Genomic DNA, 72,089 nt, shown 5'->3' on the forward strand with positions numbered 1-72,089 from the left:
GCTCCAGGGTAGATAGCAAAATAAGAATTTCATTCACTGTGAAACCTGGCTTTTACTGGTGATATGACAATAAAACACCTTGAACCTTGAAGTGTTTGTACTGTATATGTAAAAATATATTCTTTTCTTTTTAAATATGGTGGGTGCAGCTAATGTCCATTTTTTTTAATAAATAGTGTACACTGTACTGTCTGTGGTCCATATTGACGTGATCATCGACAACATCAACATTTTTCACAATTACACACTTCAATCATGCAATACGTTATATTACTGTCCAGGCAGAACATTTCCGAAAAACTCAAATCAATTTATTTCCAGCAAACTGCACCATGATCTTGTCTTCTCCACTGGATTCACTGCAGCACTTGTTTTCACAATCACACACTATTGCTGTCTTATTCTTTCCTTTTATTGTTTTGGCGTGGAATTATTAAAAGTCTGCCAATATTTAAATAAATATGCAATTACTTACAACATGTACTTGTGTTTTTTTTTGAGAAATGACCGGAAATATATAGAGAGGAGGAATCATAGGTGAAGGCAAAAGGGGAGTCAGAAGAAAGGAGGCTTGACAAGAATGTCCCGATCAGAAACACCAGCTCACTTTATCAAACACAAACTGTACCTTTCAAACTGCATTTCCACTGATCAAGAGAAGAAATCATGAATTTTTAAGACATCAGAGCTTTATTTTAAGCTTTTAAGCAACATTTTTAAAGCGCTCTGGAAAAGCTCTGTCTTGTCTCAATTGCCGGTCTCTCAGCTCTCTGTCCCGGCTGCCTCTCACCACCCTCTCGATTAAGGCTCTGGTTCGAGCTCCCTTTTCTCTTTCTGTTCTTTTCACTTCTGCTCTCGCTCTGTTAGCTCGATCTAGTTAGCCCTCTCTCTGTTCTCTCTCTCTCTATGCTCTACCTCTCTCCGCTCTCTCTCTCTCCCTCTGCACTCTCTCCCTCCACTCTCTCTCTCTCTGCTCTCTCTCCTCTTTCTCCCTCTCCTCTCTCTCCTCTTTCTCCCTCTCCTCTCTCTCCCTCTGCTCTCTCTCCTCTTTCTCCCTCTCCTCTCTCTCCCTCTGCTCTCTCCCTCTACTCTCTCTCTCTCTCTCCTCTCTCTCCATCTCCTCTCTCTCCCTCTGCTCTCTCTCCTCTCTCCCTCTGCTCTCTTTCCCTCTGCTCTCTCTCCCTCTGCTCTCTCTCCTCTCTCTCCCTCTCCTCTCTCTCCCTCTGCTCTCTCTCCCTCTGCTGTCTCTCCTCTCTCTCCCTCTGCTCTCTCTCCCTCTCCTCTCTCTCCCTCTGCTCTCTCTCCTCTCTCTCCCTCTGCTCTCTCTCCCTCTGCTCTCTCTCCTCTCTCTCCCTCTGCTCTCTCTCCCTCTGCTCTCTCTCCTCTCTCTCCCTCTGCTCTCTCTCCCTCTGCTGTCTCTCCTCTCTCTCCCTCTCCTCTCTCTCCCTCTGCTCTCTCTCCTCTCTCTCCCTCTGCTCTCTCTCCCTCTGCTCTCTCTCCTCTCTCTCCCTCTGCTCTCTCTCCCTGTCTCTACTACAGGAAAGCTGCAGTGACTTTCTGTGGCTCTCCTCCTGTTCATTATGAGCCTCCAGGTGGACCTCCTGGATTTTCTTAGGGCCCTGAGCGATCCTGTTGCAGACCCAGTTGTTCTGAAAAAAAAAAAAAAAAGATTTTGATGAGTGTGAAACAACAAGTTGTGTCGTATTCTGCAGTTTCAATTCAGATACCGAAGCACATTCAGCTCATGTTGGTCAGACTTCAGGGGCTTTCAGGTATTGGACAGCACAGATGTTTCTATTGAAATCATACATTTGTCTTCTAAAGACTGAAAATGTTCCCAGCTTTTCAATATTTGTCAAAATGTCTAACTGTATTGTCACAAAAACACTGTTTGGGTTTGTTTTTCTTTAACATTGCATCGACTCCCATCACACTTTGCTTCATAATGAATTAAACATGACTTAGACTTCAAGTAGATGGACAATCAAAATGTGAGCAGGACACAAATATTGTGTTTCAGGAAGTTCAAGATATCAAGAAAATGACTCAATGTAGGGTAAAGCACGAGCTTTTGCAGGATTTCAGACAGCGAACATGTAAACAAACACTCACCTTTCTCAGGTCGACGACGTCCTGCAACAGGAACCGGCTTCTGGAGGGCATCTTTTTATCACCAATGATGTCATTTATCTTTTCAAAAGCCTTGTCCAGTTGAGCCTGATGGAAAAAACACAGAGTAGGTGAGACGTAGTTTCTCTGTTTCATAACAACAAACAGTGGCTCAATTCCCAACAGAAACCCTCATTAACGTCTCTGCAAACTGCTGAATCCACAAATCAACTTTTTCAGCCTCACCTTGGCTTTCTCAGAGATGTCACTACCGGCAGTTGTAATCAGCCTGCATAGACCTTCCAGAGACTCCTCTGTGGTCTTTGAGGAGCCGGTCTATTCAGCCATTCACAACTGCCTCGCTCAGGAACTGAACTTTAAAAAGTTCGCCAATAAAAACGACGTTGCCCAGAGCACGTCTCTTGACCTTGGCCTGTGCCAGCTCAGGCTCAGTTGACTGAAGAAAACAAGAAGAACGAAAATTAATATTAATTAAATATTAAAGTAAGAATCATAGACAGAGATACCATTTCAGATGTTTGTGTTTCAGCTGATTCAGCTTTTGAAGCAGACTTATTTTATTAGTTTTGGTGGGTTTAGCATTTTTAGCCATTCGGTGCTCTCAGCAAAATCTTTATCTCTATGATTGACAGTGAAATCAGTTTGTCCACGTTGAAGGAAGCTTTATTTTTTCCTGAAGACAATTATTCATTTGGAAATAAAACATTCAGAAGCAGCCAAGGAACATGTGATGCATATTTTGGTTTACAAACGGCTTTGCCCATAGTCACCGGAAAGATAGAAGATAGATGGATGAATTTGTCTCCTGAGACTCAAAAAATAGCAATAAAAAGATTTATTTTATTTGCACATAATCTGGTGAGCACCACAGGGGGGCTGGAAAGCAGCATGTGCTTTTAGAGATACAGAAATATACTAAAAAGGTTCTATCATTCTCAGTTTCAGGATTTTGTCAGGTAACATTTTGGTTAATCACAGATGAGCAGGTGAGTCTAAGCAGATAGCAGGTTTTGCTAACCTATCCACAGCTCTGAACATGTCAGTAACGTCAATGACCAATGTTTATTTTTTCCAGGTGTAACACAAAGAGCCAACCAGTTTTTGCATCTGATGTTTGCAGAACAACAGCAAGGAACAACCAAAGGACAAAAGAGTCAGAGGACTGAGTGGGAAGTGAGAGGAGCTGATATGATTGTTCTCCTCTCCACACACCTGAAGACACGGTTCAGAAGTTTGTGATTCACACTGTCAGACCCTAATCCAGGAACCTGGAGCTGACGCTGACCCTGTGACCCCTGGCACCTCCGACACCCCCAGATCCTCTCCAGAGGCCGGTCAGATACAACTTGCCCGGGGGCCCGTGACACTGACACTGACAGAGCACGCTAAACAGACATCGGAGGAAACACAGGATCTCCTGAGGAGGCCAACATTTATACAAACACTCTCACACACAAACATGTTTCAATGTTGACCCGAGGTCACGCATGCATGTGTAAATTTGATTTTCCTGTAAAACGACCTTTAGGTCTCAGCATGTTGCCCATAGCAAATTGTAGACATTTACTGGTATTTCAATATTTCCAGTGAAAAGCCACTGGCAGAGATGTTTCAGAGGGTAGAATGCCTGGTATGTGGTTCTACGCCGGTTCCCAACATACTGCAAGCTTCACATTCTGCAACTGATCTGTGTCGTCTGAATCTCGCAGAGGTGGACAGGCTGCCTGTGTGTGTGTGTGTGTGTGTGTGTGTGTGTGTGTGTGTGTGTGTGTGTGTGTGTGTGTGTGTGTGTGTGTGTGTGTGTGTGTGTGTGTGTGTGTGTGTGTGTGTGTGCGTGCACATGTGTGCGTGTGTGTGTTTGTCAGGGAAGATGATGGAAGATAACACAGATGCTTTTTGTTTGCAGCCTAACAAAAGTGTCACAGTGAGACGACGTGACGCTCAAACCTCCAACAGACCAACGCCGTCAGGCAAACGACTGACAGATAAAACAGCAATGAACAATCCATCAGGAGTCGGTTTCATGGGCAAACAAATCAGAGAGGTTATACTTCTCCAGATGAAGAGTTCATGAGCTTTTATCTGAGTGTGTGCTTAAAAATTTAAAGCGACACTTTTTACACGTACATAATTTCTCTTCCTGTTGTGTGAACCATCCAGGAGGTAATAGGATAACTATCTCCGAACATGAAGGCTGTTTACACTTCAAGGTGTTTTATTAACTGCAGGGAAGGCTGATGGGGTTTGGGTGGGTTCAGTGGTGCAGAGCAACTCTGCTCAGGTTTAGTCCAGCCAGAAGATGGTGACAGATTTTTGTTCTCTTTTTAACACACTAAGCACTTCACTTTAAGAGCGACTCATACCAAAGTGTTATAGCTGAACATTTCTTTCTAAGAACAATCTTAAACAAGAAGGCCGTTGCTCGGCTAATCCCCCGCCGGAGGGCTTTATATTTTCTCACAAAGCCAGCTCTAAGGCAGCACACTTGGTACACTAGAGGGTGTTCCATGGGTCCTAGTAGATAATTATGTAGAATCTGAAAGGTCTTCTTCATAAGCTATGTCAAAATGCGTCTCCAGAGCCCAAAAGGTGTTTTTTATGCACTTAGTGACCCTGTGACCTGATATGCAAATTAGATCATGGTCACCATGGTCCCCTTCTCCCCAGCTGGAGTGTCCATGTGTGAAGTTTGGTGACTGTGGGCCCAGGAACTGCTGTGAAATGAGGAGAAATGTTTATATGAAAATACATGTATTGTGCAACCATGACGAGCAAACTTCAGACCCTACCAATCTTCAAGGTCAAGGTCAGGTCACTTGGTGTACTGGAGGTTATCCCTGGAGTGTGTATCATATGTGTATAAAATTTCAGAGCCCTAGCTCAAAAACCTAGGCCTCCAGAGCCCAAAATGTGTTTTTAAGCACTTCGTGACCCTGTGACCTACTTAATATGCAAATTAGGTCAAGGTCACCATAGTATCCCTTCCCCCTCTGAGATGTATCCACATGTGAAGTTTGGTCACTGTGGGCCCAGGGGTTGCCGAGATATAGGTAGAAACGTTCGAACGTACGGACGTACGGACGTACGGACATACAGACGTACGTACGGAGACTGTTTCAAGATCCCCCTTCGGGGCCTATCAGCCACGGCGGGGGATAATAACTTTTACTTTCATTATCAAGTGTCAAAGTTGTAGTTCAGGCCATTTTAGATGATAATCATGTTAAGCTGTTGTTAGGAGATTTATTTCTTATTTATGACAATAAGGTTCTCTCACTCCTCACTATCTATACATTCATATGACCTCGTCTCTAAGGTTGTTTATCTCTCTTTAGACCCCATTTACACGACAATGTTTCATGTGAAAACGCATCATTTTGCATTTCTGTTTCAAAAAAGTTTCACATTCACACAGTAACAGCAGAAACACTGAAAACTATGTCGTTAGCCTTCCAGGCTTTGAGGTGGTGCTGTTGTTTGTTTTGTTATGAAATAAACACATGTGCACAGAGACCAATGTGCTATAAACAGTAACAATGGGAGAACACAGACATTCTGCTGACCGACGAGTTGGATTGTTGTTCCAGTTACTATCAAAAATAAAACTATCGAGTCTCAGGAGAAGATGGACTGGGTGTCGTGACACAATGGAGGAAAACACTGTTGATTTTCGATGTACTTGTGCATTCGCATTAGCAGCCTTTTCAAAAAGTAGCGTTTGCTTCGGAGGTGGGAGTATTTTTTCAGTGGCTCAGGCCAGCATTGTCATATAGACACACTTCCCTTGAAAATAGGGAAAGTGTGTCTTATAGCCAGCTGGAGGAGCGTGGACCTAAAGACAGATGGATGGAAGTGTCTGCATTGCAACCAAGTGGGACAATTTGGCAGGTGCTGAATCTAACTTACAGCACCATTTTCAATCTTAACATACTTTTATTTATACTCCGTCTGCAAAGGGGTTCAGCACTCACCCATGACAGCTGTGCACATCCTGCAGAGTCAGGCTGCCTTCAGCAATGCTGCCTTGGTTTTTCTGTTAATCTGTAAAGTTAATCTGACTTCAGCCTTTCAGCCCAGTTCATGCTGGTGCATGATACATTGAGGCGACAAACTGTCTTCGCATGTTTACAGACGTTTACAGACATTTTATGCATGTTTAATCCCCCCCAAAACGTCTTGCCTGTATTGATGATTCTACTGGTTGGAGTAGAAACTGCATGAGGGGCACATGCCCTCATTTTCAGCCTAAGAGTTCAACAAATATTGATTAATTTTAGCTTTAAATCTCCTGTAAAACCTAAATTTGACCTGCAATGTCAATGAAATTCCGTAAACCAGAGCAGGTACAAAGATATATAAGAAAAACAACAAATTAACTGCGTTGACATGAGAAGTTCCCAAACTTTAATTCCTATGTTCATCACTTTTGGAATAAACTTCCCAAACCCCTGTGATCTGCTCAAACTTCAAGGGCTGAAAACCTTAATGGTCACTGCAACATTCTCACTATTCTAATACATTTAGAATAGTGAAAAATTAAGATGATTAAAATTAGAAATGTATTTTTAATAGCATGACCTGAGTCTTGAGTGAATCGAATCTTAATGTGAAGTCTTTCCTTAAGAGCGTCAACGAGTGATAAAACCTACAAAACAAGCACTTTTACTGCTACATCACTGTCCTTCCACAAAGAGTGAAACAACACAGGCACTTACAGTGGATTTATCTGTTGCCTTTCTATACTGTTGTTGATTATGCCAACAAATGAACGAAATTCCTGGGTATACGCAGGAGATTTGTCTGAGAGCTCTCGCAGACTGCAGCAACTACACTTCCCCTCTGGAATCATTAAAATATCAAACCATCCACTGTGAACAGGAGAAGCCCTCAGGTCTCTCGGAATCCCAGTTTTAGTTCTGGGACACTTGTGTTTTTCTTTAATATCTGACAGGTAATCTGACTTCAAATTACAGTAATCTGCGCACCCCTCCCTCACAGCTTTTACCTCCTTAAAAGACATCTACATTTGAATCCGAGGCTCCTGTTGAGCCTCCAGATCCGACTGCTCGGATGTGTTTCCTATATTGAGAGGATTTTATTCCGGTGTTCCCCAAAGGGCAGATGTATGTAACATTTTAACATCAATTATTTATCACACTAGTCAGATACACTGCTGTGCAGACGTGCGCTGCATTTTACTTTATTGTATGAAAAAGAACAGCCGGTACAAATGAAGCGTAGTTTTTTTTATTTTGACATGAATATGCCAAACAAAGGGGATGAGAGATGGATAAACACAGACGTTTGCCTCAAATGTGCTGATTCTATTCTGATTTATTCTTGTTTGTACCTTCACCTTGACCTCATGGTACTGCTTGCTCTGAAGCCAAACTCCACGACAGGAAGTTATTGTTCTTTCTGCACCGTTTCAATCTTCAATTTCTTTTACATTGCATCCCTGCAATTAAGACACGTTTTGTTGACGCATATCCAGAGGCACCCAATCAAAGTCCTCAGGTTCGATCTCCGTCCAGAGGTCTAAGTTTTCAATACAAAAAAAAAAGAATATAGACCTGGGGAGTGTCCTTGAAGTCACACTGTAATAAAATCAAGACTTTTGACTGGAGTTCTGTTTGGGGGCTCATTTCCTTCTTCTGTGACTCAACACCTCCAAGCATACCAGACAAACGTTCAGGTCAACCTGTGAGTCCAGGAGAAAAGTTGACTGTTCACACAAACTGAGGAGCCATCTTCACTAAAAGCTGTACATTTTGCACAAGTTGGACAATAAAAAAAAAGACAGAAGTTTGACTCCCAGTCCATATTCTCACCTATAAAAGCAAACAACCCTATATATATATATATGGACAGATGACAAGGTTTCTTGTCCCCGGGGGCCTGGCTGCTGCTTCGATGTTATCAAAGTTACATTTGCAGGTCAAGTAAAACCATCATGAGGTCTGGAAAATGTCCAGCAACTTTGCGCTTCACTGTCATGTTCTGAAACAAGACAAAGTGTCTGAAGAGTTTCTTAAAGGCAAATGAAGATCAATCAATGTGTGACTGCTGTTGTAACAAGGCCGCTGTCTTCATCAGGTTTGAGACAAAAGCATGAATCTGCCCTACAGTTAGCAAAACAGAGGCACATCTGTTGGTGTTAGAGAACCACAAATACCCTCCAAGCTTTTATTGGTGTATTTCAATGCCAATCATAACGCTCATAAACATCATAATCAGATGTACCCCGGTGTCTGGCCGAGGCAGAGGCCACGTCACTGAATACAAAGAGGGAGGATTTTATTTACAGCCTGTATTATAATCTCTAAGTGAGATGCTTATTAGAAAACATCAAATGACACCCTCGGATCAGGATTCTACCTTTCATCTGTTTGTTCACTGAGTTGGACCACCAACGTGGATCACAGATGACCACCAGCAATATTTTCATGAGCACAAGCATGAAGCGTGTACAGACCAGCATGTGGTCTCCAAAAGACAAGATTGGATTTTGACGAGTCACTTCCAATAACATCTGAGAATCAAAGAACAAACCACGACCCAACACTTGTTCATAGTTTGCCGTCACTCATCTGACTAAGGAATAAAGGAGTGGAATGAAAATGGATCATTTTTGTTTCAGAGGGGTAGACTTTGAAATAGAGGCAATAATAACAGTAAATAGAATCAAAATGCTAACACTGCTATAAGGCTAACTTTGAATACAACAATGCAAAGAAGCCTGAGTTTAAATGTACTAGAACCATAAGCTAAAACTGTCCATTTCTAATGTGTTACTGCCAAAAGCAGTGGTTCTTCTTTGTTACTCATAGATAAATAAAAAGTACTCTCACTTGCATTCATGTGCAGCTGCTGTTTCCTACATTGTGCTTTGGTTGCTGACACGTGTTCTGTTGTAATTGAAATCCTACAAGTTTCCCCCTCATGCACAAACAAAAGTTTGTACAACTTTCCTGCCTGTAAGCGGCACATCATATCAGCATTCGAGTATGTAGGTCAGAGAGGATTTACAAAACCAACCGCACCAATTTTAAACAGACAATTAATTCTCCCGGGCGGCGGAGGGGAAAAAAATAAAGAAAAAACACCCAAATTCATTACAAATTGTTGCTTACATAACCTCTAAAGTGCCTCAGTGTTCATTTTCGGCATCAATTTCTTCGCTAATTTTCCCTGTGCATACATTAGGCGGCGTAATTAAAGCTCAGTGCTTTTTTTTTTTTTAGCTCCGTCTCTTCGCCCTGCTGCATCTGTCGATCTGTGATACCAACCCATCTTTATTCATGAAGCGACATAACACAAAATAGGGACTTAAACTATAAAATAAAACTAAAAGAGGACTTTAAAGATAAAAAAAAAAAACATACAAAATGTACAAAGAGGCCTGTAAAAGCAGACTGTTGCACATTTTAGGTGCAGCAATTGAAAATCCTCTTTCCCATCTGAGCTTCCACTGTGATTTGAGTGCCACCAATTCAAAAACCAGAATAAAACCAGTTGGACACGATTTGTCCCCTCTGTGTTGAATCAGGGTCAGAGAGCGAAAACATTCTGGACAGAGGCTTTTCGGTTCAGAATAGGAGTTGGACACCCCCGATCAGCAATCAGAAAGGTGTTGCACAAAAGTAGGATAAAGACATCCAGGATAAATGAGCAGGCGCAGCTTGACTCCGCCTGGTCGGCGCTTTCTTGGATTAACTGGTTGCACGTTTTCCGAGCCAGGATGAAGAGACGGGCCTCAGTCAAGCCAGGTGTGGATGTTTGGGATAAGTGCGCATTCACAGCATGCGTTCTTAAAAAGCCCACGAAAATCAGCCTTCATGCAACCACCCAACATTTGAGCGCTGGTCATTTACATCCTGTTGCATGCATCATTGTTAAACTATTCTAGCTTGATCATTCTCCCTGCCATTTTCACCTCAGGGATTCAGGTTTTGGAATGCAAACATAGACATTCACCTGAATGTTCATGTTCACTCACCTATTTATCTGATCTTATACATGTTCGCAACTCATGCAACTCACATACAAACTTGATGAATGATTAAATACCGTAATTTCAACAACTTTCTTGCCACATTTTGGCCAAATCGTACAAGTTTTCCCTCAAATTTCACACCCACATGGTACGAAGGAGCAGCCACTGTGATTGAATTTTAGTTGTACTATTTTTGTGCATATGGCAATAAAATAAGTTTCAGTCTCTCAGTGGTCTTGAACAGCTTTTGCAGAGTGTGCAACCTTGAGGGATACTTCCACACAGCCGCCGTCTGACAGCGGTGCTGCAAAATCTGACTCTCAAAGAGTTTTGAAGCCAAACTACTCTTGTTTTTTTTGTTTTTTTCAGTTTAAATTATAAAAATGGATTATGCTCACTGGCTGAATGTGGAGTTGATTTACACTCAGTTCATTCATGAATCGGGGTATTACAAATGTATCCCAGCAGAGAGGAGCTGTATATTCAGTGGGGAGGATGGATAAGCTTCCTTCCTTCGTCTTTTACTGTGGAGTCGGATCGTGCCAACGCAGAAATTAACACCCGCACAGAAGTGGTCACTATGGAAGAAGTAGGATTTATAGTGAGCTCTGAATATTAAAAGCTTTTTATGTCCGGGAGGCACAGAGAATTTTAAGTTGTTTTTTTTTTTCTTTTTTCAGATCAATGCACGGTTACATGAAGTGATGAGTAGAAGAAGAATAATCATTCATCATCACTGTTTGAGCAACGCCTCAATGATGACGTCTATTCATATTTCTTTTCTGGCAATTCACAGAAAATGAAAATATGTACCAGTAATGTTGAAACAAATTCGTTTTCATATAATACCTTAAACCAAAAACATTTTAGATTTGTGTTGATGCAGTTCCATTTGGGAAGTCTTATTTCCCAGTTGGGAGAGTTAACATGATTACAAGCAGGCAACAACTCATCCATCGTTTTTAGTAGCGCCGTATCCAGTTCAGGCATTTGAGCCAATCTCAGCAGGATTTTGGCAAAGGCAGGATACACAACGCATGTTTTTGGACTCTGGGAGGAAATGAGAGTAAATGGGAGAAAACCAAAGCAAGCACAATAGACAAAAAAAAAGTTAAAAGACGAGGCTCCTCTATTTAAAGTTTAGGCTCAAAGCAGAGGAATTGTTGATGGGAGGGAAGAGCGCTGCTCACGTTAGAGCATCATTGAAATCAATACAAGAAACCTGCAGACTATTTCATCCAGGTTTTATGCAGAGGGGAGGCCAATCGGGCTGCTTGAAGTAAGAAAACTGTTTTCTAAAGCCCCGTTTCCTTGACATTTTAGATGAAAACCTATTGTTTTTCTGTTTTCAGTTTGGAGAAAATTCTTACACAGCAACATTTTGAAAACAATGTCTGTTTACACAGAAATGGCAGACACCTTGTTAATAATGTGGGTTTAATGTAGGGCCACTAATGGGTGTTGTTAATTGTTTTGAAAATGAAACAACACACTCATGCGCGTAGAGAACAATACACTATAAACAATAACAATTATGAGTACACGGGCATTCGTATAGACCGGAGGTACTTAAATGTCAGTGTCGCTTCCTTTGAAAATCCTCTGACTTCTTTGACGAGGAAAGGATTTTGGATGAGCAGGAGAAACTGTTGCCCATGACTGAAGCTGTCAAACCTTTTACTGAAGTTTCCAAACAGCTTGTTAATGAACTCAACATGGGGAGAAACATCTCTCTCACCGTGAATCTGTTCCTGCAGTTCGGGAAAGTGTTCTTCAAGATCTTCTTTAAAAATGTCCAGCTTCTTCTGCAAAGAGCGAACAGCGGTGATCAAATCTGCAACTGAATTGTTCCGGCCCTGATCCTTTAAATCAAGCTCATCAAGATGTGATGTAATGACAGAAAGCTGCTATTTCTTTACAAACGTTGACCAGAAACTTTGCCGTGCATTGCCTTTACTCAGCCGCCTCACATAGCAGGTCATTGGCATCTGTCTCAACAAATCTGTGGTTACAGAGACAACCTCCTTCAGGTTTATGGCTCTCTTTTATGACTGGATATGTCCTCTTCTCTTGTGGTGTTCCACCCAGCAGGTCCTTCTTTTCTTTTCTTTGTGATCAAAAAAAAATATCACATCCACCAAAAGCTGGACATTATCAGTCTGGACATCTGGAGACTCATAAATGGTCTAAGATATGCATTTGGAGCAAGCCACACTGTTGTCACTGCTTCTCTCTTCCGGCAGTGAACGCTGTCTGTCGCCGTGACCGCTGGAAATAACACTCCATGAAAATGATCTATTCTCGTAAATTTATCAGATTGGTTATATGTCCAGTCAGAATTGTCTCTTGGTCCAGGTCCGGACTGGAGTCCGCTATTTGGTGATGCCTGGTATAGACAGACCGTGAAATTGGATTGCTTTTGGATTGTAACTATCAACTATAAAACCATCAAATCCATGAAAAACCTGGACTGGGATTCATGGCAATCTGGACTCCGACCTCATTTCAAAAAGTATTTTCAGTGGCGTTCTCTGCTTTCGCTTAAGAGCATTGTTGTTTTATCTGGGCCTCGGAGAGAACAGACGATATCCAGCACGAATGGACGTGTGCAAGAGGGAGAGAATGTGCAGCCCGGCCGACTTCTGCATGGAATATTTCATCTGAAAACTGTAATATTGTGGAGCCGTGAGTTAACGTTCATCTGCCTGTCGCTGGTACAGTGATCCAACACTCATCATTGACCTCTTTTAGCCTATTAAATGTTTCACTCAGCAATTATTCACAGAAAACATCCACTTCACACTGAAAGAGGAGACGTACTGTCCCGGTTTTAAGCTAATTTTCATCTGCACACACACATTAATGCTGCTAATGCAGTCAACAGCACAAACTGTAAATAAATACTAAATCCAGTATCCACGCACAGATATTTTAATTCCCTCTCATCCCAGCTTTGTTCCACCAGGAAACGTAAATACACACGAGGAAAGCAGGAAAATGCTGACTGATCTGTTGTTCACATGAGGGCCCTCATCAGTATATTCCTATTAAACTAGCAGAGTTACTTGTCGAAAGCAACTAGTTACTTTCTATAGTAACTGACTGGGATATGATGACTGTTTCACTTTTTAAGTTCAGCTAAAGTTACATAACTTAGATGCTCTAATGTTAAAGTTGTGAAACGCAGGTAAACGTCATCACACCATCACTTATTTCATCTATTTCTCAACGTATAATGAGATGTAATAAATGAGATGTACAATTTCATATAAGAACACTGAACTGGAAATCACTTATTGAGTTCACTTTGAAATATTGCAACGATAAAAGAGTACCACCACATACAAAGTGTGCTGCATTGCAGTGAACCAGTCAGCGTATGGGAAATTACTGAGTTCCAGGAATCCCAGGAAGTCTGTTCATTTACCAAATGAGATCGCGGATATTATCCGAGGAAAAAAAAAAAAAAGGTTACATGTGAGACAAAAACGATGATCTCGGGTGAAAGTACACAGGCACGCACCAAACAAACACACACGGACATACATTGTGAGTCTATGGGAGTGAAATAGAGTCAAGAAGCATTTTTGATTGATTTCGAAGTGTTTCAGACAAGCAGTGTGAATTATATGACAAACCCATCCATGCAGATGTTCTTGTGGTGACATGCGAAGGATTTACCCAGCAATTAATTAAGAGACTCAACTAATATTCATTATTATTGTGATTATCTTTCTTTTTAATTTTGCCCCAAAACTGCATTGGCGTTGTAAACTATTTTGAAGACTCTACATCCGTTAAAAGTGAGGTAAGTATGTGATTTGTTCATGAAGAGGTTTAGTGCCTTACATCGATGACATGAGATGAGATGAAATGAGTCTGTCAAGGCGTGTGATTAACTCGAGCTGTGATAATGAGGTTAAAACAGCAGAGGGTAAGGTTTTACTCGCTCTTATCAGTGTGTGTTCATATCAACATGTCGCACTTGCTGCTGCGGTGAATCTACGTTTTGCCATAAATGAACTTTATTGAACCTCTGGGACGTCCAGTAGCCGCTGAGAGCTCAGCTAACGAGGATCAGCACCAAGATAGAAACATAGCGAACCGGCTCCATGGGAGGTGAACACAATAATCGCTTGACTGATCTGTTATCATCATCAGATAGGACGTGTGTGTACGTGTGTGTATGTGTGTGAGCAATGGGCCAAAAGCTGCAGCAACTCCTCATCATCAAGCTGTGTTTGTGTTTGCTACGTACTGACCTTTGTCGTTACAGCTTATAAAGCATCTGTCAGTCACTCTGCGCAGCGCCCTGCGAACACTGCATGCATGCAGTGCTTCACATTTCAACCTATGCATTTACAGTGCAGAGAGCAGAGAGACTTAAGCCTTCATATATTGAGTTACAGCAGTTCAAGACATCAGGAAATGATGGTGCGGACGGCGCAACAGATTTTTAAGTTTTGTGAATGAGTCATCAACACATTGCAACAGCAGAAAGTTTTATATTTGTTGTATTGAGCAGAATCCGTTGCGATTGAAAGAATATGGAGCAGAACTGACTGGATAAGCAGGGACATAGATGGACATGTTTATCCGTCCATCTTCTGTACTACTTTGTCCAGCAGGGAGGTGTGGGGATGACGTGGACAATCCAAGCTGACTGTAAGCGAGTGTGGCGTAACCCTGGACCGATCATCTAATTATAGGACAAACAGAGGAAGAAAGAGAATCTCACACACTCACATCCTACGCAATTTTAAAGTGATGAACTAACCCTTAAACGTCTCTTTGGACTGTGATAGGAAACCAGAGTACCCGCAGAAAACACACTGAAATATCATACAAACTCCATCGAGAAAAAAAGAAACTTTGGCTTTGTTTACACGACAACTGTTTCAAGTGACAAAAGGCAAAGTTTATTGCGTTCTGGGCGTCTGTCTACATGACGGAGTCAATGAAGAAGCAACTTTTTCAAACAGTGCGCACCACAAATAATTCCTCTGCACACACAGGAGTGGATGGAAAATCAGAACAATGGCAGCTTCCGGAGTGTCGTGACTCCCAGTACATAAATTATGTGTTTTTACTCCTAACATTGTCGTGTACAGTGACAATCCTGCAGTGAGGCAGGAGTGCTCACCACTGTACCACTGTGCCGACAGAATCCATCCATGGATTCTTTTTTAAAACACCAGTTGTGTTGAACATCAAGCCTATTGGCCAAAACCAACAGACCAGATGGTCCAATCTGGACTGCCATTTTAAAATCCTCCACTGAGGCATGAAAACATGAGACCTGAACACCAGATGTCATAGCGGTGGATCTATAGCCATGTGAAATCTAGCTTTTTTTCAGTACTGGTGAACTAGCATTAACATGTTGATGTTAGATTTTGTAAAAAGAATGATTCATTAATAGACGTTGTATTTTTTTGCACTAAAGGTGACTGTGCAGCTTTTTAATAAAACAGACACGATCGTGACAGTGAAAGGGGGTTTCAAGAATTCTACCGCACCATTCAGCAGAACTTCATCACTGTATAAGGGGAAATCTATAGGGACCATGACGGACTCGTTTGTTCATCCGTATTGTCTCTATTATCTGGCTCGTCAGGACAACAATGCAGTCTTTCCATGACATGTGAATCCAGGCTGCACTGTTCCACCTGAAGAGAGGATTTAATGAGAATAATAGAATCATGGCTGAATGGCGCCATTAAAAGCTTCATTGATTAATTACCGTCGGTGGAGATGCATTGTGTTGGTGCAGCCCACATGGAGGGTCGCAGGAATCATCAAAGGAACGTAAATTAGCGCCGCTCTCCGTATCTGACTCACTAATTAAACACAACTTTCAGTCAAATCTAATAATAATGGGATGGATATTTGCTGTTAGGAGACCTGACATTTGGCAGTGATGTATGGACAGCTGGCGGGGGTTTGCTGGCAGCCATATCACCGTTGGTCCTTCAGGCTGCTGACGAGGGACGGGGACCTCTCTGGTCCAGGAGTGGAGGAAGGATGCAGCGTTTATTCTGGACGATGTGCCTCCAGATTGAGGGGATGGAGGCGCAACTCCAGATGTACATGTTCAACTAACGAGCTGAACACCATTAGGAGCTGATTGTAACACCAGACCGTTGGTATATTTGAAGAAAAACATTCTTATCATATCAATTATAATATCAGCTATATCTTTGAGTTTAAAGGTAGTTATTTATTAATTATTGAATATATTTATTTACGATTAATTATTTCTTTAAAGTGTGGTTTTTTTTTCTGTTTTAATATTTTTGAATTACTTTTTTTTTAATGCAATGATTACAATAATTTCATTCATAACATTTGATTATTTACCCATGACATTTTTGTGGGTTAATTTGAGTAAACTTCTTTGCACAAGGTAAATTTAATATCACCTAATGTTGGTGTTATTGCAGTATGTGCATGCGGTTAGTTGTACTTTTTTTAAATTTGCTACTGAAATGTAATTAAAATTAAATTGTTGACTGTTCTATTCATGCTTAGTATTCAAAATCATAATTTTTTATATTCATTTTGTGTATCGTTATACAGTTTTTAAAAGTCATTCAATACATTTTGAGTGAATATGGCTGTAATGAGACATTCATATATTCAGCTTCTACATAACTAAGGCTTGTATATATATATATATACCTTGTCTGCTGCCTGTGACCTTCACCAGCGAAATGCATCATTTTGTAGTTAATAGGCGTGTGTGTGTGTACTTGGAAGGAAAGGTGAAGGTGGTTATATGAGGGTCATTGTTTCCATCACGCGGCACAGAGACGTGCAGGAGCTCTGAGTGTTTCCTGAGAGGAACTTCACTTCCCGCCCTGCGTGTTGATGATGAAAATGCTCCACAGACATGTGACCATTATCTCCAGACTCATTACGCAGACCTGTTTTGTCATTGTGGAAGGTGAATTTCTTCTCACCCTGTGAACCCGCATGATGCCATCTGTGCTGAAAATCACACTATTTCATGATGCTGATTGTCTCAGTCTCTATAGAAGAAACAAATCACCACTGCTGGGAGATCTGAGACGATGACACACTGAGCCATGGGAAAAAAATGTGAACATTCTGACAAAGATCATGCGGCATGTTGATGAATAGCAGGTTTAGTTGTTGATCAAAAGAAAAAAGTGAAAGTAAATTAATCTTCTGGACTAGAGGCTGGGAACAATGCATCATAAAGTGACATTTTACTTTAATGCCATTATGTCGCACAGTAACAGGTTTGTAACTGTTTACTATTATAAATCGTCAAATTCATTGAGTGTAACGAAGGTTTTGTAAGTTGCAACTGATTATATCGGTTGTAAGCGGAAATATATGTACAGCTGCAGCTGCCGCCTCATTCTCCTGGTCATAAAGCTTAATGATGCATTCAGCATCACTGTCATGAGAAGCTGTTTTAGGCCCCGTTTACACAACAACATTTTGGGTTTCAGGTGCTCCCAATGAGGAATTTTTTGAACATGCTCCTTCTCCAGGTATACCGAATTAAAACCACAACTAATGCCCTTTTTACGCAGCTACGTTTCATGTGACAACACCTAAACCAGTAAGAAAAAGAAGGGTTTCATTTACACTGCAGAAGTACTGGACACACTGGCCACGTTTACACATACCCGGTTATTTGGAAAAAACTGATATTTCTCTACATTTAGGCCATGTATGTATACATAAATGCAGAAAACACGACTCACCACAAACGATTATTCCTGAAAACTCTAGCCACAATGGAGATCTGGATAAAATCCGTGTTGCTCTGTTTCTCTGTTTGCATGTGGGGTCGTGGATATTTACATCACAATTCCTGGTGTGGTGTTTTTTTTTTCCAGGATTCTGATTGGCTATCATGGCTTCATGCTTCTTGTGACACTGCCCCCAACAGGTTTGGCTGCTCGTAGCAGCTCTGAACCAGCTGTATATGCGGGTACGTATAAATTAAGTTATTTTGTTGTTGTTTTTTTCAAGGGTAGAGGGGGTAATGTAATTTGTAAATCCATTTGTATGGACTGATGATGAATCTGTGAATTTTAACATTAACATTAAACTACCGATATGGACTGGAAAACTAGAATACAGACCGCGAGTCATACCACTTCGGGGGCTGCCATGTTTGTTTACTGGTGCATTAGTGGAAGGATTTATTTACCACTTAGAGGATGCCTGCACTGTAACAGAGCTCTGTAGCGTCCGGCAGTCTCTGCAGGGGGGAAATCACATCCATGAAAGAAATTATATATAATGAATATCAGTTTTAGATGTTTTGTGATTAGCAAGATTAGATTTGCATGGGGAAAAATGGGTCATAAAAAAAGCAGGATTAATATTGCAATAACACATCATCAGCAGGGTAAAACTAACCTGTCTCACAACGGTCTAATCCCAGCTCACGTTCCCTATTAGTGTGTCTGAATTTAAATATCTAGGGGGTAACGCTAGACTCCAATTTAAATTTCAAAGCACATCTTAAGAGCATGACAAAAACTCTCCGATATAACTTGATTAACTTCAGACTTATTAGATCTTGTCTTTCTTTGGAAGCAGCCAGGACATATATGCACGCTCTAATTTTCTCCCACTTGTCCTACTGTATTACCTGTTGGGGACAAGCTGGACAAACTGCAATTAGACCAATTGAGTCAGTGTATAAACAAACCTTACAGGTCTTTAATAAAAAAAAATGTTTTTTTTAAACCTTTCATGCACCACGATTGTAACATCTTGGATAAATGCGAGTTTCTAAGTTTCGAGAATAATGAGTCTTCTCAAACGTATGCATGGTTTTCAAGATTTAAAATGGCATGGGTCCTGGCTGCTTATAAAATGTTATCTACCAGCATTCTATAAACTCCATTAGATCAACCAGAGTTGCTTCTTTGCACGACTGCACCATACCATTCCAGTGTTCCACTTTTGGACAGTCAGCTTTTACAGTGAAGACCACAACACGGTGGAACAAGCAAATCTGGTACAATGCATCAAAAGGCAAAATGTATGTAAAATTGTACATGGTCTCTTTTAAATAAATAAATGAATCTATACTCGGCCTGGGAGACAATTTATTTTTTGAGGTTCACACTTTAGTTTTGTCCACTGCACTGTTAGAGATTGGGGAGGGGGTTTGCAAGACTCCAGCAAATACATTTTTTAAATAAAATCGGTCAACAAATGATCTACATTATAGAGCACCGTCTTCCAACCAACTGATTTAATTAATGGATCAGTGCTTAGGTTACCTCACACACTGAACACAGTTGCTACAGCAACACTTCCATAAAGCGAAGTTGATTGTTGAAAACGTCCAGGGAGCACAAAAAAACCGCGGGGAATCAGGAACGACAAGATGAGGCGACACAGACAAGCAGGAGAGAAGGGTTAAAATACACAGGGAAAGGCTGGACACAGGTGGAACTCATAATGATGGGAGCACACAGAGGGAGAAGATCATTGGCTAATAGGAAACGTGAGGTGAGACACACAGGGGCCGACACAGATCTGACAATTAAGGCCACGTTAACCCGTAGCTGGGTATCTGAAAAAACTGTGATATTTCTCTGTGTTTGAGCTCATTTACACATAAACGCAACTACAACTCAGCACGAAGGAGGATTCCTGAAAACTGGAGCTCCGCAGTGGAGCTCTGGATAAAATCCGTGTCTCTGTTTGCATCTAAAGCCGGTTTGGCGGATATTTATTTCACAATTTGTGACATCCTGTTTTTTTTTTTCCAGGATTCTTATTGGCTATCATGGCTTCATGCTTCTTGCTACACTGCCCCCTACAGGTTTGGCTGCTCATAGCAGCTCTGAACCAGCTGTATATGTGGGTCAGTGTAAATTAGGAGTTTTTTTTTTTTTTATGTAGAGAGGGAACTATCCGTTTTTCTTTTTTAAAAACTGGGTACGTGTAAACGTGGCCAAAGAGATCCCCAGCTTATGGCGAAAACTATAAAATAATGTTGGTTTTAGAATATCTGAATCCACTATGATTGCTTTGCATCATAAGATGTTAGAAATGGCATTTTTTTACCTTTGTCCTTAGAAAACATTTGTATACAGCCCTTTTCCTTCCATGCTTGTTGACAAAGGTCTGATTTTTACATTCCAAGAACATGGATTCCTTCATACCAGCATCTTCCTGCATCAATACAGTCTGAACAATCAAATTTGGGGGCATGCAGCAGAACAACTAACAACATTTTGACGTTGTTTTGTGAATGCAACATGTAAGGTCTGCAGAGTTGAGCGCTTCATGAGTTGGTCGAGCTGTGAAATGTCTTTCTGGAGATTCAAAGTTAGAACATGTTGCAGTGTCAAAAGTGCTAATGGTGAAGTGAATCACTTGTGCATCTGGGGTTTATTCAGTGCCCTCATCCTCCAAAGGCTGCACTCCTTCAAATCATTTTCTATTAAAGAAGGACAGATTTCCCCACTCCTCTGTTCCATTAACATACTGATCACGTGTTCCCTGAAGGTCTGACATCTGTGGCTGCGCTCACAGCAGCGTGGTCCCCTTCACTGCAGCTTATCGTCTTTACATTATTTAGGCAGCGCTTTAAACATTCATCCTTGTTTGTTGTCAGCCAGAACACTTTGGGTTTTTAGAGCACTCCACCTGCCAGCATCATCTGTTATACATGAAGCATGGATGCCGCTGTTGACTTTTTCAAAAGAAGCTGTCACACACAGTGCAAGCTGGATGTTGAAGATACTTGGTGTTCAAATGCACTCCCGGGACCATTTTACAATCCAGCTCTTGAATTATTTAAATTTAACAAAGGTTGACATACCAAGCTTCGGTTTTCTTTTGATCTGAAATGATATGCATGCTTATATCTTTTTTTTTTTTTTTTTTTTTTTAAGCTGAATTAAAGTAACACCACTTAATGAAGAGTCTTTTCTTTGTTTACATACAAATTCACCACTTCACATTGCCTTCATTTATTATTAGGTGTGTCTGTAGGCTGTGTCCTTGGTGGGATAGGTCCTTCACAGGCTCCTACAGATGATGAGATCTAGAAGTAGATTAGTGAGTCAAGAGCCACCTTGATGGAAACTGAAGATTGGCAGTTACTCTCAAATCTTCAGGGATCATCGATTAGTTTAGCTGACTTTCCTCCCAAAGGACAAGGACTCATGGATTAACTGCAGTTACTGAACAAGGCTGAACTGAACTGACTGACCACTGCGTGTTTTTATTAGATTTGCCTAAAATGATATGTTATACCAACATGAAAATGATCGATCGATAGTATGTCTGGTCTGAACCCTTTTTGTCTTTATTGCTTTTAAGTTTGTATCTGTTCTTGGGAGTCTGTGTTGGCTCATCGAAGAAGTCTTGATCGATGTTCCACGCCTGGACTTCTGATCTTCATCCTGTCCAGAGTCTGTTTTTGTGTTCACGTGTTTCTCCACTCACGTTTCTCCTGATGTGTATCACCCGCCTCCCGTCAAGAGTCCTTCAGCTCCTGAATAGAAGGTGCAGACTTCTATCTGGATGTTGATGTTCCATCCCAGCGCCGAGACAGGTCATCCATACCAGTGTTCTCTTGTCTTGAACGCTCCTCCAGTATTGCTGCTGTCTTCATTTCAAACCCCTGCGGTGAATTTAGGATCCTTCTTAATGCTCCTCGGCATCACTGACTGACGACCTGAACCCTGCTGCGGCCTGTGTATTTAATAAACTGTGCTTTACGCAGCCCGTCTGCCTGATTCAGTGCGAGATACCTGATGCGGTGGATCATTGTGGTCACTGCATTGCCGCTTTCACTTTCGGTTTACAGCAAATATTCACAAAAGAAGCTCATAAGTCTATTCATCATCTGTACTCATTTATTGAATTCAGTGTTATGGGCTGCTAGAGCTAACCTCCAGCTGACAATGTGCAAGGGCGAAGTACTGAGCTGATACACAAAGAAAGATGATAATTCAGGCGCCATTGTTGAAGGAAGGCAGAAGTGCAAAACCACAGAAAACAGGGACTATTGGACACTAAACCTAAAGTTTCTCCCAGTAGTGTGTGTGGCAGCCATTAATATAGGAACGTGAGCATGTGTGTATGTGTGTCGTGGTTGAAAGTAATGTATCTTGTAAAGCACAACAAGACGTTTTTTGTGTTAAATATTTTTAAAAAACACTATATACATTTAAAAAAAAGTCCAAGTTTCTATCAATAGTCATTCATTTTGAAAATGTGGATCGACGTGGTTTGAATTGATGTATAACTGGATGCCGGTGACATTTGTTCTCTTCGTCTTGGTCGCCACAGGAATCAGAATGTTTAACCTGAGCAGAAACATAATATTATATGTGGCTCTCATTGACATTTTTTATTCCTCTTGTGCTTCAGATACATGTTTCTCATGACATTTGCTTCACATGACATTTATTTTGCTCGTTATTATTTTAACTGGATACACAGTGTGAACCAGCGGCTGTCCAGTGTCAATGGAATCCTTGTGAGCTCCGGCTTTTTGTCCCATGGCGACAGGAAGTGGGATGAAAAGGTCCAAAAGGAAATGTCTCTTTTGTGAGGGTGAGACAAGAAGTTTAAGAGCCTGCGATGGTTAATTCAAGGCATTAATGCCTCTGTGATTCTGCAGGATTCGCAATTTTTCAAACGATCAAAAGTCTTACAGTGTTACTACGGTAGGCTAAGAACAACAGACCTGTGACCCACTTCCTGTCCTCTCTGGGCCAATCGCAGTGGAGGACTCCTGACCCGCAGCCGTAAGAGCAGTTCCAGTTTCTTAGACTGCAGTCACTTTGGTCGTTCCATATTTACAATACAAAAGCTATTGTCGTTGAATTTAATGAGGCTACAATGGTGACAGGGTGCATAGAAGTGAGAATTCAGATGAGAAAAGTTCAACACTTGCTTACTAGAAAATCAATTATTTTATTATATTTACATATTATACTTGTCTGTCTCAAGCATAGATATAAAACACTACATGCCTCACGTCGCTGCCTGTGACTTGCCTACAGTGCCGCCATCTTGGGGCGGTCTACCGCTCGTGCTAAACATATAGACCACAGGCTAGATCCCAGGCGAGCTTCATGGCTCGCTTGCTAGTCCGTGTGTCAACACAAATAATACCTAATTTTAAACCTGAGGAAAAGCTCTATCCCGTGGAAACCTCATTGAAGAAGTATTGGGGGGGTGGAAAAGTCAATGGATTGTATGTTACTCTGTCTTTCAGATGGAATTCTCTGTTTTCTGACAGTGGTTCAGCCTTCACATTTTGTATGCGGAATATCACATCTGTAACCATTTTTGACAATTATCTGTAAAACTGTTTTCATTTTAAACCATTACTTGATTCCCTCTTGAAGAAAATGACTATATCTGTTGTTTGTCATCCAGCACCTCCTCAACATGTTATGTTCATTCTGTCATTCTCTCCTCTGCCTTTCACATCAATTTTCCCCTCGCTTCACTCAGATCGAGGTCATCCTGTGTGCTCGTGGGCGCGGTGGGTCACAACAACCACCCGCCTCATTTTCTCATTTGTGTCAAGTCCCGACACGCCGCAGTCAGGCTCGCTCGCCGAGTTCATCGCCGCTGCCGCTGCCGCCAGCACCGACTTCAGTCTCAAAGTTTGAATTTTGTGAGCAGGTTTAAGACGGTACAAACTTATAACAAAACCAATGAGCAGCTCGTGTCGCCATCCAACAAGGTAACTTTTCAACATTCAAGTGTGCGTCGACTCGTTGAAATACACATAGAAGTCAGTAGATTCCGGGTGAAGCTCAGATCCCACACACTCATCAACCACTTCATTACGTAGTCAGTGTCGAGCTGCACGGCATCATGGCAAGTGGCGCCTCTCGTACATGTCAAGAAGGTGAACACTAGAATCACTTGTGTATATAAAGAAATGCAGTTCAACAAGGCTGAAAACAACACACCATTTTCAGCTTTGTATTTACACAGCAACATCTTGGAAACAATGTCCGTATACACAAAAACAGTTTTTAGGTGCTTTTGGTTGTTTCTGTAATGAAATCACACACGTACGCAGAGAACAACATGCTATAAACATTAAAAATGTTGAGTATAATAAACATTCGCATGAACAGATGATGAACTTGGATTAATATAAGTGAACTGAAGTCGGGAGCTGGTTCCTCATGAGAACAGGATTTGCCTCCCATTCTACTTTCTGAAAACTCTTAACAACCAGGCTCCACCATAGCTGGATTTAGTTAATTTTATCATCCAAACTTTATGTTCTGATTTCTTTTTTTTTACTCACAACATAATAATGGAGGTTTTTACCTTGCTGATATGTTTCCACTGCTTCCACAGTTTTCCTCAGAGCATCATCTGACGTGTCGCCATCTCAGATACGATTGAGCGTGGTTTACAGAGACGTCATTGTTTTCTTATGAATCAAGAAAAACAAGTTCAAACTTGTCTATTTTTGTGTGAAGTGGTATGAATTCCAATAAAAGGGGTCATATTATGCAAAATTCTCTTTCTAATGGTTTTCTATCTGTAATATGGGTCCCCATAGAGTGATGTCCCAGAAAGTGAAGAAAGTGTGTCCTCTCTCTCCCTGGCTTGTTTCAGTTTTTAAAAAGTGTGTTGCTCCAAGCAGCCAATCAGAAATCAAACCCGTTATAGTGTCATCGGGGGTTTAGCCAATCACAATAAAGGTAGGTCCTCCCTTTGACCCTCCCACACCAGGTAGCTCTGCTCTGGCACATGGCACCACGAGAGGAAGTACTTCCTCCTCTTCCCAAGATAGGCATGTTGTGGGCGGAGCTAGTCCAGCTCACACATACACAGCAGATTCTGAATGTAGCTCCTATGATCCAATATCCTAATGGAGGAAAATCAAGGGAAATCTAGATGTGGGGGAATAGAACGTTTTTGGACCAACGAGATCATGTGAAAGTGTTGAAAAGCTGCATGATCTTCAAAAGTTTTGCTTTAAAAGGACATTTACTTGGGAAATTTGTAATTCAACCATTAGAACGTAACTTCGTCTCTCTTAAATTCATCGCCTCCTTCAGTTTGGATAACTGTTACATCAGCTGCTTTGATCCTGACAATGTAACTCTAAATTATTCCCCGAAGAACAGGCCAGTTTGAAGGAATGTACAAGTAAAAAGTCCTCAGAGCGAACAAAAAACAAAAACATTATCAAGAAGCCTGAACCTGAAAACTCTGCCTGCCCGCGATAATGGAATATAAACACCTCATTACTTGCAACCTGTTCCTGCATGGGAACAGAGACAAACACTCGTCTTTACCAAAAACAGTTGCACAAACACCTGATTTACAGGAAAATTCATTACTAACTTTCCCTGAACTTTACATACACATTTTCAACAAAAACTATGAAAACGCAGACAACGCTAAAACCCAATGAAGAAATATGTTAACTCCACCCTGCTGGGGATGAAGGTCATGGTTTGTCAGATTTAGAAGAAAGTCATAATAATCATTTAGAGCAGAGGTTTGACAGATCACTGCAGGCGGCGCCGATGTAAAGGGAGGCACACATGACTGGCTGCATTATAACACTCCTACTGTCCACCTGTGCATCAATGACACCTGCACACACCACCATAGCTTTTTATAAACCCTGACGGCCGGGAGCTTTAATCTCAAGGACACCGGCAGGGGGGCCGGATCAAAAGACGAGGACGAGAAGAGGCAGAGCGGAGCCGTATCGCAGGTCGTGGTCTGTGTTTGCAGCGGATTTCACTCAGAGTTGATAAAAGTGCTCGTTGTAAGACAAAGGAAAAGCCATGAATAAGTCGGCTTGTTCAAACGCTTGTCAGATGATGCGAGGCAGATTCTCACTGTGTGCTGAAAGTCACTGTGATTACTTTTCAGGCTTCAAGACAATATCTTGAACTCCTGAGAGAAAACTAAAGTTAGTTTTTTGTTTTGTTTTTATTCATGATAACAGCGATGGTAGTTTGACCTGCTGTTATGTTTTATTTTGGAGACCAGAGGCTGAGACGGAGGTGGCCAAGATTAGGATGCTGAGATGTTTTTCACTGGGAGTGAAGACTGAAAATGAACAGTTTAGAGCAGGGGTCTCAAACTCAGATCCTCGAGGGCCGCAGCCCTGGACGTTTTCCACGTCTCCCTCCCCTGAATGTCCTGATGCTTCATCACCACATTCAGCACAAAGCCAGATAACGAGCTGCTCATTGCAATCAGCTGTGTGGAAGCAGGGAGACATGCAAATCGTGCAGGGCTGCGGCCCTCGAGGATCTGAGTTTGAGACCCCTGGTTTAGAGGGAGTTTGACCAGTGTAGATATGAAGCGGGGGGCCAGGGTGAGACATGTCTGGCCCTCCAGGGTTGAGACACAAGATACACTGGACATAGCTTGCTGGAGATGGAGCAGCCAGGATAGGAATACAGCAGAAGAAGAGAAGGACTTGAGTTCCAGTCCTCGTTTTGTGTCATCTTTTTTTTTCTATTATCTTCCTATTGTGTCTTTTCACTTCTACCTTTGTATCCGTGTCTATGCTGCGCCGTTAACCCGAGGATGTTGTCACCTGTAAATGATTGCGCTCACGGGTAAAATGTTTGGTCCACCACCTTGTTTTGTCTCGTTCCAGCTCTCTCTGCCTGTAACATTTCCTCACAGGTTTCTTGACCAATATATAGGATGCCCCTTGCTGACTGTTTGGACTGATTGGTGAATAAACTGCTTCACCATACCTGCAGTAAGTTGTGTACGAGGATCTTTGCTCTGGAGGCGGCTGGATGGCAGATGATCCACATTGGTGAACCCTGAACCGAGTGTTCCTGACAAACATGTTTCCATTAGTCCTTCTATTTATTATTAAGTAGTATGGCAGTGTTTTGGCATTTGTTATGGCAACACATGGCATTGTATGAGTAGAATCAATTATATCGTTCTATAATGACAGTGCAAGCACATGATAGGAATTTTTTGGAAACTCTTTATCTTGTAAAATCACCAGACCTCTTTCATCACCAGTACTCTTTTCCTATTTTGGGAGAATCTCAGCCCTCCTTTATTTCACAATTTGGCTTTTGTTTATTCAGGGATTAGTTGGTGATGGCTAAGCAGCTTAAGAGGCAATTATGGCTGTCTCAGACTAAATACTGGCCAATGTGGTGATGTCATGTATTGTGGCTGAAAATCTGTAGTTTTAGGGTGTGACAATTAAGGTCCATAAATTAAAATGGATCATATTTGCATTTTCATTTTAGAAAGCATTCATGTCTACACAGAAATATTTTTGAAATGACATTCATTTCCACGGAAACTGGAGAAACTCTGAACATTATGACGTTAGCTAGGCACAGGTTGGGGCACAAGTTGGCGTGTTGGTCGTTTCTATATTGTAAGCAGTGGCGGCTAACTGAGACTTATGTGAGATGTTTATCAATTAATTAATTAATTAAGTAATATATTTATGCTTTCATTACTTTGCTAATCTTGGAGAGAAACAGCATTCATGCAAAGCTTAAAGGACGTTATAAAAATAGTCTTTGATTTTAAATATAATCTATAATATAATGCGTGTGTTGAGTCGACATTAATTCCGTGGTTTTCCCTGAATAAATATCCATTACAAGCTCCAGGCTTCAGTAGAAAAACAATGCAATCAATCACAATAAATTACTGAAAATTGTGCAATACATTTTTTTTAATCGACTGACAGCACGAGATGTTTGAAAATATACTTGACATACCTTTAGTTTTTCCTAAACTCAGACTAACTGTCATTTCAAGTAAACCAGCCCCAAAACACATTAATGTTCTAAAAACGATTGAAGAAGCTTCTGCTTCAATTTGTTTATAAGCATCTTAACAAAAGAGTTTTAATAAGTGCTCTATATTCACTAGCTGTTTAAAAAAACAATAATGTTTTATCACTGGGGCCTCTCTCAAGCTAAACAAAAAGGCAAGATTCTTGTAATGTGGTATATAAACACACTGTATTTAAATTAAATTAACATTGGCTTTTAAATTGTACATTATCTACACCTATTATCATGGATATGCGACCGCGGACAGCCTGGAATCGTCTCATTGTCAGAAATTTCACGTCTTACAATACAGTACAGTGTCACTACAGCCAATAACAGCCAATTGAAATGCAGCAGGAAATGACTTCATGACCAAAGTGACACCGGCAACCAGCACTTGAACAGGACTTCCACACCTTCGTAGCTGCTGGAAACACACAAACTGTTGCTGTATAGATATAAAAGCTTGCCTGTTAACAGCTCAGAGCATGAGGCAACAACTGTGAAGAACGTCATGAGCTCCACAATAGAGGTGACGGAACGGAAGCATGAAAATAGCATCCACATCTCCGGTCTGACTTTAGTTTCCAAACAATAATGCCCCTTTCTCTTCAAATCTTTTTCTCGATCTATCAAGACTCCTCAGCTGTGGTTTGTTTGTTTGTTTTTTAATTAACCAAGAGGAAACACACAGCAGTGATAAATAGTTAAATAGCTAAGATACAGAAAATTGAAAGCGAAAACAAATCTCTAAAATTGGGTACAATAGCTACAAAAAAAATATATTCAAATTGAGCCCATGACACTTTATGAACGCAACTTCAATTTCTGTTTGTATATCAATATAGTAAAGATGTTTTTTCTTCATTTCAGAAAATGTACATGTTTTTTCGGCTGCAGACAAATTCTATTTGTTGTAAAATTTAGAAAATGGCTCATTTGACCCTAAAGGTTGCAGAATGTTGTATGATACAAAATAAACAGAAGGATATTTTCGCGCTGAAGCCAGAGCGCTAACAACAACGTCACCGCGTATCTCTTACTGCGACACAACGAAGCCAAAGTGGTTAGAAATGCATAGTTGCGCTCACTGAAATGTCAAAGTGCTCACAATGAATTGCATCACTGATGGGAAAACATGGCCGCCCTGATTACTGAAGGTGTCTAATTCCAGGATTTGAGGCTTGATTGCACCGCCGATCAACGGCTCCTCGTGTCCTCGCCGCCCACTGAGCTCGGCTCGTCTCCGCCTCATACTGCGACTCTCACAGACACGTCAGGCACGATGTTCCTCTGGAGCACGGGAAACCGTGACCTTCTCCACATCAAGGCTTTCATGCTAATCAAGTCCTGCATCCCGGGGTGTCCACAGGAGCTTGAAAACTTGATGAACACAATGAGAAACCCCACAACAGGACGATTGGAGGATAATGGATTGGAGGGTTCAGCAGGTTTTGGTGTGACGTCAAGGAGTTTCCATTTAATTGCACATTGAGGAGCTAAATTAGGCTGGAAGATCTCAGGATGTTCCAGCGATTCTCTCGTCCGACGCGTTCTCTATTAAGTCCATGTACATTATGCACCGCCATGCCAATGCCAAAATAGATTACAGTAAATGATAAGAGCTATTTCAAGCCTCTCTGTGTGAATGGAACCTGCTGTGCGGGGAAATTAATCGGAGTCAGAGTGGCAGCGGACGTCATCTGGGTTTCAATCAGAGCTCTCCTGCAGGCGGAGGGAGCTCGCTGGACGGAAGTCTGACTTCCCCAGGGGAGCTGTTGGCTGTAATAAAGCCGAGGAGCATCTGAAAATTAATATAATTGCGATAGCTGTGTGAATAAAATGTTTTTTCATAGCAGCAGCAAGGGTCTCGCCGCAATAAGAGAAGCTTCCGCAGGGTTTTGGATGCTAACTAACTGCCCGACTAACAAATGTGCATGCATGGTAAGATAATGATTCAGCGTGATGTTTAAAGTCAAATCAGAATCAAAGACGTAATTCCACCTTCTATACCAAGTACAAAAATATATATAAATAAATAAACATGCGTCTGACTTTAATTGGTGTCTCTGAGTTGCTCGTAGGTGTGAACGTGAGTGTATGTGATTGGCTGTCTCTCCGTGTTTGCCCGGTGATGGACTGGTAACCGGTCTGCCTTTAACCATCTTCAGCAAGGATCGACCTCCTGAGTAACGAGTTACCGTACGAATGGAGGGATGGATGTGGCTTTCTGTGACAGTAATACCATGTAATCAAATTATTTGTGGCACAGTTCAGACTTTCTTGTAGAATCATTATTCCTCTCCACATTAATAAACAAGGTAACTTGCTATTTTCTTCGTGTCCATTCTTTGTTTGACCACCAAAGTCTCATTATGGTAAATGAGCTCATAAAAATCCACACCCTTTACTGATTTCTAGTTTTTTTTACTTTACACACAAAACAACCTGAACGTAGCACAAAAGACTGACACAAGGGTCACAATTAACAGCAGGAGCCTCGCTCAAAGGTAAAATTTGTTAAATTTGCTTTTGTGCTCATTTCAATGCTCTCTTGTATTTCCTCTGGCTTTCAGTTTTCTCACAGAGGGATTCATGCAAACTGACCGTCTGGATTTCCAGCAGCTTTCTAAAGAAAGCAACATGTCACGGGCATGAAACCGGTCCTGATTTACCAGGTGCTTCACTGTCGAGATGCTGCTTTTTCCGTCTCAATGCATTTGCTGCTATTTGCTCTGATTGAACTCCATCACACACAAATAAATAGGACGCACCATCTGTGATGAATGCTGTGACAACAGGGAGTCCCCGAGTAATGAAGAGATCAACACTGCAAGCATGTTTGTGGATGTGTCTGTTTGTGTGTGTGTGTGTGTGTGTGTGTGTGTGTGTATGTGTGTGTGTGTGTGTGTGTGTGTGTGTGTGTGTGTGTGTGTGTGTGTGTGTGTGTGTGTGTGTGTGTGTGTGTGTGTGTGTGTGTGTGTGTGTGTGTGTGTGTGTGTGTGTGTGTGTGTGTGTGTGTGAACGCTGTCCCGTTGTTGCTTCTCTTTTTAGAATCTATTGCTTGAGTCGACTCCATTATCAACTTGTTGCAGTCCCTGGTGGAGCTGTTACTATTGGATCCTGAAGGCTCACGCTGTATCAACAAACAAATCAAGTTGTGTTTTTTATTTTGTTTTGTTTTTTTAAAAGAGGACATTAAAGCTTTAGCAGTTAAAATCCACAATCATCTTTTCCACACGGTTTGTTTACTGCACGTGTCCCGTCCATCCGTCCATCTTTCCTGCTTGGTGTGGAAAGCAGACGTCTCTGTACAAGTGGCTCAACAGACACGGTCCTAAACCTTCCCCAAGTCCACAGAACACATGTGGACTGGACATGAAATCTGCGTTGTTGCTTCCTCAGGATGGGAATCCTTATGCCATTTTCATTTTCAATTCTGCTGAATGATTCAGTTCTTTATCGATGCTGTTGGGTTGAGATTCACTACGGAGCGGATCAAAAAATGCTTCAGCCGCCGTGCAAACAGGCAAAAATGACACTTTCTGGAAATGCGTGCTCCTTGTGCTACTTTAACAGGCGTCCCTGTGACTCGAGGGACAAAGAGGCCCGTTCCACCATCTTCATTCACAGCACCAAGCACAAACACGCTTCTCTCCAGTGTGTGTTAGAGCTGTTGTGCTCCCCGTGTCTCTCTGGCCTCGTTCACACCGCGGGGAAAAGTGACCCAAATTGGATTTTTTTTACTCACAAGTGACTCATATCTGACCTGTTTTGTGACCGTGTGAAAGTGCCATTTCCAATCATTTCACACCAGACCCAGGCCTCAATCATATGTGGTACCAATTTGAATATTTTTCTACATTCAACTGCTCCGTCATTGACGTGTGACTGACGTCACAGATAAGCACCAGAGGAAGCGGCGCCGCCAAAATGTTAAAAGCTGCTCTTTTTTCCTCATTCAGAGGAGGGAGCCAATCAGGCTCTTGATTAGGCACACACTCTTATTAAAGTGTGCCTCTTCACCTGCTGCGCATGTGCACCACCGCTGTGGTAGATAGTTCTTCTTGCACATGCTCAGTAGATGGACAATAACAATTGGTTTCCTCCACAGTGTGACGACTCCCAGTCCATGATCGCCTGGGACTTGGTGGTTTTATAGTTGACAGCGACTGTCATCTGTCCATACAAATGTAAGTGTAAATGTTTATTACCAAAAAACCAACACGCTAACTGCATTGTTTTCAATGATGGAAACAGAAAACGTTGCCTCGTAAAGGTGACATTTTTCTGAAACGAGACAGTAAAAACAATTTTTCCATTGAAACATCAACATGTAATTGGGGCCTTAGAATCAACGAATTAACCTCATGTGGATGTGTTTGGACGGTGGGAGGAAACCACAGTGTGCAGAGAAAACCCTCACACACAGTGGGGAGAACTCGCAAACTCCACACAGACAATTTCTAGTGGCTGAATAAGATTAATAACCAATAAATGTCATTGGCCTGCTCGCTCCACACTGAAGACAACCCAGACACGCTATAATAATTCAACGTCTTTTCACTACATCTTAAACCCACTTAAACCCATCTGCCAGCTCTAATTAAATGAAGGGATGCAGCTCTTCTTAAATCATCCAGATCATAAAACTCAGACAACCATCTGCACATTTTGACTACTGTTTCCTGCCAATGTTTAATTACTTGTCAGAGTTGAAGGATCCTTTATAGAAACCTTTTGAGGACATAAACATGTGTAAACACTTGTTTGTGAGTCATGATGAATGCGTGGCATTCTCCACATCTCTTGACCTTTGTCGAGATGAGCGAAACACGGTGAGCTGAGATGCTCTTCTTCATGTCTGACAATACACTCCTGTAGCTCTCTGCTATGGAGATGCTTGTTTTATTTCTTAACAATCTGTGAAATGTGGATTTATGATGCTTCTCAGGCCTCATTTCCTCTCGAATCGCCATTTGACTTTCGGATCAACTTATATGTAAAGTGTAATTAAAAGTCAAATGACCGTAACTGTTGTGCACCAAGAGGGCGTCACACATCTATGTAGCACAGTCTTACAGGAGTCAATAAGCACTTAAAGCAATATTTACGCAAACAATGCACCAAAGATCCTTGTTCTCAGAAGAGAATATGAGTCATTTTCATTTCTATACTGCCATTCAGGCTCAAGTCAATTCATAGTCATAGAAAATAAAAGATGTACATTAAAACTATGCAATAATGAAAAGTACGGTGCCTGGGAGTGGGGCTCAATTTATTCATTTTGAGGCAACGAATTAATATCGTGTTTCCACGTGTCACTATAATTTTTTTCCTTGACAGCCATTCTGGAGGTCCGTAAGAAAAGCATAGAAAAGGCAAATGTATAAAGGAGGAGGTTTATTAAGACAAAGGTAATAAAATATGTGAAATTTGTTGTTTATTGGAAACCCTGAGAAAATAATCCTGGGATGTTTTCGAGTGAAAATGGAAAGCTTTCATTGCATTCGGGGTGTCCGTTTACATGACAACGGAGGTTGGAGCCACTGAAAATGCAACTTTTTGTAAACAATCCGACTCTGTCCCAATGTAAACGGGTCAAAATGCAACTCTTCTGAAAGGCTGCAACAGCGCATACCCACCAAGGCTGTAGTAAATATTTTCTTCTGGATATGCAGGAATAGATGGACAAAATCAACAATGGCGGCCTGATTGCAGAGCTCCGACTGATTAGCCAGCTCATCAGGAGCGCGGGGAATAAAAGGACAAAGAGAGGCTGTGAGAAGAGCCAGTTGTCCCTGAAGTAGCACAACAACGCAACTGCTTCGGAAAAATACATTTTTTTAAAATGCGAGGATGTTTTATCTTTAAAAGTATGCCTCAATGATATCAAGCCTCCCTAATATAAGCTTTCTATGATAAGTTGCACTGACTTTGTGTTGCTCGTCCTGAATCTAGGTTTTCATCTCCCATATTTGATTTATATCGACCTGTATATATGTTACACAAGTAAAATCATAGCCTTCAACGCAGACCGTGATGAATCACTGTGACACATTTCCAAGTGCATACTACGAGGCAGCTGCTCACCTCCACCTCTCGCGTTAACGGAGGAGAACGTCACGGTCCCGCCGTCTTCTGAAGGAGGCAGTTCATCAAAGCCACAAGAGGACCGGATAACCAGTTTTTAGCACCATTAAATCTTCCCACAGGATATGAGCAAGTAAAATCACAACAAAACTCTGAAACAAGGTGGAAAAACAAGTAATTAAATGAAGAGAAAATGTGGTTGTTGTTGTTTAGGAAAAAGCTGTGAGCAGTAATGGTTAGTTTGAGCTGCGGTCTTGACTCAAACGGAGTCGCAATGAAGCTGATGCTAATTTTTCTACTCATTCCAGTTTGTATTTAAAACAGCTGAGGCATCTCTTTAAATGCATTCAATTGGTAATTAACATTTTGTTTAATCCCACAAATGCCTCAAGAATCATGGTTAAAACAAAGAAATCATCTGTCAAACACAACTTCTTCTTCTTTCTCTACCTTCATCTAACTTTCTTTCATTTAAACATTTTTTCCATTCAATGGATTCTCCTCATTGCTCTTCATTTGTTCCTTCCCTGACTTTTAAGTTATTCTGTCCATTCACACCCTTTGCTTCAATCCCCCCCTTTTGTCGTATCTGTCATCTCCCACTCTCTGCGTGGCGCTTTGGGCGGCGCACCAGTTGAAAAGTCACAGCGGGTGAAATCATTAGACGAGACTGATATGTTTGAAAAAGGATGACGGGTTGTGTGCTCCGACGAATCCGAGACCCCCGAGCCAAAACACCAGCGTGACTCATGTCTTAGACTTCATCTTTGTTGAGTTCAGATGGAAAAAGACAGCAGGAAGAACCTGAGCCCGTCGCTGACGGCCTCCAGAGAAACTGCTCAGACTTAAACTTCTTGTCCAACAAATGTTATTACTCTCTATTGATATTCTTGGGATCTTTTTTTGTTACAAGTCTCCCGATACTGTCATTCCAACTAAGTCATCACTTTTGTTTCTCCCTTTTGATTAATTGCCAAAACAATCTGATATCATGCTCAGTGAGATATTTTTTTTGTGGGACGAGGTGCATCTTTGTATTGAAGCAGGTGAACCATAAATTCTTGGCATTATTTTGGCCAAGATCCAAGAAACTCCACACATCCAATTGACCATACCTTCTTTTATTCTGGGCCTGATGTCAGCAGCATTCAAGTGCCAGAAATAAAATCTTGATAAGTCACTTCACAAACGTTCGGTCTCATTAATGGATTCTCATTAATGGATGAGTCGGTTTTGTGAGGTTTGTTAATCATCAAAGACTTTAAGACTATGATATAACTACAATTATTTTTATGTAAATCACACTGATTTCAGGTTTTTTAGCTGAAAGAGTATGCATCATAGTTAGGGGTATAAGCTATTGAATATTACTGCCAAATACATATTTGGTTCTTGGTTATCCAGTGTCTTAGGTCAGGTTCACATGTTCACGCCAGATTGTTTACCCCCAAATACTTAATTAATAACAGACCTGCATAAAAACCTTGATAAGAGGAACTATGAGCTTGTCAAACCTCGAAGTGGCAGTGTAAAGAGAAGCATGAAGCAATGCTAGCCTATCGGAATCCTGGAAAAAAAACAAGACAACAACAACAACAACAACAACAAATGGCACAAATTATTCCTGTTCCTTCAGTTATGATGCCATGAGGGTCGTATGTTTTGACTGATAGAGAAGTGGAGTTCCTTCTAAATGCGGCTTTAGAGTACAAAATAAGTGAAATACAAGAAAATCTTGACTGGAAATCGAGTCAATCCAAGTATGGGGACATGGAGGTTTTTCCAAGTCAGGAGTTTTCAGGTATAATTGTTTTTGTTGACTTTTGGTTGACCCCAATAAAATTAACTTCTGCTCCACCAATGGCATCCTGAGTTCACCTTCTGACAAACCTTAACAACTACGCTCCAACAACGTCAATTATTTGCAAAAAAAAAAGACATTTTGAAGCAGTCAAACCAAACTCATGGTTACATTTGTAGCCTCATTTTACTTCCCAATAAAAAAGAGGCAATAACCATATATAAGGACAAGGAATGTGTTTTTCAGGTCAGGTCATGATTGTGACGTTTCATGCTTGAAAATATGAGGGGGAAAATATACATTGAAATGATGTGAATTCCTCAGATTTAGCTTAGAGAATCACACAGATGGAAATTCAGCTTTTCTAATGAAACACAATCTTGTGAGAAAACAAAGCCGCACTAGACTGTACAGATCGAAAGGTTATGTGATTCTCGCAGATTAAATCTGCGCATTAGGTGCACTTTAACGGAGCTGATTTGTTGTCCAACGTTTATTGTGTCACAGAAGATGTAGCCTTTTGCAGGCAATCAAAATCTAATTTTCAAGTTGGGGTCCTCATTTCTTCACACACAAAACTGACAACATCTATTGATTGTAGTAAAAGCTTTGGCTTTACTGGACTGTACAAACACAGAGCTCCGTTCTTCATGATCCTTCAGTTCATTTCAAGTGGAGAAACGATCAAAACTATAGGCCCACAACAACCTTGAGAGGACACAGCATAAAGAGTGTTTATCAGTTTTATCCCATGATGAGGACGCAGTGAACAAACCTGAGCATTAGATGAGGTGGGGTGTGACGTCAGAGGCAGTAGATTATGTTCTCAGGCCAACAGCACAGTTGGAATTATGTAGTCTATTACTTACTGCAGCCAGAATCTGAGATTCAAAGCATCCCCTGGTGGTCTTTGTAGTTACGACGGCAGCAGAGCAGAGAGGCAGGAAAATACAGTATATTTAAAGAAAAAGAAAACTGAATATTTGGATATTTCATCAATATCACCTGGGTCTACATAGTTTTTATATATTAATTTACAAGGTTATTGTCAGAACAGCCTCTTTTTAAATGATGGATTTCTTCTCTTTCGTAGGATATCAGTCCGGATATGATGATGTCATGAATGTCGTCTCAGTGGTGTAAAAAGTCTTCAGGATTAGTGTGGAACAGACGTCACGACTGTACCACAAACTGAATGACAGAGAACGATGGTCAGCGGGTGACGGACATTCGCTTTGCCAGATGACTTTCAAATCTTTGTGGTGTTTCCTCTTCTTTTAAGATATAATAATGACTCAGCATTGTTTGACTTACGTGAGCATGCATGACTCACGGCTCTGGTAAGAAACGTCCGCAAAGACACACTTTCCAACAATTCCCAGGGAGGACTTATTCAAACAAAAGGCATGCTTACGTACATCTGGGGGCGAGAATATCAGCTTTAATGGTCACCCACAGGCAAAGCACAATGTTAATCAACAATATGGAGAGAACGGAAGCATTTCACATCAAGAAAACAAAATGTTTAGAGTTTCAGTTGTGATCCTAAATACAGCAGAATAAAAAGCACCTGCAGAGTTTGAACCAGCAAGAGCTCAGAGACTTTCAGCTTTAACACCGGTAAATAGAAAAAAACCAAACAAAGAAAGAGATAGTCCAAAGCTGGGTTATTATCAGGCCTTAGCTGATGCTTTGAAGATATATCACAGGAAGTGGTGTGCAAAAAGAAGATATTTGTTTTAGATGGGATGTAATTTAACTCAACAGAGTTGCATAATGGAGCATATTGTGTTTGAACCTGTACATTTTAGAGTGAAAGCCAAAATTTGGGGTGGGGTGGGTGGGGGTGTAAAACAAAATGCACAAACCAACACACTTACGATCTAAATATCAGGTTTATCGAGTCTGACATTGAACATTTTCATTTTCAGCATCGCTCATGAAGACATTTTCAAAGTAAAATGCTGGACCTTCACTTAAATGCTGCATGCTGGGATTAATGCAATATAAAGCATGAGTGGTTCTTCATTTTTAACCACACCTGTAAAAAGTTGAAAAAAACGAATATTTATTGCACACAACACCATCTCAGATGATCTGCAGATAACAGCAAACGTTACGTCCTGTTTTGGGTCTGATTGGATATCGATAATCTCTATTGCATCTATTTAAAATAAGAGAAATTGAACTTGAACTGGGTACACTGTGTTAGGGTGTTTGTCTGGTGTTTCAGGAGGCAGACGTCACACAATCACAAATGTACCACTTGAATAGTCCAAGTGGAAAACAGTTCAAACTAAATAGACATATCCATATTCATGAATATACAAAATCTGCTTGTTCATACAGTCATGGTCAAGGTGGACTCGCAGTCAGTCTTTGGTGCTGCCGGTTCTTCTTCATTTCCGATAGACGAGACACTGTTGGGATTAATGGGAGCAGTTCAAGCGTTAATATGAATCGACTCTGACATCCTGTAAGGTCGCCGCTGCTGTCTGGAGACTGGAGAAGTGGTACACGCTAAAGGTCTCAGCGCAGGGGCCGCCTCCCTGAGGGGCGCATTGGTGTAAAAGAAAAAACTAAATAGAGTTACAGATGGTCATATATGTATCCATGAGCACATGTGCACTCCCACGCAGCAGAGAAAACACACCAGCAGTCTTTAATTTCAATTCACCCCATCACTTTCTTTTATATTTACTCAACCAGGATGTATTCGGCTTCATCTCGCTGTCGCTTTTTATATTTGTTTAGCGAACAAGATTCACACCTGGGAGCTGCTCAGTGTGACCGCCTGACATGCTGTCCATTTCAAATGAAGCATGTCTGGCTGCTCTGGGCTCTGGGTCTCTTCAAGGACAACAACAACCAGAAAAAGCTAAAGATACTGAAGGACTTTCATTGATTAAAAAAAAAAAAACTGGAGGAGGAAACACATTTCAATAGCCACATTTAAATTTTCCTCAACTGCATCCTTGACTCACGGTCACTCGACGGGGCAATGGGAAAAAAGGATCTGAGGAAAGGTAAAAGTGGATTTATTCAGTGGAAGAAGTGATATGAACTGTGTAAGTGCCAGGAGGAGCTGGTGATGGACGTACAAAACATTGATTGTGATTGATTGCCAAAAGCTTGTCTGTGAGGGTGAAGCACTGTCAACGGAGCCTCCATATTTCTGTAAACCTACCGGAAAGTATCCATCACAACAGCTCATAAACATCCCCATTGAGCTTTTAACCTTCAAAGAGTTCTGTCTGCAATGGAGTGCAGTATGGCAGATGTCTCTTTCACTCAGCACTGTCTCCCTGAAACATTTATTTGGTTTGCTTTCCTTCACATTTATCACAAATTAGCAAAGTAGCCTCATCAGGCTTCATTACCATCACATTATTCCATTTATTAGGGGCCGAGCTCGAATGTCCTGGAGGCCAGGACCCTATTGTATTTGTAATTTTTGCTCTTATTCATTTTTTCTTTTTTTTTTTACTCCTGGTGCCTCATTGAGCCCAAATTTCACCCACAATACTCACTCAAATGTTGACCAAATTTGGCACGCTCATCAAGACTGGTGGAAAATGTAAGAAAATGTCAAAAAAATAATCCCCAGAGTGCCAACATGTGCTCTCTAAACACATTGATTATACAAGCCTACTTGTCTTCTTCACTGAGCCAAAACCGGTGTCCAGTTGTGGCTTTATGGCCACAATCGGTCACACACAAAAAAACACAATTAAAGTTTGTTGTTTTGTCTGGAAGTCATATGAACGTCAATGGGAAAAAAAATAACGTAATAAGTGTGACTCCACTGGGAATCAAATCTACATTAACATGCACAAAATAACCTCTCAAATACATTAACATGTACTAACAAGCCAATAATTGACACCAAACACATACGACCAATAAATTATTTATTTTTTTTTTTTTTTTAAATGCTCCAAACTACCAGAGTTCCAGTCCTCAGCACCATCACACAGTGCTGAATATTAATCATACAGTTTATGAACATTACCTTCAGACAGAAGCCTCAGACTTGGACCAGCTTCTGTTGCTGCTTCTCAGAGTCCCCCAGATTATTTTTATTTGGAAATCTGAAATGTACAAGGTTCTCCTGTTTGAAATTGAGTGGCTGTTTGGTTTAAAGTGACGTTTAAGGGGAGCGTCCCCACATGTCAATGGTGAGGACAAGAATTGCATTTAACCCATGATTCACCCTCATCCACAAATAAAAATAAATAAGAATTAGCCTAATTTTACACATGATCATGACAAAACTGAAAACAAACAAAAAGGAAATGCATAATCAAATCAATCTTTATTTATATAGCACTTTTTATACATTGAAGTAACACAAAGTGCTTTAACAAGAATTAAAAACAGTGCAAAGATAAAATAGATCAAATAAAAAGCAGATGAACACACACACACACATGCAGACACACACACACGTGAAGACATGCCTAGTGATATGGAGACATGGCAGGACACTGAGGACTAAGGTGAGGAAAGGGACGCATTTTGGGCTTTCCACACTGGGGGTGGGACAAGTTCTGACCACAGGGGGCGCCGCCCCACAGATCCCCCCCCAACCGGGCAGACAAGCCAATCCCACCGCATACGCGGGGGACCTGCCAGGTGCCCGGGCAGGGAAACCCATGGGACGGCTCCACCAGCGGCAAAACCGGCCACCACCAGTGTAGCGCCCCCTAGAGGAACCACTGGAGATTAAAAAAAGAAGGTAGAAAATTAGATAATTATCTAAAATAAATAAATAAAAGTAGATAAATACATTGCTAAAATACATAAATATATAAAAACATATACATATATAAAATCAGTTAAAAGCCTGATTAAAAAGGTGAGTTTTTAACCCTTTTTTAAAAACCTCAACAGACTCTGCAGCCCTGAGGTTCCCCGGCAGGCTGTTCCACAAACGGGGGCCGTAGGAGCTGAACGCAGCCTCCCCGTGAGTCTTGGTCCTCGTTTGAGGGACAATTAAAAGGCCGGTGCCGGAGGACCTCAGGGCCCGCGAGGGTTGATATGGTAAAAGTAGTTCGGATAAATAAGAGGGTGCAGAACCATTAAGACACTTAAAAACTAGTAAAAGAACCTTGAAAATCGATCCTGAAGCGAACGGGGAGCCAATGCAGCGATTTTAAAATAGGCGTGATGTGGGCCCGCCCTCTGGTCCTCGTCAGCACTCGTGCCGCAGAGTTTTGTAAGAGTTGTAGTGGTGCTAAAGTTTTATTGCGGAGACCAGAGAGCAGGGCGTTACAATAGTCAATTCGACATGAGATAAAAGCATGCATTGGCACCTCCGCGTTTGCCTGAGAGAGAAAGGAAACAACTGCAATTTACCAATATTTTAGAGTCCCCCAGAATTTTCACAAATCATGTTTTAATAGGGGCTCCGTAGTTGACACACTGTGGGGAAAATTCCATAAAACATGACCTTTTAGACGAGAGAGAACAATGCTGTCATTTATTTTGTTCCAGCAATTTCAAGCAACATTTATCATTGAGTCAAATAGAGCAAAATTGTGTGTCTGCATCAACCTGAGCCCCCTAGTGTCGAACATTTACGTCTGACTCCTTCCAAACCCACACAGACAACAAATTTTCCTTCCAAGAAATTATCATTTTATGAAAATATTTGCCCGAAAACTGTGGATTCTGAGGACTTGTTTCCAAAATTTGTGGATAAAATCCTTCCTCTCCTACACTCTGATGACAAAGCTAACTGCCGCAGTGTCCATCAGTGTTGCATCATTCACACCCAGGATCAGTGGCGCCGCCAGCCGGAATCCTGTATGCACTGTGTGTACAATTATTTTTGTGTGAAAAAAAAAATCTTTTTAAAGGGGTGTTTGTTTTTGTCTCTGCCTGGTGCGCCGTCACCATAACGTTTTGCAGGGCTGTTTTCATGGGTTTGTTTGAGCACTTGTAAAAGTGAAACTTTTTTCGTCAATAATGCCTCCATACTAGGACTACAACTTGTCCACGACAACTATTTTCAGCATTATTGATTTGAAGGATTGGATTTCAAAGTATATTTTAACCATTTGGAAGGATTATTAAGTATATTTGACACAAAAACACAAGATATTAATTATATTTGACACAAAAACATAAAAAGCTGCCCAGAGCGCAAACTCAACAGGGGCACCGTGCCCCGGCCCAGATAAGGTCTTCAGAAATACAGTTTTCAGAAGTGTGTTTCTGAAAACAAATAAGCTGTACTATTGTTTAAGCTGTAAAGTTAAACGGCTTTGAGTGATGCGTTCAGGTGCTCGTTAACGTGTCAGAAGGCGAGCTTCCGACATGTTCACAAGGTGCGGGGCTCATTCAGTAGAGACGTTACTTGCTTTTTAAGCATTATTAATTTGAAAGATTAGATTTCATAGTATCTTTAGAACAGTGTAAAGACATTGTTGTCAAAATGCCGCTTTGTCGCTGACTGCTATGAGTGATGTGTTCAGCTGCATCACATAAGTGAGCCCTCCGACATATTAACGAGCTGCGAGGCTCCTACATTAGCGACGTCACTTGATAAACATGATTAAAATATGACTGATACGGTCATTAGTGAACTGGAATGTGCATGTGCAGCATAAGGTCGTGCTGTAGTCTCTGGTGGGGGGTTTTCGTGCGCAAAGAAGACCATTGCTCCCAAGAAACCAAGCCATATGATACTATACTAAATATATATGGATATATGCTAGATATATGCAACGTACGGTATATAAAATAAATTAGAAATAATATGTAAACCTACATTGCACAGGATTTATTTTCTCCCAAAAATTCTGAAATCTCTTCTGTGGGTGAGTCGTCCTACAATTGCTTGTACTTGGTCGTCTGTGTATACGAATATTTGTGTGCTCCCATTGTTGATATTTACAGCGTATTGTTCTCTGTGAGCATGTGTGCGTGGTTTTATTGCAAAAACAATCAACAGCACCCACTAGTGGCCAGGCATGCTGACTACACTGTTCCAGTATTTCGGCCATTTAAATGGCGCTTTAAGCCATCTGCCTATTTTAAGTCCCTTGTTAGCTTTGTGTCTCTTTCAGCCAATCAAGCAGATCAATGCCAGATTGGAGCCTCTGGCAGTGTGTTTGAACATAGCATGTTAAAACACACAAAGGGCAAAAAAAATGTATCCTTCGTTGTTCTGCTTTCCCCTTCGAGCTTGCAGAGTGAAGAGATGAAAAACCACAGCAGTGGGGAAAAAAAGTGTGATCTACACAGAGGCTGTAGTTGACTGAAGAGGCAGCCTCATGAGCACAGATCGAACTGGGTTATTTATTACCTAAGACCAGTTCTCAAGCAATAAATTAGCCAGTGAACAAGATGGGCTTCAGATCAGCTCTGTGCTCTGTGGAGACTTTGAGAAAAAGCAACAGGAAAATTATTTAACCACAGTTGGTAAACCAGTGGTGACAGAGATTTATGTCCATGTAAGTAGGGTTCGGGTTAGGATTAGGGTTGGGGGGGTGCATTTGGCTGATCAGTTCAAATGTGACATGCCCTGACACTTGTCCATATCATGCATTTCGGGTGAACCACTTAAGTTCGGATTGTATTATTACCTCTTTGTTGCTTCCGTTAAATAACAGTTCTAAGTCCAGCTTGCATTGGTACCTTCTGCCCAGGCCGCTATGAGGCACCATGCCTCTGCAGACCTTCAAGCATGGACGTCCATGTTCCTTTGTGTAACTCAGACCAGTGCAGTCTCTTTAACAAAGACACTGTGCAATATGGAGGATTTTTACATATGTTGTATTTTCCTGCGAGGCCACCGTCACCGGATGCATTTGTGACACATGACTGTTCACAATGCACAACCTGTGTGGTCAGATGCGTCCCTGACCACCTCGGGAAGTGGTTTGACTGAGAGCCTGTTCACACTTGTCTTTAGGACTCATCACTTGTGATCAGATCATCCAAAACGAATGTTAACGCCTGGTGTGATCTGGCTCATAGGGTTAAAATCTCTGAGGTTGTTGCTGTGAACACAAGCATGCAGAGATCCTGTGCTATGGGAAGCAACAGGTTTTTCCCGCCTCCATCAGATAAAATAAACAGCTCTAGGGGTCACTGAGAAGGGCATTGTGGTGAGGTTCCCAGATTACAATGCTCCAATTTCCGTTCAGTCTCGCTATTTGTATGAAGTGAAGCGGTTTGTGGTCCTTGAAATGAGTTGGACACCGTGCACTGACGCCTAGTTTGTGTTTTAAGTTTCCTTCAGATCTGACATTATGTGTACAAACAGAATGTCTAAAGTGATAGAGATCATGAGAAAGAAACACACTCCCCTGTCCCTCACTGTTGATGAGTCAATGAATTCAATTAACTCTATGCAGCAAAGGTGAAAATACCATTCCTCAGCTGCACAGTTGCAGAATGTTAACACTTATTTACCTTCAAGATATATTCAGAAATGCCACAGTAAAGAGCCGCAACTTGACGGATGAGAGTTTTTGTGCTACTCAAGAATACATTTTGTCCCACTGAGTGTTTGGCTCTCGGTAGTAATACATCATCATCTGAAGTAGAGGTGAGGTTCTGTCAGAAAAGGGGGCCCTGCTCATTCACTGCTTCTGTCTCGCTGCCTTATATTGATTTCTGTCTCCATCCCATCGCCCTCACTCTCATTTCACCATCCAAGCCCCCTGAATTACCAATCAGCCGTGGTTAGACTGCGAATCAACTCCTTACTTTTTCATCTTTTACTTTAGAGTAATGGCTTTGGGCTGGAAGTGTAAAATGCTTTAACACGTTGAATGTGTAACATTGCAGGTCCTGCAGCACACCTTCAATCAGAAGAGAACAGGACTCCGGTTTTATTCAGACAGCAACGTCTCTTGACGCCCTGCAGGCCTTTCAAAGTTTAAACTATGCTTTCAGTCTTTGTGATATAATGAAACAAAAACTGCTTGCAGGCTGCAGCTTTGTTAAATTCCATTACTGTGCTTTCTTTGTCTGCAGACCTTCAGACACCAGAGCCATGAAGTCAGTCACAGAACTGTAGCCTCTTCTCATTGACCTCAGGGGTTTTTACCAGTTCTAATTTCAATTCAAATCGATTTTTTATATTTTTTTATTGCATTGATTCACAGTCATTTGAAAGCATTTTTACGGAGAACAAAAACACAAAACGAGAGCGGGTGTTTTGGTTTTACTCTTGTTGCTCTGCAGCTTGTTAGCAGTCAGAGAAACCAACACTTAGGAATCAAAATGAAATCAAAGTCAATTATTTACTGGAGTACAAGGTTGAAGCTCTTACTTTAGTGGAGAAACTGAAGGTGACCGGTTATAAACTGAGTAACACAGTGTTGAAGACTTTCTAAGTATCTTACAGTCATGTAACTTTCCCACTTGTCTAGTGGTAGAATTTTCATTGTTGGAACAGCATACCCAGTTTGAATTCCTTGATTTGTCTCTTTTTCCTTTTTTTCTTTCCCAGTTGAATTTTTATTTCTGGGCTATTTCCAGTGCTTTTCACAGGACCAGCACTTATATGGTTGTCATAATGTTGTGCACTCACTTTACTTTACCTGAAATAAAATATTGTTCCACCAAGTATATAGAAACGCAACTGGAAAAAGAAAATCGATAAATTTGATGTCAAACCAATGAAAATAGAACTAAAACATTTTCAAGTACTTTTTTCTTGTTGTGCTGTATGCCTTTAGCAGGTGTTACATGAAAAGAACATTTTTTGGTAAAAAAAAAAAAAAAGGGGGGGGGGGGGGTTGGGGGCAATTCCTGCAATATTTCAGAAATTAAAGCACAAAAAAACTAATTATAATTTAAGAAAATGTCCAACAAAATCAAAAAATGTTGCCCGTGAACTCCTGGAGGGACTGTTCCTTAAACACAAATACTTATTTTATGAGCTTTGAACTTGATGAATTGATTTTTGGATTTGAATCGTTGCCCCACACGAAACCAACAATGTGCACTGCCCTCTAATGGAAGCTTTTAATCACCACCATGGCAAAGGACACGTGACGTTCAAATTAGGGTTTTCATGCTGGTTGTCTCATTAACATGATTTCATTATTTTGTCACGGACATGGGTCGAGATGGAGAGAGCGAGTCCAGCTGAGGACAATTGTCACTTGGCTGCCTTGCAACATCTCTGCATTCAGCCGAAGCTTTCCAGTGATTCTGTGGTCCGTCAGCCCCTTTATTAGAGCACGCCATCTTTTCAGAGACCATGTGACCTCGTAGGGAATGAGTGCAGCTCAGTGAGCACACTCTCCAAATCACCTCTCCTCTATCTGTGTTTGCCCAGACGAGCCGTCCCTCTGCATCCAGAGTGCCCCTTCTGTTTTTGTGCCTCAAGTCTCTCGGGTGGAGCGCTGAAGGCAGAGGAAGGATTAGAGAGGAGATGGTGTTTGGCGATTGACGAGGGCCGCGAGTTTGAGATCAACAAAAATGCAGGAAATTCACGTTTCAAGCCAGAGTCGGTTCAGTTTGAAGGACTTTTGGCCACAAACACTTTCTTTTTTGTTTGTTTTTGATTTGATGTTACAATGGTAATAGATTTTACTTTGACGTGGAGCAGATTTCATGAAGGCCAGAGGAACGATGGACATCTTTTACATTTTTTTTTTCATTTTTGAACAAGTATACAACAAAAAGATTAGAAAGACAAAAAAACAAACAAACAAAAAACAAAAACGTTTTTTTAAAGGTCTCTGGGCTTTGTCAAAGTGAATACTTTTTGATTACCTCACCATATTGACTCATTGTACTTTATGTATAAACCCAATATCACTATATGATCCATTACTGTTTAAGTTGAGTTCAGATCAAGAATTCAACAATGAAAAATACTACAATAGGCAGTGCAAATACAGTTTACATCCTTTACCATGTGTGAAGATGTGCTTTTACTGTCAAGTTCTCAGTGCTGGTAAAGCCTTTTATATATGAATCCTGTTTGGAACAACACTGTAAAATTATTCTTTTTTCGAGAATTACTGAGTTATTTTCTATTCTAATGCTTCAATTCTTATTTGTTGCTCATATACTGTGCTTCAGTGGCTCCAATGCCCTACAACCCTAAGTTGAATAAATTAGCATCAAAGATGGATGAGAGTTACTGAGTTCTGGTGTGTTTCTTCTACAATCTAGTTTATTCTGTGAAGCTTTATGGCAACAACCCCCTTCCAACCACTCTGACTCACCAACAGCCAATCTGTCATGTGTTGACAAGAGTGTGGTATTTTGACAGACAGCTCGAAGAGATACAACCCCCCGCCGCCGCCACACACACACACACACACACACACACACACACACACACACACACACACACACACACACACACACACACACACACACACACACACACACACACACACACACACACACACACACACACACACCCCAGTCTGCTGGAAACATTTCATCCCTCTGACCCCAAAAACTTGAAGCTTTAAAGTCGTACTTGTACCTCCTGGAAAGCACAAACTACAACAATTGTTTGTCAGGTTCCGAACGCCGGCATGGACCAGACGAGTGACCGACAGCGTGCCGGGAAGCTTCTGCACACTTCCATCAAGCGCTCAGTGCACTGACAATTAAAAGACCACTCGCTGAGAAATGCCCTCCTCCTCCGTCGCCGTGCGGAAAGGTGTGAAATATGAGAATCTCAGTGGAGCTGTCGGTGAGCCGGCGAGGAGGCAAAAGGTGTGCTGGCGTGCAAGCGGGAAAACCGGTGGCATGGCACTGGGAGACGACCTGTAATCAAGGCTGATGGATGGAGAATGTGGAACATTTCGGGACATGGTCAGATTTCCTCTGTAACCACTGCCGCCAGAGTCTGTGGTCAAAAAATACATGTGCAAAAAATGCATCAGTGGTTGATTTAACTGTCGTATAAGAAAATGTCCTTGAATCATTACCAGGCTTTGGAAAATTCAAGTGAAAATGCTTCATTTTTGCGTTTTCGTTTCAGAAAAATATTGTCTTACTATGACAACGTCTTGAAAACGATGTCCGTTTACACGGAAACGCTGACAAATTATAATGTGGGCATGTTGGGCCACTAGTGGGTGCAGTTGATTGTTTTTTTTAATGAAACACACACGCAATGAACAAATTGCCATTTAACACTGGGAGAACACAGACACTCCAGTGGACAGACCACCAAGTTGAATAGTTATCATGTGACGCCAACTATAAAACTACCAAGTCTCAGGAGAATATGGACTGAGCGTCATGACACAGGAGAATATTGAGTAAAACCAGGGTTAAAATACCAGTGAATTTTGGATTAAAACATAATTGACTGACAATTAGATAGTGAGTAAAAAAACATCTGATATTTAGTGGAGTCAGTGTTTAACACCGGTGGAAATTGAACCAAAATGAATTCATGAAGTTGAATATATTTGATTGATTTTCTATCTGAAAGAGAAGCGGATGTGAGTCTAATACCATCCAGTTCTTTGATTGAGGTAATCATTCTTGTGCCTGTGGTCTAATTAAAGCGGAGTTCGTACAGATGTTGGTATTTCTGCCTCATTAGACCCGGTCCTCCATTAGTATGTCGTGGACATCGCTCTTCTTGGTTTGATGCTGGTTTGTTTTCTATTTTATTGAACTGCGCTGATTAAATATGAACCAAAGAGTTCTTTTCAAGTCCTCCGCTGGAAGAGTACTTACAGTCACAGATTTTTTTGTTGTCTTGTATTTTCTGCCTCCGGCTTTGAAGAGGAGTAATAACTTCATCGGGGGAGAAAGCCGGCTGTGTGCAGCACGATATTGCATCTAATGCATCTATATTCTGAATTGTTGTGAAAGCCGAGGATGGGTTCATACTCCCGTTGAGTTTTTAAGAAAATATCATATACACATGCAACAGAATATCCTTTATAATTTTAATTAAATGGAGCCTGTGGTGCGTCAATGATCAGAGCGCTGCACGAAGGAGAAGATTACAAGTGTATAGAAACAGAAGTTTACAAAGTTAATACATTAAGGTGGTACCAAACTTTTTTTTCAATGACTCTTTTTATTTAAAATGGTTTTTCACAGGTTTGGTTTTGCTGTTGGAGTCCACCTCATGGCGACTTTGGCTATCCTGTCAATGGGCAGCTTAGAACATGGGAAAACCATTGCAGCCTGCGACTCTTCACTTCAAGAGCCACAGTCCATCTTCTTTTACAGCTCTGACTTTGTGATCTTGTTGGGTCAGTAGATATTGTAGATCTTACAAGAGAAAGAAAGTCATCAAACTGTGTCATGTCTTCTTTCGTTGTTTTCCAAACTCCTGGAGCCATACAACAAAACACTGTGCGCATTAAAAAAAAATTTCAAGCGTAAGTCCAGTCTTATCCAAGGATTTCTATCCATCAGAGGAAAATACTCAGGGTGGCTATTTCCTCCCGTCCCTTTCATTGCCAGACACCAAATATCCAACAATACATTGAATCCTGTGCATGTAGTGTAAAATCCAAGCAATATAGAACTGTAATGCCTCATGGATCTCGACAAAGGCCTCGTTGCACAACAAGTGAACATTTTAAACTTTTGTTGCAACGCAACTATTTCAAAAACGCTCCAGAACTTGTCTTTGAATTCAAGTCAAGTCAGGATGAGCACATGACATTCTTCTTCCTTCTTTCTGAAGCAGTGTGATCCACGCAGCCTCTCTCTGCCGGCCACACATGCTCCTCGGCTCCTCAGCACCGATTTGAAATCGAGGAAAAGCAAAGTGAGAGGAGGAGAGACTGAAGCACACAGGTTGGTGATTGTGTCTTTATTCCCCTCATCAGAGACACTCAGAGCCGTCACGCCGCGTATGATTTAGATGAGTTTGACTTTATGCGCCCGCCATGTCCCTTTGTCTCAAACACTTTGGTGTGTGTGATGGATGGAGGCCCAGCCGAGATTGATGGCGTCGTCTTTTACTTGAAGACAGTCCATTAATTTCTGTCAAGAGCTGCAGCTCAATGTTTTGCCCTTGAGCATATTTGAAGCTGTCTTTAGTTAATAAACTTGTCTCCATTTAGAATGTCACGCCAGCAAATTGGCAGACTTATCTCGTTTCAATTTTACTCTGAACTTCCATCTACCATGTAAAATTGAACAAAAGTGATCGCGTTGTGTTTTCACATGCTGGCCTGTGAAATCGAACAAAAGTGATCGAACCACATGGGTTTCAGGTACCGCAAGGGAAAGAATACCATCAATAGTCAAGTCTGGTCGAGTCGAGTCGAGTCGAGTCGAGTCGAGTCGAGTCGAGTCGAGTTGGCTCCGGTCAAGTCGATTTTAATTTCCTGGCATAGGAAGCCTGGAAGCTGGCTGCCACAGTGAATTGTCTTTCAGGTTGCGACTCTGTTGAGACATCAAATTTGACAAAAGCTGAAGTACAACAGCAACTTCTAGCTTATGGAATTGAAAATGATCATAATCTTGATAAGTAGAAAACAGAACTGAGAAAGTGTCTTGAAATGGGACATCCTATGAAATCTGAGTTAGTTGGTTCAACCCAAAAGTTAGTTGGTTTAACCCAAAATGATCTGGCTAAATTGTTGGTGTTGAATGTAAAGAGGGTTTGAAATGGTTTTGAGAGAAGGATAAATGCATTGAAAAAACATTATTTTAACCCTTAGACATTATTTTAACCCTTAGAGTCAAAAATAACCCCACGGGTTGTTATTCTTCAACATCTTCAAAATGAAAAGTTGTAATATATTCATATTCTAGGTATTACTCAAAAAACATGTTTGTGACATGAGGCCATTTGCATTTTTATTTATTTTTTCATTAATTTTAAGAAATTGCAGTTTTTGTGTCACTACCCCACTCTTGCATTAGTCCATCCATCCATCCATTGGCTACCGCTTTATCCGGGGCCGGGTCGCGGAGGCAGCAGTCTGAGCAGAGTTGCCCAGACTTCCCTCGCCCCAGACACTTCCTCCAGCTCCTCCGGTGGCACCCCAAGGCGTTCCCAGGCCAGCCGAGAGACATAGTCCCTCCAGCGTGTCCTGGGTCTGCCCCGGGAGGGACATGCCCGGAACACCTCCCTCGGGAGGCGTCCGGGTGGCATCCGAAATAGATGCCCGAGCCACCTCAGCTGGCTCCTCTCGATGTGGAGGAGCAGCGGCTCTACTCCGAGCTCCTCCCTGGTGACTGAGCTCCTCACCCTATCTCTAAGGGTACGCCCAGCCACCCTACGGAGGAAGCTCATTTCAGCCGCTTGTATCCGGGATCTCGTTCTTTCGGCCATGACCCATAGTTCATGACCATAGGTGAGGGTAGGAACGAAGATCGACCGGTAAATCGAGAGCTTCGCTTTTTGGCTCAGCTCCTTCTTCACCACGACGGACCGATACAACGTCCGCATAACTGCAGACGCTGCACCGATCCGCCTGTCGATCTCACGCTCCATCTTTCCCCCACTCGTGAACAAGACCCCAAGATACTTGAACTCCTCCACTTGGGACAAGGGCACTCCACCGACCTGGAGGGGGCAAGCCACCTTTTTCCGGTCGAGAACCATGGCCTCGGATTTAGAGGTGCTGATCCTCATCCCAGCTGCTTCACACTCGGCTGCGAACCGTGTCAGTGCACGCTGGAGATCCAGGCTTGATGGGGCCAACAGAACCACATCATCCGCAAATAGCAGAGATGAGATTCTGTGGTCCCCAAGCCGGACCCCCTCCGGCCCCCGGCTGTGCCTAGAAATTCTGTCCATATATATGATGAACAGAACCGGTGACAAAGGACACCCCTGCCGGAGGCCAACGTGCACAGGGAACAGGTCCGACTTACTGCCGGCAATGCGAACCAGACTCCTGCTCCGGGAATACAAGGACCGAACAGCCCTCAACAAGGGACCCCGGACTCCGTACTCCCGGAGCACCCCCCACAGGACATCTCGGGGGACGCGGTCGAACGCCTTCTCCAGATCCACAAAACACATGTGGACTGGTTGGGCGAACTCCCACGAACCCTCAAGCACCTGGTGGAGGGTATAGAGCTGGTCCAGTGTTCCACGACCAGGACGAAAACCGCATTGTTCCTCTTGGATCCGAGGTTCGACTAACGGCCGGACCCTCCTCTCCAGTACCCTGGAATAGACTTTCCCGGGGAGGCTGAGGAGTGTGATCCCTCTGTAGTTGGAACACACCCTCCGATCCCCCTTCTTAAAGAGAGGGACCACCACCCCGGTCTGCCAGTCCAGAGGTACTGTCCCCGCCCGCCACGCGATGTTGCAGAGACGAGTCAGCCACGACAGTCCCTGCACATCCAGAGACTTAAGGAACTCTGGGCGAATCTCATCCACTCCCGGTGCCTTGCCACCGAGGAGCTTCACAACAACCTCGGTGACTTCAGCTTGGGAGATGGACGAGTCCACCTCTGAGAACCCAGTCTCTGCTTCCTCAATGGAAGACGTGGTGGTGGGATTGAGGAGGTCCTCGAAGTATTCCTTCCACCGCCCAACAATGTCCCCAGTTGAGGTCAACAGCTCCCCACTTCCACTGTAAACAGTGTTGGTGGAGAACTGCTTCCCCCGCCTGAGGCGCCGGACGGTTTGCCAGAATTTCCTCGAGGCCGACCGAAAGTCCTCCTCCATGGCCTCTCCGAACTCCTCCCAGACCCGAGTTTTTGCCTCCACCACAGCCCGGGCTGCGGCTCACTTGGCCTGCCGGTACCTGTCGATTGCCTCGGGAGTCCTATGAGCTAACAGTGCCCGGTAGGACTCCTTCTTCAGCTTGACGGCATCCCTTACTTCCGGTGTCCACCACCGGGTTCGGGGATTGCCGCCACGACAGGCGCCAGAGACCCTGCGGCCACAGCTCCGAGCAGCAGCTTCGACAATGGAAGTGGAGAACATGGTCCACTCGGACTCAATGTCTCCAACCTCCCTCGGGATCTGTGAGAAGCTCTCCCGGAGGTGGGAGTTGAAGGCTGCACGGACGGAGGGCTCGGCCAGATGTTCCCAGCAGACCCTCACAACACGTTTGGGCCTGCCGAGTCTATCCGGCTTCCTCCCAGTCCAGCGCATCCAACTCACCACCAGGTGGTGATCAGTTGACAGCTCTGCCCCTCTCTTTACCCGAGTGTCCAAGACACGCGGCCAGAGATCAGATGACACGACCACAAAGTCTATCATTGACCTCCGGCCTAGGGTGTCCTGGTGCCATGTGCACTTATGGACACCCCTGTGCTCGAACATGGTGTTCGTTATGGACAAGCTGTGACTGGCACAGAAGTCCAATAACAGAACACCGCTCGGGTTCAGATCGGGGAGGCCGTTCCTCCCAATCACCCCCTTCCAAGTCTCGCTGTCATTGCCCACGTGGGCGTTGAAGTCCCCCAGGAGAACAATGGAGTCCCCAGTTGGGGCACTATCCAGCACCCCTCCCAGGGACTCCAAGAAGGTTGGGTACTCTGAGCTGCTGTTCGGTGCATAGGCCGAGACAACAGTCAGAGACCTGTCCCCTACTTGTAGGCGTAGTGACGCAACCCTCTCGTTCACCGGGGTGAACTCCAACACATGGCGGCTGAGCTGTGGGGCAATAAGCAAGCCCACTCCAGCCCGCCGCCTTACACCGCGGGCAACTCCAGAGAAGTGGAGTATCCAGCCCCTGTCGAGGAGCTGGGTTCCAGAGTCCAAGCTGTGAGTGGAGGTGAGCCCGACTCTATCTAGTCGGTATCTCTCAACCTCCCTCACAAGCTCGGGCTCCTTCCCCCCCAGCGAGGTCACATTCCATGTCCCAAAAGCCAGAGTCCGTGTCCGGGGATCGGGTCGTCGAGGCCTCTGCCGTCGACTGCCACCCAATCCACACTGCACCCGACCCCTACGGCAGCCTCTGTGGGTGGTGGGTCCACAGGAGGATGAGGAAGAGGGGCCCGCGTCGTCCCTTCGGGCTGAGCCCGGCCGAGTCCCGCGGGCAAGAACGCGGCCACCAGGCGCTCGCGTGCGAGCCTCCACCCCGGGCCTGGCTCCAGGGTGTGGCCCCGGCTGCGCCAAACCGGGCGACGTCACCTTGCTCCTCTTGCGTGTATCCATGGGGGTTTTGTGAACTGCTTTTAGTCTGACCCGTCGCCTCGGACCTGTTTGCCTTGGGAGACCCTACTGGGGGGGCAAGCCCCCCGACAACATAGCTCCGAGGGTCATTCGGGTGCTCAAACTCCCCCACCACGATAAGGTTGCAGTTCAAGGGGGAGACTCTTGCATTAGTGGGGTCAAAAATGAGCCCAAGCAGTTCCATGGAATCTTCTATGAAACTTTACTTCTTAGCAACTCTGACAGTCCAACTTACACATCTGATAACATCTTATATATTTGATGCAACTTTGACTGTCAATACTGTCACACATACACATCTGATGTCAGCAGTCTCACCACCCTGGAGGTCATTTTTATCCAGCAACGTACATGTACCTATTATCTCCATTTATGAACTTTCATTGACTTATTATGATGTGTGATCAGATTAGCCTCCTTTGTTGTTGCTAACAGTATTGTATCTAGGTAGGTAACACAGTAGTGTGTTCGCTAACAGTAGCCAACAGTATTGTTAGCTGTATCTATATAATTTATAGTTTTCTGTGCATTCATTTTCCTTTCTAATGTTTTTTTATTTATGTATCTAAAGTAACATGGCTGCTAGGACACCAGTGAGGATCCCTGTGGACTTTGCCATACAAAGGATCCAGGATAGATTGGATGAAGAGCCCATCAGAGGCATTGACTCAGAATGTGACATCTCAGATGTGGAGGACCCAGACTGTTGTCCCCCACTGAACAAGGCCAGTCAGACACAGAGGAGTCCTCTGAAGAGGAAATGGATATTGTGTCCAACAGAATGAGCCGCTAAGGCTCTTATTGGGCAGAGTGACCTCCCAGCCAGGCTAAAACACCACGGCACAATATTCCAAGTTGTCAGCCAGGGCCTGCACCTGGGTTTAGTACTGTCTCCCCAATAGATGCAAGGCAGCTGTTCATGTCTGATAATATAATAGAAGAGGTGCTGATGGAAGTGAGAAGAACTGGGATGGACCAGTCTGTGTGTTTTTAGGAGTCCTCTGCATAACCCATCCGTCCTAGACCATTTGTATGGCAAAGTCCACAGGGATCCTCGCTGGCCTCCTAGCAGCCATGTTACTTTAGATAAATAAATAAAAAGATTAGAAAGGACAATGTTTAAAATGCACAGAAAACTATAAATCATATAACAATACTGTTGGCTACTGTTAGCGAACACACTACTGTGTTACCTACCTCAATACAATACTGTTAGTCAACAACAAAGGAGGCTAATCTGATCACACATCATAATAAGTCAATGAAAGTTCATAAATGGAGATAATACGTACATGTACATTGCTGGGTAAAAATGACCTCCAGGGTGGTGAGACTGCTGACATCAGATGTGTAAGTTGGACAGTATTGACAGTCAAAGTTGCATCAGATGTGCAAGTTGGACTGTCAGAGTTGCTAAGAAGTAAAGTTTCATAGAAGATTCCATGGAACTGCTTGGGCTCATTCTTGACCCCACTTGTGGAGCAGTGGAGTCATGATACAAAAACTGCAATTTCTTAAAATTAATGAAAAAATAAATAAAAATGCAAATGGCCTCATGTCACAATCATGTTTTATGAGGAACACCTAGAATATGAAAATATTACAACTCTTTGTTTTAAAGATTTTGAAGAATAACAACCCAGTATTTTGACCAATTTTCCAAGATCGGTTGGAACAAGAAGAAAAGGAAAGATTAAGTGATGAGTTATTGTGTCAAGAGCATGAAGAATTTCAGTAAAGGTGACCGAGTACATGGTGTGACAGAGTACATGGCATGGTAAATTTATGAGTAAAGGTATTGGTATTGGTATGACTGTCAGACCAACGACCTACGGAGCCAGAATTTTTCTGGATTACTTCCTTTAATGGAAGTGCGTCTATTTTGCCTCCCAAATGGGAGGCAATCTTAAATTCTATAAAAATTGAAGTAAATAAGAAAACTGAGTAATGGTAGAGTGGTTTTTTAAATGGTTGTTTGTGTATTTGGTAATGGTATTGAAATTTGTAAATTAATGCTTTTAAATTGGTATTTGGCAATCAATGTAAAGTGTGTAATCCCCTTGCCAACCTCAGTCTATACTTAATCTGATTTGACGTTCATAATATTTCTTGAATATTGGCAACGGGTCCAAAGGCCTCCTGGAATAGTGTTGCAATTTCATTATTTTGATTTTGAAATACCATCTGGCCAGGAAACTGGAGATGGCACACTTATGTTAATACCTAAACCAAATGCCCAAACAACTTTCACCAATGCCACTCTACCAATACTCTGTTTTATTTGGGTAAGATTACTTCTGTTTGCCTCCTGTATGAGAGGCCACTCTGCTTATGCAAAAGTCCCTTTTAAGAATGGTAAGAGTGTTTTTTTTAACAATGGAGAAGACGTTGGACAACACAGGTGGACCACTTGAACTTCAGAAACCATTGATGACCAGTTTGAATTGTGAAGAAGCCACTGGGTGAGATGTTCAATGTCAGGATTTCAAATGCCGTATCGATAGATGTATGAGGATGATGTTCCAGGTAACAATATGTTCTGTTCATGAGAATATACATCTTGTGCTCTGCTTGGTTCCACACAATGTGTGGGGAAATATTTACCAATGATTCAACAATCACACACATTATTTTTGATCTGGAAGACTAGGCATGCAAGAAATTTGACATATCGCTAAGGCTCGCTCCGAGGCATTCCACAACGTAGTGTGGATGTCTATTTACTGGTTGTGAAATCCCACTGACATGCTGGTACGACTGGTGAATTAAAGTCTGAGTGGAGTTCAGTGTTTGACAAAAAGGATGGGTGTGTCTTTTTGTCCTTGGATTGAAAACAAATCTGAAGTGAGGACAACGCGGAATGGCGACAGGTGGAGGCTGCAGGTTGGCAGGTCCTGCAAGTCATTGAACATGTGTGGAATTGATGTTCATTCTGTCTTATTTGAGAAGAAATAGACAATCAAAACGTGGAGCGCTTTGCTGCCGGCCAGATCACAATGCGACGCACCACGTTCCACCGTTCAACACCTGGAGCATCCGCAACAAAATCCGAACAACGCGAACAGCTCCTCACACATTCTAACCTGGATTTCTTGTGTCTTTCTGAGACTTGGCTGAAACCTTCCACCTCAAACACTGTTGTTCATATTCCTGGTTACAGCATATACAGACGTGATTGAGGGGGAGGAGTCATGATCTTGGGATAAAAATTAGACTGTCTCCTGAAATATCATTTGCTGTTATTGTATTGTTTCAGCCTCCATCAACTAATGATGTATTGTTAAATTGCCTTAGTGATGTTCTTTCTAAAAAAATTGACGGAAAAGAGATATTTCTCATGGGGGATTTTAGTATAAATTGGCTCAACAAATGTTGTAGAAGCAAACTAAAAGAAATTACTCAAAAAGTCAAGTGAACACAAATATGGAAAAGGCCACAGGGATCACTAAAACATCTCAAACGCTCATAGGCCTAGTTTTCTCAAACAAAGCAGACCGGTGCAGCAAAGTTAATAATTTAATAAGAGGTCTCTCTGACCATAGTTTAACATTATTTGCCAGGAAACCTACAAACAGTCGACTCAAATGAATCTGTAGTTTATATCCCCAGGAAAGATATCCAGGTGCTTGGCAATGAAATGGGACAGGTAAATTGGGTTGGGGTAGTAACAGATAAAGACAGCAGTGCAGCTTACAGTGACTTATTTCAAATGCTTGTTCGGGCCACAGTGGAGATCTGGATAAACTCTGTTGCATCTACAGGAGGGAAGGTGGATATTTACATTACAATTCGTGACGTGTTGTTTTTGTCCAGGATTCTGATTGGCTATTTTGGCTTCATGCTTCTCGTTACACTGCCCCCTACAGGTTTGGCATGTTCATAGTCGCCCTGAGTCAGTTGTATATGCAGGTCCGTGTCAATGAAGATTGTTTTTGTAAACCTAGATGGGGAAATATCCGTTTTTGTCAAAACTAGGGTACGCGTAAACATGGCCTCTGTTTGTTCTTCTTATCTCCGGGTTTTTGAGTTTTAAAATTTTGGTATTGCTCCAATTTTGTTTTACATTCTTGCTCCCAATAAAATGAGCGTTAACCGCATCGGCTGCGTAGTCTGGCCTACTGAGTCCTTCTTTTATCTTAACTGTGACACTACTGGTTTCATTGAGGGCAAAAGACTCTTTTAAAGTATTTTCTTTTTCATTTTCCATCTGCTCGATTGCTCTGATCATTTTTTCTGACTGTAGATGAGCTTGTGGATGGTTGAGGCTTTGGTGGCTGCCTAATGGACAGAGGGGTTGGACTGATTGGATTGATTCACAATGCTTTGTGTTGTGCATCGAACAAATGAGCCCTTTCATTCTTCCCCACCTCCATCAGCGTCACATGCATTTTAATTTAACACAGAATAATTAGGAGTCATTTTCTTCCCTGGAACAATAAACAATCTCCTCCTCTGTTACAGCATCTCCACAGTCTGTCCACTCTCCACCTATGCGTACCTTTTTTATTTTCTCTGAAAGCACCTAATTTGTCATTATATCATCATTCAGACACTGGAGCTGCTTTCTGTCTAATCAGCGCATTGACAAATCAAATGCATTTCAGCTGCAGTTATCAGATATGCAATTAATTTTTTTTCCCAGTTGGAGCATGTATTATCAGCTCCTGAGCTATTTGCATTGAATGTCACATTCAATTTGCATCACATTATTGTCAGTTTTTATAACCCCTTTGACTTTCAAATAGGCATTTTGCAGATTATATATATATATATATATATATAAAATTGTATTAAAATTATTCCTCCAAATTATGTCTATTAAACCTATTATTTCTGAAATATATAGGAAAGTAAATTGTTTCAACCAACGATGTTTTTTTCCATGTGTAATTATAAAGAAATCTGCATTTTCGATGGATAATACTGACTTCATTATTGTAAACTAAACCATTCTTCTGGAAAATTAAGTGGGAAAGCGAATAAAATAATAGCTTGAGATGAATGACTAATGAGAGGAATAAAACAATAATGTCCTGTTCATGTTTTGTCTCTTGTGCTCTTTTTGAGATTCTGACTCTGTCTCTGGTTTTAGGCTCTTTGACTTCCCCTCTTCTGTCTGATTGCCATTCTCTGCCCTGATGTGTTTGACCTGTGCTTCAGTGATCGTGTGCACCTGGTGACAGCGACAGCGTCGTCTTGGTAATTGGGAGGATATATTAAAGTCTGAATGAGCAAACACCAGGCAATGATGGGGAATAAAAGCTTCCTTTACCGTCAGGTTAATACTCTTGTCCACAGCAAAGTTATTCCTGCTTCAAGTCCAACCTTGAGGGTCTTTTTCTTTATCATCACCACTTTTATTCTCATGCTTTTCTTGCTGTTGCTTAGAGTCGTCTACAACCCCCAACTACTCAAAGTTGAAAGAAGATCAATCAAAGAAGATCATGTGTTTAAGCTTCATTAATGACTCTAAATTGCTTGTATTTGTGAATCAGAGTGAGTGTGACTCTGTGTTTCTCTGTTTCTGTCCTGATGGGCTGGTGAGCTGTCCAGCTTGTATCCTGCTTTTGTCTTGAACCGAACTTGAAGGTCACAGGTTAGGGTTAGGGATGTAAAGTTTGTGTATCATCTACCTTGATTGTTTGGGGCTCAGGGGTTGTGGAAAGAGATAAAGAACCAGAAAGAGGCCAACAAATGGCAAAATAAGCAGTGGAGCACAAACGCAGAGAAACAATTAACCCAGACCTTAAACTATTGACCTTACAACAAGCAATTCCTTTAAGAAATGATAGGACAGAAGAGAAAGCCCAGATGGTGATGGATAAATGTATGGAGAAGTGTCCTCCAGAAAGCTGCATCAACAAACAGTAAAACCTAATTGTTTCTTTTTTAAAGGTGAATTGTGTGATTGTCATGTAGCCGCTTGGATAAAAAAAGTGGCCCCGAAAGCTATTGCACTCAGTGCTTTATATTCAGAGTAGCATGTGCTGCGAATGTATATTTACTGAAGAGACAGCAACAGCTCATGATGATCGCATGTGGGATTTTAGAGATCAGAGCCATTAGCTTCCATTTTACCTGTCACTTTGTTGCACGGCCCCGCACGGAAAAACAATTAGCTCCTGGAGCTCAGTACACAGCTGTCCTCCTGGATCATTTTCATACTCGAGCAGATGCTACCAGAGCTTTTGATTCTGAGGGGACGGACTTCTCAAATCTGTTAAAGATGGAAAACAATTTGTTTTTAAGTTTGGCTTGTGTTGATTTCTAGTCGTATAAAGAAGGCATTCCCAAACTCTCAAAGTCCCTCCAAAATCCCTCTAAGGCTGCAAATCCTGTCTCTGACTTCCCATTTGCCAAAACATTACGCTAAACATTGGTGTACCCACATATAAAAGCAGGCGTCTTTAAAATACAAGCAGTGGCCAGTTTTTCAGGTCTAATCTAGTTTGCATAAAGTGTATTCTCATAGACATGTTCTCATAGAACTTCGACAACCTCAAAGTAAGCTTTGGTTCAACTTAGGATCAGGTCTTGAGAGACAATTCTACCTTGCAGGTGACAATAACTTACCATGTACCCTGAAGATGCCGAGATTTGATTGACACGCATTAAAGAAAGCCAGAAGCAGACCGTTTTTAGAGTCTAGGATCCAGTTCACATAAAGTTTTTTAGTGAAAACTGAAAACATTTGTTGCATTTTCGGTGTCTGTTTATACAACATTGATACTTGAAGCCACTGAAAATGCACATTTCTAGAAATGCTCCAACTCTGTGTCTGTATGTGCGGGAGAAAAAGCAATTTTTCAGTAGATGGGCAATAAGAACAATGTTTGCTCCATGATTCCCTGTCCATGTCCTCCTGGGACTGTGCGTGTTCTCCCATTGTTAATGTCTGGAGTGTGTTGTTCTGTGTGCATGTGTGTGTGGTTTCATCACAAAACAAACAAGAGCACCCACCAGTTTCTTCCATCACTTTGTAAACGGACATCCAGAGATGTCTAAACAGCTAGAGCAGACCAAAGTTTCCCTTCAGGTCTATTCAGTTAGAAGCAGGAACTAATAGTTGACTCAAGTAGGAACCACTGGTACAGTGAAATTGCAACTTTTAACCACAATAGTGTCCAATACGGTTTATTTCAGCTGCTACAGTCAAAGCAAATAAATTGGAGTTTGAATGACAGCTTTGACATTTGCTCAACTGGAAGTGACCCTTCCATTTGTCTTTGACTCCTCTGTCCACTATGACTCCATATCGGTTTAGGTCTTGTGTTTTAGTTCAACCTGCTGGGGCATATAAAGTGCAATGTTGTAATTTCTTTCAGTGCAATGTCGTGTTTTACTCTGAAAAGGTCCTAGAAGTTCAGCTTGAGCCTCCCAGAACAGGGGAAATGTAGCGTGAAATACCTTCATTACTTTGGGGTCGGCAACCAAAAAAGCAAGATGATTGTGCAGCTTGCTGAGATCTGCAGACCTTTTCAGAATCCTCACAAACACATCAGAGTCAGCTCTTCAGTTCAAATGACTCGGGGAACTGTTCCTGTTTAAAAGTACCTTTTTGTGTTTGTGCGGCTGGCTTGTATTTTCTCGTTTATTCCTCTTTGTGAGGGATGTTACTCGTGGTGAGTAGAGCACTTTCGGTGACATTGACAGACTCTAGCTTTCTAGCCACATCAGAACAAGTCAGAATTTTCACATCTGTGTCTAAAATTGTAAAAAGGCCCAGTCACTCTTATCAACTGACTTCAGGGATTCAGACTAACTCAGATTTTAATTATTCCGGGAATCATTTTATATGTAATGAATTGTTAAAATAAAAATGCTTGAATTTTTCAGCCCAGAACAAAATAGCTTATAGAAACAATAGTGGTACTTATTGTAGATTCAGGGAATGAGAAAATCTTATTGAAGTAAAGAAACATGGACATTCAATGTGTTATTTTTATTCCCCTGATAATGTCACGTCCAGGCTCTTCCACATGTGAAATTATGTAGTCAGACGGCAGTAAGGGAAAACAGCCAGCAGAGGCAACAGCTGAGAAACGTAAAGAAATCAATCTGAAGTCTGGGGATGGAGAGAAGCTGGTGTCAGTGGAGAGTAGGCGAGGGAGCTCATTACTGCAGGAGAGATGACCTCCACGACTTCACGCTCACCGGCAGTGATTGATCCTCATGCTGAAGGAAAACCCACACAGGCTCTGCACTGGATCAAGAAGAAGCTCCTCACATGAAATTTAGCTTGTGTGTGTGTGTGTGTGCGTGCGTGCGTGCGTGCGTGCGTGCGTGCGTGCGTGCGTGCGTGCATGCGTGCGTGTGTGTGTGTGTGTGTGTGAACGCAGAGGTGAGTCGACCTGTAAGTCACTCCCTCAAAATCCAACACATTTTTAATCTACAGGAATAAATGATGAACCAAGGGAGATACAAGAGACCCATTGGAATTTGTGTGAGATAATGAAAAATGCTCAGAGAGGAGGAAGGATCACTGGGGTTCATCCCAGCTAAGCGCAGGTCAGACCATAGACAGGTCGGGAGTCCATCACTGGGTATGTTAAATATGGTGATGTTTACTCGGCTTGCTTCAGAATCCAGATGTGGAAACCGGGGGCATTCAACAAGTTAAACACACACCAAAAAACATGAATGAGTAAAAACTTGCCCTGAGCCAGCGTCTGTGATGGAATTGAATTTACTGCAGCCAGAGTTAAGCCATAATGAGAGTCTTAATCATACTGACAGAGATCTGTGTGTGTGTGTGTTTGTGTGTGTGTGTGTGTGTGTGTGTGTGTGTGTGTGTGTGTGTGTGTGTGTGTGTGTGTGTGTGTGTGTGTGTGTGTGTGTGTGTGTGTGTTTAGGTTAATTTGTTAAATTCGAGGCTTTTGAGGACATTAATGTAATGTAAAAGGGAGATACCACCTTGTACAACAAGAGGGTGCTGTGAGTCGTTCGATCATCCAGGCTGTTCACTTCAAGATTGAAGACTTTTGTCATTTCTATAGGAACATCTACATAGTAAATTTGTAATGTGAAGAAATTAAGCATCACGTATATATTAAATACTAACTATTAGCAAATGTATAGTCTGAACAGCACAGGGAGTCACTACTGCCACCTGAAGCACAGAAGTGGACCTTCTAAACAGTCTTATATATTCTAATTTGAAAGTATTTTAACAAAAATAGCTACATGAAGAATAGATGAAACGTCACTCTGTATATTGTCTGTTCTGCCAGAATGTGAGCTCTATGTGTGGTTACTGTTGTAATCCTCTGGGAAAGTCATTTGTTCTTACATACTCTTGTGATGGAGGACAATGTCAACCAATGATTGGAAATGTGTAATCTAGTGTGTGCGTGCGTGTTCCATGATTTTCCTCCACATCTGATCAGATGTTAACTCTCACTGTCCAGTCTATTTTCTGCTTATTGTTGTATAGTTTGGAAAAAAAGAAATGTGTAAAAGCAGCGTCTGAAATGGAACGTGGTGGGTTGACAAAGCGAAGTGGCTTTTAGTATTTAATTATTAATATTTTTTTTTTTTTTAAGTTTTTGCCTTTACGCGGCAATGTTTTAAAGAAAAAAAAATGTTGGTTGACACAGAGGCAGCAGAAAAAAATCAGTATAAAAATCAACAACGGGAGTACACGGACATTCATATGCACAGACAGAAACATTGTTCTGATTGTAGACCGAGAACTATTTACAGCCATAATTATTTTCTACCCATTCGCTAATGTAGCGTCTACATTTAATTTTTGTTTCTAATCTCATTCCACCAATCTCTGAATCAAATCCATATTTACTTCCCTCTCTCCCTGGTGTTTTCTCTGCACTACCCTTCTTCCCTTCCAAACAAGATGAGTCTAATTTCTTCCAATCGATGCAAGGCAACTTGAGTTAACACGAACAGACAAAAGACGTCTCCACCAATTTAGCCTATTGGGGGGGAAAACAGAGTGCAGCCAAATGAGAAAACTCAACCAGAGAAGAAAGCACAGCACAAGCGTTTCATAAGGAAACATGACAGCGAGGCACTTCCTGTTGCTCCGGTGACTCATGGAGTTCATGGAAATTACTTCTGATCACACAAGAAAGATATTCCTTTTTTAGCTCTGGAGCTTCTGTGTTGCGTTGTTTCCCTGTATTTGCAGCAGATGTGTGAGAAAGATTGAATGACGTTACCGAGCCACTAACAACCAGGTCGTTCACCCTGGAATATTGTTCCACATCTGCCACACGGCCGTCCAGCACGTCTCTTTCTTTTGTCATTTTCTTCATTTTTCAGTTCCTTTATTTCTCCCATCAAGCCCATAATTAGTTTCTGTTGCTTGGAGATATTTGCAATCTCCTCTGATATAAAGCTCAGACCTTTCTTTATGCCTTCAATTTCCTCAACTGAAATAGCACCAGATTTATTTAGGTCCTGTCGTTTTATCCAGACGGCGTCCGCAGCATTCCCAGTATCAGCCATTGATTGGTAACCTGGTGATCCCTGGAGATTAGCCTTCTTCTCTCGGACAGCCTAGGACACTTCCAGCCTCAAGCCTATTTGAAGAGCAGCGGCCTCTCAGAAAAGATTTAAAGACATTATGACCATTATAATTTATATAAAAGACTGATGAAATCCTCGTCGATACTTCACAGGTGGGCTTCTGATGCTAAACGTGGGCAGACGGCGGTAGCCCCCCTTTATGGCCACATTGGGGTTGGATGGATGAATTTCTATGTACTTACACCTCACTGCAGGAAGACATCAAAATAGTTCTTGACCTTTCTAAGTAGATTCTGCATGCTACCTGTGGGTGTCCACACAGTATAAATACATGCATGTTTTGCATCTCAATAAGATTTTAAAGTCTTTTACTATGATGAACTCCTTAAAGCAACTCGCTGCACAATTTCAATTAATTTCATCTGCCATTTTGTTATTGTTCTCTCAGTCTTTGGCCCCATTCACACAACAATGCTTGGAGTTGAAAGTGGAAAACTTTTGTTGTATTTTGGGTGCTTGGAGCCAGTTAACTTCCAAAATGCCCCGATCCGTCTCAGGAGAAATGAGAGGAAGGCTAACCTTTCTGAAAGGCTGCTACTATGCAGGTGCAACACGGCCATATTTCTCCTGCACAAGAAGATGAACAGTAACAGAGAGGCCGCAGGAGTATGAACTCAAAAATATGTTTCTCTTCCTCATTTCATTCTAGTGAACTATTATAAACTTGTAGACATGTTTGGTAAAGGAAGTTAACGTGTACATTTTCTTCAGGTCTCAATCATCACACCTGGTAAACGACTCAAAACAAGTCTAAAGCAGAATCATTCATCCGTCATGAGTCGAGAACACTCGTCACCTCCACCCACAAATGTATCTGCCTCAAAAACGTGCAACTAATTAAAGTTTTTTTTTTTTGGTTTTTGCCAATTGTTAAAACAAAGAAACAGTTGTCCAAATTCAAATTTCTTTTTCTTCTGCAATTTTTCGAATGAAACACATAAAAGGAAAGACATTTTTCTAACTCTGACGTACAATTGGTCTACATATTTCCATCGCATTGACGCGTACTGAAATTCAACATGCACCATGTTCCAACATACCTGGGTGTGCGAGGACCCATTCAATGTTGCTTGCAACTTTAATTCTTTTTCTTTCTTTTTTTGCACATTTTCTCTCCTCCTTTAGGTAAAAAAAAAAACAACACATTTTAATGACGTATGTCTTTAATGTCCATTCATTAATTCTTTCATTCAATCATTAAATCCACCTCTCCAAAAATAAAAAATAAAACGCGCTGTATAAATAAGTAGGAATGGTTTCATTCAGATCCAGACTATGTTGCATGTTTCTATATCTTCAGTACATGGGAGTAATTTTACGGCCTTTGGTGTGTCCTGCAGATGGGCATTATATGTTTGTCTGACACTTTCTGTATGTGTGACGTATTTTAGCACATAAAATACATCTCCTTCGTCCTTCCAATCAACACTTGTCCTTCCTCCCATTGACTGAAGCTTTCAGCCTCTTCCGTGACGGCTCTGCCGCGGCTCATTGTTTGATGTTGCGCTCACCGTGTGCTCTGACTCACTGCTAAAGTGCTGCTTCTCTCGCTCTTTTCACTCTCTCCATCGCACTCAGTCTCACGGCCCCCAGGTCGACGTTTCCCGGAATCACATCTGACACTTGTACAAACAAAACTCTGCTTTCATCATCCTGGCCCTCCATTCTGTGTTTTCTGAGTTGTGGCCACAACAAAGATTCAGCTATTTTTGTGACAAAGACAAAGTGGAGTTTTTGTCAGGTTGTGAATTCAGTCGCTCTTTCCTGCTGCAGAAAACTGTTTGAAAAATAACTCCAAGTCTGAATATAGAACGAGGACAAACTATTACATCAACATTCGAGAGGCAGATTCTATCTTACGTCTCATTACATCTTATGTCTTGATCTTGAGTGTGTGAGAAGCAGGTTTGAATCCCGGATGCAGCAGGCAAGGTATCCAGTGTAAAAACTCACCAAGTCAAAATATTTTACAATTTGCAATGAAAGGAACAGCTGGAAAAACCAACGACCAGAGAGCAGAAAAAATGAGCCGCTGGATATGCTATCATGCTTTTGTGTCTCTAACACAAGGACCAAAAAAATGAGATACGAGATAGAAATGATATAACCTGTAAAATGTGAAATGCAGAATGCGTTCGTATGGAAGGTAATTAAATCCATATTTCATTTGTGATCAAACGCGGGGAAAAATTGCATATTTCGCTCTGAAGTTGTCAAAATTAGATTGCCCATGCAGAGAAAACTAGAAAAACACATTTTCTTAGAATCAAGATCAGATCTTGACGCAGATCTTTTTTGGACACCCTATAATGCTTTGGTTATTCAGAGATCGAAAAGGGGGTTCTTAGCCTTTGTTAGCGGTGAAGGCTACAAGGAACAATGGTTGGAGACCATTAATTCCCTCCTGCTGATTGTTCAATCTGACATTTGGCTGGTTAAAGCCTCATAATGCAAAGAATGAGCTGTATGTGCCATTTGAAACCGTTATGGGGACAGATTAACCATCCATCCACTGGCGCTGGAGATGAATCATCTGGCTTTAAAAGGGGGCATCTCTGCAGGTATGGAGTTACATTAGTTCTTACAGCTGATGAAAGGAACTATTGAGGTTTTGAAAGTTTCCTGCTCCTATTTTGACAGAGAGCTTTTCTCAGCAGGACAAGACTAAATCACGTAATGCCTCCATCGCAACAACATGTCTTCTGAAGAAGTGACCTGCAGTGCAGACCTTTCACCTCGAGGGAAAATATCTGGTGCAACATTAAAATGAAGCTCTGGAAAAGAAGACTCGGGACAATTGAGCTGTTAAAATCCTCCATCAGACAGGAATGAAACAACATTCATCTCCTCAAACCGCATTAGCTGAGCGACTCGCGTGTCCCGGGTTTACAGACTAAATGACGAAATCTGGTCCTGATCCAGCCTTTTTCTTTCAATTTGTTCAAAATGAGCCAAAACAGTAAGAGGTCTCACTTTGAAAGCCTGATGAAAGGTTTCTGTGTCATCCTCAAGGGTCGCAGCTCAAGTAACAATGACAACAAATAGTCGACAAGATTAACAAGTAATACAAACAACAAAAATCATGGTGTTGCATTATTTTGAAGACCAATCACTGCAGATTTTTTTGATAGTGCCTGGGTTGGATGTGGAGGAAATGAACCGTAAAATGTTTGTTTTAATCCGTGGAAAATTCTTGATTTAAAAGCAGTAACATTTATACAGTTAAATTATTATTGTTGGGGTTTTTTTTGTTTTTTTTAATTTGTCAAGGCTTTAAATACAGAATTATTTGTTTTACTAGTGCGTTGTGTAAGTTTTTTTGTTCAGTTCTTTTTATCTAGCAGAGCACTCAACATTTGATTCTTCACAAAAATATCTTTTGAAACGTCAGCCTCTGTACTGTGGAGTAGTGGTTGGCACCGCCTGGGTTCGAGCCCATGCTTGAGCATATTTATGTGTGTGCATGTTTTTTTTTTTTTTGTTTGTTTTTTTTTGCCTGTGGTCCAAAAACACATTTTTGAATATATTTGGTGACTCTAAATGTGTGTGGCTGTTTGTCCAGGGTGTAGCCTGCCGTAGTCCATTTTAGATGAAGATGGACGGAAAAATTCAGATTGGACAGAACAACTCCCACCAGTCCATTAACAGATTCAGTTTTCCTCGGTTGTCTGCCTATTAACTAATCCCAGTCTCCTCTGACTGGCTTCTGCTTCCTTAACTTGTTTGTAGCACCTGTGACAAAATATAGCTCCAAGGTCCAATACACCCCCCCATACACACACACACACCCACACCATATGTTCTCTTGTTTCTATCGTCCATGTCAGTATTGAACGTCCCTTTAACGAACCACAATAGATCTCACAGTCAGAGGGATACTTTTCTTTCTTTTTTTTTTTTTTTAATCATCACTAATGCAACTAATTTGAGAAAGCATGGGGTCTGTTGGACAGACATGGATGTGAAGAGACAACAAGTCATTAAAATAGCTCGTCATGTTGGCAGGAACGGAGCGGTGGGATGCTGTGATGGACCAGAGGCAGCAGAGCCCCATCAATTATTTCATCCTGTCACATCGATGTTGATGACGGTCAAACACAATAATTTAAGTTTGTAACTAGATTTTTGCATGTAATAGTTAAATATCACCTCCACCAGAAGCTATATTTCTTCATTGTTGTTGAATTGTTTCCCAGTTTGCGGGTGAGATCCGCATTAGAGTCTGTATCCGAAATCCAGAAGAAAACTTTGGGTAATTTTTAATTATGAGTATAGTTTTAATAATATGTACTGGTTGATTAGGCAATTTATTAAATTATAAAAGAGATTCAGATCAAATTGTCAGTAAGGGGTCTTCAACCTGCAGCTCCAAATGTGGCTCTTTAGCTCTTGTGTAGTGGCACCAAGAAGCTTCAGAATAACGTGTATGTATGTAAGCGCATCATTTATTGGTTGCAAAGCATCACGCCTGTCACACCTGGTATTAATGGTAATATTTACCATTTGCTTCCCATTCAGACCTTTTTTTTATTTGTTTGTATTTCCTATAAGTGATTAAAAAATCGAGTATTTTTTAAAAACATGATTGAGAATTTATTGATGCAATTTTGATTAGTAAGGGTATGAGTAAGTGTTTTGCCTCGCCGAGTCTAAAGATGTGTGTGTCTACTGAGGCATATTTCTCTGTGTGTCTCTGGCTCTTCCTGGCTGAGAGTTGATGAACTCTGACAGCTCCAAAACACTACTTTCCTTCGAGGGGACTTTGATGGTCTTTCTGCCTCGTTGGCTGATGCACTGAACACCAACAGGAGGAGGGAAGGAGGGAGGGAAGGAGGGAGGGAAGGAGGGAGGCATGCATGCAACAGCCTGTCACTCTGTGTGTTGTGGCTCATTTTCGGTCAGCTGAAGCTTTGGTTTCAGGAATCCAAAAAAAAAATTTTTCGGAGGCTGATTTTGTGAATTTTATGACAATTCAGATCAAATGTACAATGGGGAGGATTGAGGAAGACGGCTGAATGCAGGAGATGATAAAGTGCAATAGATGTTCTGGTCAGAAGCCAGAGGACACTTCAGCGTGGAGCATTCGAGCGGCTTCGTGCTTGTGACAGACGGAGACAGACGAGTCTGGTTGTCACTGGTAGTTTTTCACAGCTGAGGGCTGAACATGTTTCCCAGAGGAGTGTTGTGTTTATGCTAAATGTGGAGCTCCGAGGGGAAACTAACAGCTCTCTGTCCACAAATATTCAGCCCAGCATGACATGTTGGCTTTTTTTTCCCCCCAGGGAATATAAACAACATATAGACAGTTGTGATAGTTTAAATATTTTCTGTATTTTCTACACAGATGCATTCAAAATGTAATATAAATTACTTGTATTTGTCTTGAGTGAATGAGTGGTTTGTGAGACAATAACTTTTAATGAATGCATGTAAAACACCCAGTAAATTAAATGTAAATAAACAGGGAGAAGGTACAGCATATGCAAATGTTTTCAGTCAATAAAACACAGGAACATTGGGCTTGATATTCACATCTGCACCACTAAAAGGTGGTAGCTAGAGATTATAATAATTAATTAAAAATAAAAACGAACATGGCAGCCTGCCGGTGAAATAAATTAACTTCAAAACATAAAAAAGGAGTGTGTTTACGCTTCAGCAGCGTAACACTGACAATGATGTAGTTAGTCTGCTGGGCCACGGGAGGGCGCTGTTGGTTGATTTTGTAATGAAACCACACAGACGTGTGCCGATAACAATACGTTGTAAACGTGAAGAAAATGGAGAGAACCTGACATCGCGTTTTGTGGATACGCTGGTATTCGTTGTCATGGAAACGGGGCTCTTAACTTCTGTTTTCCTCCTGCCAATAAAGCAAAACATGTCTGGAGCCCCTGAAGACACTCAGTTCATTAGAGAAGTCGTAACTTGTCTACAACTCCACTTCAAAACAGACAGATTGTATGAAATTACTGAGGTTTAAGATCCGCTTTTAATGATTCTTGTGTTTGAAACTGAGTGGTTTGGTGCTTTTCTATTCTTTGTTTTAGTTTTACTTCTTTCTTCCTTTTGTTTAATATTTCATGTATTGTTGTCATGTCCCATGTCTGCTATCTTGTTTGCTCCTCCTCCACTGGACACCAGAAGGGAAACGCAAATGGAGAACGCAAAGCGGAACTTAAAACCCTCATACACACCTGGAGAACCATTCAGAAGCTGGTCCAGAACTTAAAGATTTTTGCCTGATTGTCTCCTCACTCCTGTGTGCATATGTGGGCTGTACCAAGTGTTTTTGCCCAGTTCGCTGATGATATTATGTTCATTTTTCTGTTAAGTTGCACAGAAATTTGAGTAGTGGCAGCTTTTGGGGCTTGTTTGTAAAAAGGTATTTGCTCTTCTGGGCTTGCTTCCAGCTCAGATGTCAGCATATGTCATCAATATGCTGCCTCAAACTTCCAGTTCAAGCCGTCCTGAGGTTTACACGTAATAATATATGTAGAGTGAATTCATAACTGCTAAGACAATAGCTTAGGCTCACGCCAAAATGAGAGGAGGGCTGAAGTACACTGAAGTAACTCATCTTGTTGAGTAATTCAAACACGGTATAAAACTGTATTCATTCCCTCAGAAGACTTTACCTGTTTTACAGTAGACTTCAATTAAAACATTGATTTACATTGCAGGGACTCACTTCTGCCCACACACACACACACACACACACACACACAGCATTGATCCTGAGGTCACATGAGAGCTGTGGAGGAAGAACTGTGGTGGTGTTGCATTAACCTGTAATGCCTCGTCAGAGCCGGCCAGTTAACCCACCATGACACACACACCACACACACACACGGACGCACACACGCGCGCGCGCACATCTCTGTCAGTGTGATTAAGACTCTTTGACTTATAATGAGTTTAATTAAGCATCTGAAAAGGCCAGTCGGTGGTTTACTGGTCAGATGGACGAGGAGGACCATCCGCCCTTTAGTTCGCTCATTAAACCCAGCTGTGATGGATTTAGTCCTTAAACCTGCGGGAATAACAATTTCTAAAGCCACACATAATGAGGATGGAAAATACAGATCCTCAAGTGTCTGAAAACACAGACGTGTTGCTTTTCTTTTTTCTCCGCTCACGGAGATTGCGGGAGTCCCATAGCGTTTGCCTGCAAACATTGTTGTTTACATTCAATTTAAGAGACAGTTTTGACAGCGAGGTGACTACAACTACAGACCACCCAACCAGAGAACCTAATAAAGAAAAGCAGAACAGCAACTGTTCGATTGTAGTAGTTGGGTTTTTGATTTAAAAAAATAAAACAAAACACAATTAAGTAAAATTCACAGCAGGCATTCCCACCCTTTTCTCAACTTGTCTTGTTGTGGTAGGTTTCAATGTGTGCTTGTCAGAATTTGAGAACCTTTGCAGAGTAACTTTTGGAGGCCTTCCTTGAGGGATGGGCACAGAACCAGAAGGGATGGGGATCAGGGGGTTGCCTTTTCCCGGAAGGATTCTTTTACCCTTTAAATTCCTTAGCGAATGATCTGAAACTTGAATGAGGTGGACCTCTTTGAACGATGTTGTCTCATCGTAGGACCACTTCAACGTTTGAGTGGTTTTATTCCTCAAAAGGTATTGTGTAGATATTGTCCCTTATTCCTA

The sequence above is a fragment of the Blennius ocellaris genome, assembly GCF_963422515.1.
Source record: "Blennius ocellaris genome assembly, chromosome: 18".
Taxonomy (NCBI): domain Eukaryota; kingdom Metazoa; phylum Chordata; class Actinopteri; order Blenniiformes; family Blenniidae; genus Blennius; species Blennius ocellaris.